The sequence below is a fragment of the Charadrius vociferus genome, unplaced genomic scaffold (genome assembly GCF_000708025.1).
Source record: "Charadrius vociferus isolate BGI_N301 unplaced genomic scaffold, ASM70802v2 scaffold282, whole genome shotgun sequence".
NCBI classification, from domain to species: Eukaryota; Metazoa; Chordata; class Aves; order Charadriiformes; family Charadriidae; genus Charadrius; species Charadrius vociferus.
Window position 1 is genome coordinate 10,154,093 of NW_009647731.1, and position 72,089 is coordinate 10,226,181.

The 72,089-nt window shown below is 38.8% G+C and overlaps 1 protein-coding gene across 1 annotated transcript; it reads left to right on the forward strand.

Moving 5' to 3' along the window:
* Window positions 1-15,399: 15,399 nt before the first annotated feature.
* PPAPDC1A (phosphatidic acid phosphatase type 2 domain containing 1A) lies at window positions 15,400-55,359 on the forward strand (the record flags this gene model as incomplete). Its single annotated transcript, XM_009881592.1, has 6 exons — window positions 15,400-15,519; window positions 20,156-20,246; window positions 23,686-23,749; window positions 25,204-25,328; window positions 49,397-49,567; window positions 55,160-55,359. Coding segments are annotated over 6 exons (771 nt in total), but the record flags the coding sequence as incomplete, so codon positions are not given.
* Between the last annotated feature and the right edge of the window lie 16,730 nt (window positions 55,360-72,089).

The following is a 72,089-nucleotide window of genomic DNA, read 5'->3' on the forward strand; positions in this document are numbered from 1 at the left end:
ATTAAAATTTATTTCTTCATGCTGACACAAACACTGCCAAATTACACAAATCAGTTGGACCGAGATTTCAAAGCACCTTTTAAGCCTAGGCTCTCTAGCTGAATGTTTCAAAGTGAAGTAGGTAATTGGCCACATGAGCTTCTTAGTCTTTTTGTGTCCGACATTCTTGATTTGAGTATCCCATAATTCTGACTTTCTGGAACCTGATTTTTTGGCTTCTGATCTTAAGTCTTGGACTTCATTTCTCTGTACCCTAATTTATTATCAAGAAAGTGAGAATAATACTTCTTCTTCTCACCCTGTGTTCATTTAATTGACAAATTCTTTGTCATCAGGTGTGCGGACAGTAACCAAACCCATTGAATATTGAATATGCTTGGAGCTTTTTCAGTGTTAGTTTCACAAATAGTAATGGTAGTAGGAAGGGACAACATCAACATGTTTGTTTACTAACCTGTTAAAAATAGGTACTCTATTGTAAACTGTAATTTAGATGATACTAAAATGGGGGAAAGATTTAGTTTCGTGCCTCAGGTTGAAGTCCAGTTCACTGAGTAGGGTTAATGAATAGTTAAGGGAAAGACCTGCTATAAAAAAGAGCTTGGCCTCTATGGTGCTTTGGATCTGAGAATATATATCAAAGGTTGCATATTGAGCTCCAGTGGCAAGCAACAGACTTGTTCCAGTGCTCAGCAGAGTCTGTTATACCTTTGAAGTGATGGAAGAATGCTGTGGAGCTTCTGTCACTTTGCTGAATGCAGCTGATATATCACAAAGTAACCCAAATTTTAACTTTGCTCAGCTCTGCGTCCTTGAGAGGTTACTGTAAAAACAAAAGGCCATAAATACCTATTATACCTAGTGTAATACGAAGCACACAACAAAATGGCCATGTGCCTGTCCTGATATCTGTGAAATATCACCAAGCTAACAGAGACACTCGGTACTCGGCGTTCCACTGAGCTGAAGCTTCTCTTTCCGTTGTTTTCTTATTTTATTTATTGAAACTAGGGTCAGATTTTACTAACTTTGATAACAGCTATTCAGGAGAGAGTGTACCTGTCTTTTTGCGCAGGCTTTGGTCTGTGCAAAAGATAGACTGTTTTACGGACTGTTGTACCAATACTGTTAGATTATGGAACTAAGCTTATTGCATTTGTCTTCCCTGAGTCCCAGAGGGGAAGAAAAAGGACATTTAATGGCAGAAATTCTAATTGTGCTGTTAGTAGGGTGGGATTTACAGTTTATGTCCATGGCTAAACACGCAGCTGAATACATGCTAAAAAAGGATGTTATTGTAAATGCCAAAGCATCTGCTACAGATTTTTGAGGAGTAAATGGTGACTTTGTGTCTTTTCATGTTGAATCCTAATTTACTCACTGACTTTGGCACTCTGTATTTATTTGCTCCCAGCCCTGATTTGGGACATCTTATACTGAGAATGTTACTGAGACTGATGGGTTTTCAAGGAAAATTTTTCTTTAAAAAAATTGATTTTTATACTTTGATCTAAGCACAGTCAAGCTGTGGCACAACTGTGTTTCTTATGGCAAAGACTTCAATAAAAAGTGCAGTCTTATTGCTGAGAATGCACTCATACCTGGCACAGTAAATGAAGATCTTTATAGTCTCCCAATCCGTTGGTGACTTTGAAAAGCCAGTACTTGGAAATAGTTGGCAGAATTACTGACGCTGAAAGTGGATTAAGGATTACATTTAGTGTATCTTGTAACTTTTCTGTAGTAAGCACTGTACTGACACTGAACAGGGGATGTTTGAGTGCTGTGTCTATATTGGCAAGGATTAGAGGACAAAGAGAAAAAACTAGAGACAATACATGTCCCTAGTTAAAGTATTTGTTGTGATCCACTAATGAACATCAGGGACTGATGAATGATTAAGGAAAGCTTCACTGGTTTCTGAGTCAGAATAACTGCTTTACAGATGATCCAATTAGATTGTCTTCATGGAAGAGACAAAGTTGTCATCAGATGCAGCACTTGAACTAAGATTTTCAGAACTACATGGATTTTAAGGTACTTTCTATTCATCTTTTTCCCTTGCCTTATAAATGATAAATTTGTGATCGTTGGACCACAAGTCATTGCTATGCAAGAAACTCTGTGACTGATGTATATGATTCTGCAGAAAACTAGATTAGGAATGTTTTTGTTGTAAATCAGATTGCTACAGTCACTGTGTATCTTATTTGTTTATTTCTCTGCATTACAAAACACTTTTAGCTTTCACTATCCAAATGGCTAAATATTTAACTTGTTAAAATACCACTGAATTTTAATTAAAATGGCATATAGATAAAATACAGTAAGTGGGAATTGTTTTACTCTAGGCTAGAGTAACAGGGTTTATAACTGGTGTTTTCGTAGTAAGTGGCTGCTTAAGATTACTTATGCAGGTGAATTTCAAAGAATTGGGGAGGAGTGAGAAAGATGGGAAGAGAAAACTTTTCTGAGAAAAGATAGAAATAATTGAGCTGTTTAATCTAGAAATCTGAGGAGACATGGCAGTAATCTTCACATGTAAGCACCTGCTGTAAAGATGTCTGAGGAAGGCAAACTGCTCTTCGTGTCCTTCGGGAATTGTACAAGAAGGAAAGATTTTAAACTTGTTGCAAGGGAAACTTAGGCTGAGCGTGGGGAAATACAACCTAATTGTAAGGACTTTTGAGCGCTGTGATAGATTGCCTGAGACACAGGTGGAATCTTCACCACTGGAAATTTTAAAAGGCAAATTACTTGCAAGTTACACAATCTTGGCAGTATTTTACATAAAGTTTTGCTTTGCTGCAAGGAGACAGAGTAGGTGGCCTTGTAAGTTGGCGCAAATCAACTTAGTAGACTGAGGTTTATACTACCTGAGAGTGTCCCAGTGTGGCAGGGAAAAGTTGAAAGACATTACAGCAAAATTTCCTGTAAGAGATTTTTGGCTCATATTGATGGGCAGAAAAGGAAATGGTGTTGCCAGTTCGAAGTTACTTGGAGAATACTTCAGCAACGGCTGAGCAGAAGCCGATGATCCCTTCTGGCTGGAGGGCAGTGCCATGCCAGACATCATATTCTGCATATTCTGCGTTGATGAGATTGTGGGGAAAATGAAATCCTAGATTAGGTGAAATGTTTCATTCTTCAAACTTGCAGTTCAACATTTTACTCTATTTTGAGTGAAAAGTTTTATTACCACTTTAGAATTTATAATGGAGGCATAAATGTCAGCTCAGAAAAATTTCGACTTTGAAGTGAAGGATTTGTGGCACCCTGCCAAGTGTTGCGAAGCCTTGCAAATCGAAAACAACAGAGGAGAGTATCATTTGATATAAACTGTTATATTTTCATTAGCTGCCAATTTTCACTAATGGGAGAACAGATCTAATAGCCTGACTGTACTCCCATAGCCTGCAGAGAAGCCATTAATAATTTCATCCATCTAGTGTCCAAGGTGCTTTACAGGAGTGTAACTATTGCCATCAGACTTCAATGAGTACTACAGAATGCTAAAAGTGATGTTCCTATTCCCCATTACTGTATCTTCATATCTTTTTTTTTTTTTTTTCTAGTCCTTATTAATGCTCTGGAACATGTAGTTATTCACACAAGTGTTTTTGGATTGAGAGACTTTAATATAGTTGGATTTGATTGTGAATATCATTAGGGAGGTCTCTTTTTTTTTTTTCTTCCCCCCAGAGAATAATGAAGTCATTTCATACAGCAACTGTGAAGGAGAAACTGGAACAAAATAACTTGTAAATTTGTATTACATTTAGTGAATAATTTGGCCAAAAAAGTGTCTCTTTATTAATACTGAAGTGTTGTGTTTTAAAAAGTAAATTTTAAAATAAATTTTTATTAAAACTAGTTTAATGGATTCTCCCCCAAAATTCTTCATTTCCATTTGGGTAAAAATGATACGTTCTGCTTAACCAAAAATTTATGTTTTGATTTCACATAAAAAAACTCTTGATTGAGCCTTCTAGATTGGTCTGTAGTATTTATCCCCTCTCTTTCACTTCCTTACCAGCCCCTGAGTTTTTGGTCTGAAAAACTGTCTGAGAATGTGTTTGGGCACTTAGCTCTAGTTGTGGACAATTTGTTTGATAATACTTAATCCTGACTTTTATTCAGCCTGTACCCCTCAGGTGCAGCATTATGTGGGGACACACTGCCATAGAGGTCCTCTTTCATGGTCATGTCTCTGTCTATCCATCCTGTGTTTAAAGGGAACAGTGGTGCAGAGGGAATGGGATACAAATCACAAACATTCATATCACAAACATATTCTAGACTAAAAATAACTTGGCAGTAGATTATCAAGTCATGTTTATATTAAAATTCAGGTTCTGGCAAAAGCTGGGTGAGTGAGAAAGAAACTTTCTTGTGTTGAAGTGGTGGTAGGTTTCTGATATGGGGCTTTTGAAGAGACTGGGGGGGTGGGCAGTGGCTGAACAAAGCTGACATCCTGCAGCATGGAGGAATGTATTAGTGTGTTTCAGAGATTGCTCCTGAAAAAGGTGCTGGGGCCAAGCTGTCACTTCCAACTGACTAAACCTTGTTCCAAGCAAGATGCGAAAGAGGTATTCCAGGAGGGACAGGAGAAGCGTTGAAGTAACAGCGAGCTACAAAGGGAATTTTGGAGGAGTGATGGAGGAACAAAAATAACTGAGAAGGAAAGGTTTGGTCACTAAGGGAACTCAGCATTTTTGGGAGTTTAACCCCTGACTTTTATTTCAGGTCCAAACCTATAGTCAATAGGAGTGTGGCATGCAGGTGTGAAAACAGAAGAAACTTCATCAGACTACTCAGCTCTATCAAACTACTATGTAGCAAGGATAGTTGTCCAAGGAACTGTTTAGAGTTGTTTGGCTGAAACCAGTTCAAGATGTAATAAAAATGAGCGTTAAAAAACATCAGAAGGAAAATTTTGACTGTGTGTAGTATGTTTTCGTTCCTTATTTCGATACGGGCTTAGGTGATTTAAGCCTGTAATATGAATTCCGTTTTCGCTTTAGAATAATGTACAATTGCCAGCTTTGAAACTTATAATGGCTCCATCAGTGTTCATATACTGATTATTTCCTTTCTTTCTACTCCCTTCTCCCCAAACACACACACACTGAAATGGCTTTTGTGAAATATCTTACATCGTAGGGTATATTTAATAAAAATAGAGCATAAAGGCAACAATTAATACCATAAATCATTTTTTTTTGTTAACTAAAATGAGAGATAATGCAATGAAAACAATAGCCAATAGGTTTTACTTTGTTGGTATCTGTTTGTAAGCCTACCATTGTTGATTCTCTCTATTACAGTAGTGCAGCTGTACTGGATTGCCCTAAGTATTGTACGTTAACATAATAAGCAGCAGCTCTGCCCTCCTTGCCTTGTGCTTGAAGTGCTGCTGGGCCACTGCTCTGTGGGAGCAGCGATCACAAGAACTGAACGGCTTTTTCACCTCAGGAGCAGTTAAAGGCCGAAACAAATACGTTTTTGTTTCAGAACAATTTATTTTATATTCTGCTGAGCAGAAAGCAAAAGATGCAAAGATTGCTTTCAGGAGTAGATCAAAGAAAATTTAAAAAATATAAACCAAGCCTAAATATGTCAATTTGACTTATTTTGCACTGTTTTTTTCCTCTTTCAGTGTAGCCACTCTTGTCTCCTGCTCTCCTGTTCAAAGCTGCAGTGCAGTATTGCCAACTGTTCCCTCTTTCTTCCTTTAACTTTGCACATTTCCAAATATTCCGCTTCTGTAAGGAAGAAATGATGGTGAAAAGGTTGTATCTAAGCTAGTTAAGTAGTTTAAAGCCTGGATACCCATTTTTATTTCCACTGAATGGGAGTTTTCTAGATTCAGTCACTTCATACTGGCAATAATGATACTCAGCAATATTTAGTGCTACTTGCATTGGGTGCTCAGCCCGTGAGCAAGGAGAATGTATGTGAAGATTGGAAGGTCTTGGATTCTTTCAGGCTCATAAGAATAACTGGCTGGCTGTGTTAATTGCTTGTTCGTGTGCTGTTCATGCATGCTCAGATAATCCTTTCCCTTTCCTCTTAGGTTTGCTATGACTGGAGTAATATCACAGGAGGGAAATAATTTACTCAGAGTTCAAATGCCGGGGATTGAGAAAGCAGTAGAGGTATAATTTAGGTACTAAGGAAATTAACATTAGATTCTAAAACTCCAGGCTATTCTCTTTTTTTCAGCATTGTGAAAAGATTGCTGGTTCACTATTTCATATTAGGTATTCCAACAACATTTAGATATCATTTATGTATTATTTCATAAGTTGCAGGATTCCTGTTGTGAATCTATATTCTTGTTAGTTCAAGATCTGACCTTTTAAATGAGCCCACACTCCCCAGCTGGTGCCTCCTTGCCGATTCATTTAACTCATATTGTTTCTTGAATTTGGACCAAGCAAGGAACAGAAAATTTGAGCAGAGGGGTTGGGTCTGGTTTTAACTTGTTTCTTTCTGTATGTTCAGTATGGGTACATGTTGCTCAAGTCATGTGCTGTAGGAGACTTGAGCCTAATGTCAGGCACAGCTGATGAAGCCTTTATAAATACAGCTCCAGATGCTATATCAGAGGAGGGTCCAGTGGCTCAATAATCATTCAGAGACACTGACTGGCACAGACTCCACCATCTAGTTAGACATGTTCTCGTTGAAGAACCTGGCCTGCATTGTGGTTGTCTTTGGTGGCCCAGAAATAGTACAGCTCACCCTGGCTGGGGTGCAATGCTGGCTGTGAGGAGGAGAGTAAAGAGGGTGGTCATTCATCTTTGGAAGAAGTCACACCTAGAGATATATCTGTTAAATCAGTGGATATATGAGGCAAATCTAGGAAACCTGCTAGTGAGAATGAGCAAAAATACTGGAAATTCTCCTATTTCAGCACATCTGGGAAATATGACAGCTATGGTAATATGTATATTTTTAAAACTGCATCAGAATTTATTTTCAATCCCTTAATCAAAATGATTTCTAGTATATCTGAAGGGCTAATGTGGGCATATCTGCTAATTAAATGTATCACTGCATTTGCTAGCTAATTTAAAATATTCAGAAATCTTGTACATCAAGTGATACTGACTCATCTGAAGCCAAGCCTACCCTTGAGAACCAGTTCTCTACTTGCCAGTGACATTAAATAAAAAAACCCAAACATATTGCCCCTGCCCTTTGTCCTTATCAGTCCCAGGATTTAATTCCATTGACTTTGACTCCTCCCTACATAAATGTGCACCCACAGAATTAAAAGTAGGGAATGCTGTATACATTCAGATTATAATATCAAATGTTATCAGGAAGTTGTATGAAGACTTTGTTTCTAGCTTCTGAAAAATACAGAAGTTTAAAAAATGCTATCAATTTGCACTATTCCCAGAGCTGTATTGGGGACTGAATAGAGACTGAAAGAAAGAAGCCTCTTGCAACATTTTTCTTATCACTTACTTTGTGCCAGTACTCCTCTCAGTCTTCATAAATACTTCCCTACAAACAGAAGGTTACTGTAAATGAAGAGAGGCAGCAGATCTTCCGATTTCTGTAGTTATAAAAACAGCTTCTAAATTATCTTTGCAGCATGTTCCTGGTGAATGTTAACTACCCTGTGTCCTGCAGGACACTCAAACCTGATAAAGGTTCATATTAGGATTATAGATTGTTAATGAGAAGTGATAAGTTTATAAACTGCATGGCATTGTATTGGGAAAGAAAAGGTTTTAACTGTTAAAAAGGTAGAGATAATTTATTGATATGGCTGCTTCTGTATCTGTTAGCGTGAATGTGAATTACTTAATGAATTGGTTTTAGTGCAGTTACAAGCTGTTGGTTATAATAACACATTTCTATCAAAGCCCATGAAGAACCAACAAAACATGAATTTCTGTACAGGCCTCTTATGCAATGATGTACGTGTTTCTGTACATGTACATGCTTCTTATGCAATCAATATCTACTGCAGTATAAATTCTAATATATATATATTCTAATATATATTAGAATTTAACTCTTTACTCTCGATTTCCATCAAGAGGTTGAAGCTGTTTCTTGCCTGCTTGAACACTTGTCAGCAGTGCATACTTGGTGTATGCAAATACCAGTCCAGTTAATGATCAGACTACACCATTAGGAGTCTTTCTTTGATACTGATATTGACACTTCTTGCTGGAATGAATTGCCCTACCTTGTATGGTAAAACAGTGGCAGAAGACATCAAATCTTTTGATACCCAGTGTTGTTTGTTATTGCAGTTATATTTTTAACTCATGTCAGCTTCTTTCTTGGTGAAATTGCAGTTCATCAGGAATAATTGAGCCTTGGTCATATTTTTTGTACCCCAATACATAATTCCCTTCTTGCTGTCTAAGGAACTATGGATTTCCCAAATTACTATAGAAATTAAATGGCTCAGCTCTCTTTCCTTTTGCTAAACTCTGAGCTAACGCAAAGCTATCTCATCATGATAATATGCACAGACAGCAGCATTTCAGAAACTAAACTCCTCCAACATTCATGTGGTGAGTAGAATGATGGTGATAAAGCACAGGCATTGTTTCTTATCTCACCTCATCACTATCCTGTCTGCTTCAGTTTTGTTAATTTTGCATTCCAGCCACAGACCATTTCCAGCTTTTCATATTTGGTCTGTCTTTGTAGGAGTTCCGAGAATAACGACTAAAAAGTTCTATTTTTTTCCTTGATATTACCTATAGGGAATAAACAAGACTAGATTTTCTCATGGCATGAGGATAAGTTATTCTCTCCAGGTATATCAAATAACATGACATGAATGCTTTTCCCCCTATTAGTATGTTTCAGAATGGATAAGTTGAAGTTTTGGATTCAAATGTGAGCAAAGGTGATGGGAATAAGCAGCATTCAATGCGGTGTACCCAGCCAGAGTAAACACTGGGCTCTTTCTGTTTAGCCCAGGTCACTTGATGGAAACCCCTAAAGCAAGTTCGTTCTTTCAGAATATATTTTTCTTATCTCCAAAACTGTTGTACCCTGTGATGTGTTCTACTTTATGGCTCTTCATTCAAAATGTTGGTGCTGTGAATGTGTTGTGTGACAATCTCTCCTTTATGTTGTGTATGTATTCTGTAATTAGGCCAACCTATACAGATCCCTACCAACTTCAGCCTCACTGATGCTCCTCATGACTATGCAGTTTTAGTGTCAGGACAACTGATTGCACAATTTAATGTGGCAGGTACACTATAAAAGCTTTTACCACTAGATTTGAGACCTGGTTTGGGGAATATACAGGGAAATACCCATGTAAGAAAGTGCAGAATGGAGTTCCAAAGCCACAGTTGCAGCCAACGTGTTTCTATGGGAGAGGCAGGGGTGAGTTTGCTCACACAGAGTTCTGCAGTCAGGGAATGGTGGTCGGAGCCAAACTTTTTTTCCACAAGCCCTCAGAAGGGATTTATAAGGGCTATTTATAAGGGATTCCGAGGGCTGGAGCACCTCTGCTGTGAGGAGAGGCTGAGAGAGCTGGGCTGTTCAGCCTGAAGAAGAGAAGGCTCCGAGGAGATCTTATTGCGGCCTTCCGGTACCTAAAGGGGCTACAGGAGAGCTGGGGAAGGACTTTTTACTAGGGCATGTAGTGATAGGACGAGGGGGAATGGCTTTAAACTGGAAGAGGGCAGGTTTAGATTAGATATTAGGAAGAAGTTTTTCACTTTGAGGGTGGTGAGGCACTGGAACAGGTTGCCCAGAGAAGTTGTGGAGGTCCCATCCCTGGAGGTGTTCAAGGCCAGGCTGGACGTGGCCTTGGGCAACCTGGTCTGGTAGGAGGTGTCCCTGCCCATGACAGGGGGGTTGGAACTCAATTATCTTCACTGTCCCTTCCAACCTAAACCATTCTATGATTCTATGATAAGAGAGGTTCATGAACACCTGCTCTCTCTTCATTACTTGCTCGAATGAAGAACTGCATACAAAGCCATTTTAGGATCAGATCTCGTTATCAACAAATGAAGCTTAGAAAAGAGGAGGCTTGGTCATTAGGTATCTGCTATGAAAGACTGAGTATCACAATCACAAGTTCATGTCCATTCTCTTCTGATGCTTTGTCATGCCCTATGTACTTCTCTGTCCTCTCTTTTCTTACTTATTGTACTTGTTTCTTGGGACAACCCTTACCTGCATCTGTGAAAGAGAAAAATTCTTCAGAGACAAGGCAGAAGGAAAAAAACCCAACCCTCCCAAAAAACCAAACCAGCCCCCCTTTGTGCATCCTTTAGGTGATGCTCAAAACCACGAAGCAACCTCTAACCCTCCAGTGTGCCATGAACATTTCTCATGGAGCAGATATCTAGCTCCCCAAAATTGCCAGGACGATAGCCCCAATGTCTTATCCTATGTGATTTCATATTGTTACTCTGAAAACTGAGCTGTTGGCCGGCAGTGGTCCTTGTAATGCTAGTAGGTCCTTGTAAGGTGAATGCTAGTCATGATTTCACTGCTGGAAGTTTGTATCTTACTCTAACATGACAACAATACAATCCTAATGCTGGACCTGTCTGTCCTATTCCTGACCTGTTCTTGTTGCTAGATTAGGAACGTACTTTTCTACCCTAGCATCTGAAGGTTTCCACCTTACCAACTTTGCCAATGCGGTGTTGCTTATTGCTCTTTCTCTGATCTTAGTAACTTCCAAATGTCGTGGCTTCTTGATGTCATGCTGCTGAACGCCAGGGAAGGGTGGCTGATGTAAGCAGCATTTGAAACAATAAGGTGAGGTGCTAAACAATACCCTGCTGTTAATTATGAGAGATGAAGACCGTGGTGGAAGCACAGGTCAAAGACTGTGAGGATATTTATGCAATGTTTGATTCATACACTACCAGTGAATGGTTTCATAAAAAACCATTATTAGTTCATATTATCACAAAAGTACTGTGTCCTTTTACCTTGATCAGTCTGTGATGTGATGCTTGCATGGAAATTCTCTTAAAGAGCTACATGCTGTTAAATGGTAATGAAGTTAATGTAACCTGGAGGTGCTTGTGTCCTCAGAAAAGAACATTTTTATTTAGTGTAGGATTGTAGGCAGTAACGTTGGGTGTCCAAAGCAACCTCAGGCGCTTGGACACCTGTTCCTCACTGATGTTTTTAATGGAATTAGGGCTCCTGTTTCCATTAAGTTGCTTTGAAAGTCACAGTTAAAGGCTCTTGAAGTTAATGGAAGTCCTTTTATGCCTTAAATATATGTTATCAGCTTGAAGTGTTCAAAATCTCGCTTGCTGAACTGTTAAAAATGTTGGATGAATATGTAAACATGCAGAAAGGGTAAGGCCAATAAAGCTAATACTAAATTTTCATGTACTAATACAAAGTAAGCTTCCTAAGTTGCCCACGTACTACCAGGGGATATTATATGATTGAGCTTGTATTTTCAGCCATAATAGAAAATGTCTAGAAACTAGTTTTCTTTATCCAAGGATTACATTCATTTCTAATAACATCTAGTCATTTAAACAAGCTTGTGCTGGCTTATGAATAGTAATAGACTGTACTTTGGTTAGGACGAAGGAACATAAATCACAAAGTGTCAGGCAACTTAGAAACCAGTATGTCCTCATGATTGTTTAATAGAGTACAAAGGGAATTGCCTTCAAGCTAGTGAAATCTCTTATCCAGTCGCCCATCAGTGATGCTTCAAAAAGAAGAGAATTGTTCTCTTATGAGTCTTGGCATAAAAATTTAATTAGTAGCTGAGATTTTTCTGAAGATGATAAAGTTATTTCTTTTTATATAGTCGCTTTCCCTTAACTGTTTAGTTTGTATTTCTATATTGTTCGCACAGACAAGATCTTCCGCCTTCTACATTTTTTTTGTTTTCTTCCTTCCTCCTTCAGTAGTGATTTTGAAATTATTTTACATGGTTTCAGCAATTTATTTTTTTTGTTATGTTTCAGCATATTTGAACACTGTTCTTGGAAGAATTCAGAACGTAAGTCAGAGGAAGAAATGGATACATAATCAGATTTAATATGTAGTGGATACAAAACTGCTGTTATTAAATAGAATAATAATTACAGTAATTATTGCTGTCATTGATGGATTTGTGGAAATGAATCTTTTTTAGAAGAATTCAAAGATAGTGAGTATATACGAATCAGAAAATCAGTCCTCAGTTGTAATCAGGTACTATTTATGCTATTTTTTATACTTTCATCTCTTTAGCAGTTGTGTTATTTTACTCTAAAAGGAATTAAATCTTATGAGTTAGAATGTGTTTGCAGTGTCATAGTATGATTCTTGTGAGAACTATGAATTTGATTTTTGTTTAATTTCTCAGATTTAAACAACTGTAATCTTATGTTGATGGTTGGACTTGATGATCTTAAAGGTCCCTTCAGGGTTGGAAGGGACCTCTGGAGATCATCTAGTCCAACCCTCCTGCCAGAGCAGGGTCACCTACAGCACGTTACACAGGACAGCGTCCAGGCGGGTTTTGAATGTCTCCAGAGTGGGAGACTCCACCACCTCTCTGGGCAGCCTGTTCCAGTGCTCCACTACCCTCAAAGTAAAGAAGTTCCTTCTCATGTTAAGATGGAACTTCCTATGTTCAAGTTTATGCCCATTACCCCTCGTCCTATCACTTACCCCTCGTCCTATCACTAGGTGATAGGTTGGTCCCTTCCAACTTAGCCAATTCTATGATTCTATGGAGACAGAAAGCAAAAAAACCAAGAAGAGCCCCAAACCTTTAACTCTGCTGGCATTTGATCACAATGTCAAATGTCTTAATGTCAAATTAATTAAATCTCTGGTCTAATGTGGCACGTTTTCCAAAAGTGCACTGGTGCACGGGTATACTGTGATGACCTTGAAGCTTAAATGTTTGTTTATTTTTTGGTTTTTTTTGCAGTTAGCAGAAATGCTTCAAGGCCTAGATATGTCAAAGAACATGTCTGTGCTTCAAGGCATTCCTTGGCATATCCATCAGTCTCAATGCTTTGAGAACTGCCTCAAACCAGTCATCAGACCAGCAGATGCCTGAGGGAGTATGTCAGAAAAGATGTGACTGGCTGAAAGATGTAGTCATTGAAACTCATCTGGCTTCTTCAATTTCTTGCATGCTCAGACATGCATGTGCTTATCTATGTATTTATGTTGAGACGACAGCAGTGAAGTACCTCCTGGCCATGGATCCTGTATTACATCTTCATAACAAATGTTAAGTCCTGGCCAGTACAGCTATGAACTTTGCTATTCAGCTGTCCCAGGTGACATGCGTTGGATGTCATACCCAGGCCTGTGGCTTGACTTGGCAACAAAACCCATTTAACCAGCAGTTAGTTGCCTTTAGCTGCTGTCAATATCTTTAAAGACTGAAAGTCAGAATAATATACTGTAGCATTCTCAGTTGAAATTTGGAAACAAAGTAGTTTGCATTGTCTAGAAATCAATCTTTATTTTTCTAGTTGTAGGCAAAAATTGTAAAATGAATTTTTCATATATAAAGTGTTTTATTTCCTGGAAATGGTCGTCTTTAGAAATGTTTCCCTCTTTCATGTGTTGCACAAGCCATTGTTTTTTCAACTTAAAAAAGATTTGAAGTTTTCATTTTGAAAACACTGAAACAAAGTGTTTTGACCCTTCTGAAATTCACCGTGCACCTTCTTTGGAGAGCAGGCTCAGACTCTGGATTTGAAGAAGCTGAGTATAATAGCAAATATTCTTCTTGCAATACTAGACTCCTTAAGTTTCCAGAAGAATCTAGTTGTCCATGTAGGTCAGTAAGGGAAACATAACTATAGGTACAAGTGACAAGACTGTTTGGTCTTCAGATTTTGCTGTTTTTGTTTAGCAAGAAGAGGTTGGTTGGGCTCTTTGGTGTAGAGTTTTGTGCGTTCTGTGTAGTGGGAGTCTGAGTGTGCTCAGATAAAGGCAGACAGTAGTATCATGTGCTGGGGACGTGGGAGACGGTAGCTATTGCAGAGATTGTAGTCTGCAGTGAGAAAACAAAGAACAGCTGGTCAGTCCTCAGAAGGGATAAAAATAAGGATTTCCTAAGACCCGGAAGACTGGATAAGGCTGACTGCTGTTTAGGAAATTTCTGACCTGGCTGTATTTGAGGACTTGCATTCACAGAGGGGAAGTTGCATATGTATGGTTTTATTTACTCTGCTTTTTCTTTTTACTCTGAGCTTTTTCTGTTTACAAAGTCAATTGTTGTAGCTGTTACTTGTATAAAACCTGGTTTTGGAGGGGTTTAAAGCCCTTGGCTTTGGGAAATTTGCAGTAAAAAGATGCTTTGCGCCACTACACTTCTGTCTCCGTGGGCTTACTAGGTAAGACCAACCTGCAACAAACTGGTCCCTGTGTCTTCTCTCAGCAGCCATCCTTTCAGTCGTAGTAAACTAGCCCTGAAATGAATAATGTGAAGCAAAGGCAAAACTTCTCAGGAAGTCTGATATGGCTTCAAAACTAAGAAGAGTTAAAGGAGTGTGGTTTAAATGAAGACAGACAATTTATGTAGTCCTAAAAAACTTTTGAAACTTCTTACTACAGTCAAAGATCATGATTCCTGCTTCTCTTTCAGTGCTGGACAAAAGTTATCCGCACAAACGATTTACTTTCTATATAACAATGTAACCTCAATGTTTTATTTTGATGCTCTTCATTTCAAAATAACATAATGATAAAACTGTGGGGGTTTTTTGTTTGTTTTTTTTTTTTTTTTTAAGAGAGCTAAATGACATGAGTATGAAATTAAAACAGAATGAGACATTTCTGGTAGAGCTAGATGCTTAAGTTTGACAGTCCAATCAAAATACTGGGAAACTGAAAAAAGAAAAAATCTGTTTCTATGAGCCCATCCTGTTTTAGGAGTAAGTCTCTTTTGGAGATAGTCTCTAAAATTATCTGTTCTATCAGTAGAAGGAATTGTCTGGGCTGCTTCTTTCTCCCTGCTTTGTGATCCTGTAAATACAACTGTCATATTTCAAAGTCTGGATCTTGATGTTTGAAAGACACATTTTGTATTTGATATCTGGTATATAATTTCTTCAGTGTAAAACATCTGCTATGTGATTTTTCTAATTCCATAATATTCTTTGCACACTTTTCCCACAAAAAATAAACTGGCAATTTATTCTCCACAGTGCAGTTCATGAAACATTTATAAAGTTGTAGAATATAGACTTTTAAAAATAATTTTCCTAAGCGTATATTTATGCAGGTTGTTTTACTAAAAAGCAGTAAGGGAGGATAGGGATGTATTATAAGGCTAATTCATGCATGCTATACCATAATTAAACTTGGGGCAAGTTTAAAATCTCCAGGACTCTTCTGGGTTGGTTTTTTTTTTTTTTATAATTCCAAATTGTGAAAAAAAATGTATCTTTAATTATTATTTTCAGTTTTACAGAATTTTTGGATCCATTCCAGCGGGTTATCCAGCCAGAAGAGATCTGGCTGTATAAAAATCCTTTGGTGCAATCAGACAACATACCTACGCGTCTTATGTTTGTAAGTACTGAAGGTTTATTGGTCATTTGATGGCTGCAAACTAAGTACTCTTTCATTTGATAAGCAGTAAGAAACATTTCAGAAGTATAGGATGTTCCATTAATTCTAATGACAATTGTTTTCCAAATCAGGGTTGTCCAAAATGGCAAAATGTAGGAAATCATGGGGAGTTTCTAAAAAGCAGCATTACCTGGTGGCGGAATTTATGAATGTTAATTTTACAGTTTAAGATTTAAGCTATTAAGATGTAGAGGGATGCTAAAGAAATGATTAAAGAAGCTTTTTGAATTAGCTGGTTGGGTGACCTGACAAAACCTTGCCATGCTCTTATTAGGTTAAGTGCTTGAATTTTTAAATCCTATTTGTCTTATGCATGTTAGGCACTGAGATATTTGCCTCCAAATACTTTTTTTCCATGTAGATAAAAATCTTTGTTTTAGCTTCTGCCAGCAAGCATGCTACGTATATCATAGAGCTGCTCTGCTGTCACTGTTCTTCTGGCTCTCCCCAGTACAGCTCATGTCGACATGCAGACTGGCTGTCTGATTTTGATTGTCTGGTTATCAAAATTCATGGTTTTCATAACTGTCACTAGCAATGATTAGCAACTGTAATAATCTATATATATAACTATAAGAGTGCAGTAAGATGGACCACTACAGAAATGCTAAGAAATTACGGGTATAGTTCAGGCTACTGAAACAAGTAGGTCAGGCTTTGCAAAAGCATCATCAGTCAAAGTGGAAACTTTGCAGCAATGGGCATGGCAGATGAGGTCAAATCCTAGTACCCTTACATCAAAGCAACTTTTTTTGTGTCTTCAGTGAAACCAGTATTTTACTTTTCCAGATTAAGGCTTGAATTCAGAATAAGTGCAAATCAGCTGTGTAATTTTTCTTCAATGTTTGGTTTTTTTCTTGGGGTTTTTTTTTGTTTTGTTTTTCTTTTTAAAGGTTCAGGTCTTCAGTTACGGAAACTTTAATTAAGTTAGAAACAACTTGAATATGCTTCCTATTTATGAGGTGACAATATATCCCAACCTTCTAAGACAGAGGCTGAAGGCATGGTTTTAAATGCAACAACTTATTATGTTGCATCAAGAAGCTCTATTAAGTACTTTTTCAGCCTGGATGGGAAAAAATATGTGTTTTTCCTGAAATGGAAGACAGCTGTGTAAAAACAAAAAAAAACACAAACCCAAACATTAAATTGTTGTGCTAGGAAAGACTCTGAGTTTAATTCTTCCAGTTTTCCTTAGGCTGAGCATTACCTTGCTACATGGTTTGTCTGGTCTGTATTTATAGCTGAAGAGTTCAAGGACCAATAGTGAATCATTGTACGGGGGTTTGCTGCAGTGGTGAAACTATTTCTGAAACTGTTTGGGGTACTCATTAGTCCTTCCTTTGTACTCTAGGCAGTATCCACTGGGAAGCACAATTCTGGGATGTAAGTGTAGTGCATTTCCCTGTCAACCGCTTCCCAGAGAGCCAGCTTTTGATGTACTTTATGGCAGGTGGAACTTACTGAGTCAGTAACGTTTGTATCATCTGTGTTCTCTTTCAGACCGTTGACAAGTCAGTTACTCAGTGAACAGCTTCTTAAATTAAGCAGCATAGATAATTTCTAAATGATTTTTCTTATTTCTTTAATTAAAAAGAAGACAAATCCAACTCCAGCATTGATCACAAGCTTTCAGTATGTAAAGAATTTCTTGCCACTAGTGTTGTACTCTGATATTGAAACGTATGGCTATGGCTGACTAGAAAGCAATCTCAAAGAGTTTATCAACTGCTGGATTATTTTATATGCTGAGAGCTTTGAATTCAGGAGAAGTGTTGTGAATACTCCAAATCCAGATCCAAATTAGACAAAGCTGACCTCTGCATGGGTAGCAAGCAACCCACAAGGACCGGAACGGCCTGAGCCTCCTTGTGCGTCTCTATCAGTAGATATTCCTTGTCTTGCAAAGTCTAAGGCACTGTCAGCTTCTCTTGAATGCATGGAATTATGTGGGAGTCGCTATAACTTTAGCATATCTCTGGCTTGCTAGGATGAATAATGAATGAGAGATTTTGTCCATGTTTCACAAAAGCCAGGCAACATTGGAATATTTCACTGCTGGAAAAGAAAACATTACTGAGATGCATCTGTGGAGAGTATTGCTCATTAGACTGTTGCCAAATCTGTTATGGATATGAGCCATACAGAATCTTTTCTCAAAATAAAGAAAAAGGAGCCTTTAGCAAGCCAAACTTTCTTTATATGTGCATTTTGCTGCAGAATAAAAACCACCTTCCAGTTAATGCTTTTGTGTAAGGAACAGCAAACATGAATAGTTTTTCATCTCTCTCAAAAATCCATATGCCTGTGAAATATGAGGAAATCTGCAGTTTTACCACATTTCTGAAGGTTGATTGTGAAGTGGCTTGGAACAAGCTGCCACTTGAATTCTATTCTTTATTGATATTTTCTGCTGTTCCTGCTTGTTCAAAAGATTTCTGACTCCATCAAACCATCACTATAAGCCTGTCAGCCTGGCTATATTTCTCCATGTTCTTCAACAGTGTAATGCAGATATCTTTCTTCTTTTCTGATGGAAATCCTTTTTAGAATGAAACTAATAATTCTAGGTTTTGCTTTACCCATTTTTTATTTCACTCTTTGTCTCTTAAAGCAGAAATTAAGCTATTGTGGAGGACAGAGAGGAGTAAACATTTCTGGAGCAGTAACATGGCACTGGCATCCTAACTTGAATCTCACACACTGTAGACAGAAGGGAGTTTTAAGTGGAAATGGTGCATCTTTTTGCACAAAATCTGGTGCCTGCCTTTTTAAATGCAAAAAAAAAAGGGGAGAAGACTCCAGGCTGTGTTTTAGTCTGCCCAACTTACTGAGTTAGATAATATTTTTCAAACGAAGGAACGAAGGTGAGGGGAATCTGGTCCAAGATGCACTACCAAAATAACAAATACAGTGCATTTCCATGTTGTTCCTTACTCAGGTATTCTAAAAGTATAAAATAAGGACTGGCATTAATCTGTATTATACAAAGAAGAGAGTCACACTTTTGTCATAACATGTCTGTCTGGTCTCTGTTATTTTATTTCAGTGGGGCTGTTTAAGAAGTAAGGCACAGTTTAGCCTCAGTCAAGTTAGCATAATCTTACTGAAGTTCTGGCATACCTTGTGCTGTACACAGCTTGATATTTGCCTTGTTTAAGAAAAACAGTCATTTTCACCTTTCCTCAAGAGAATAAATACTTTTCATAGAATCACAGAAAGGTTTAGATTGAAAAGGACCTTGAAGACCATCCAGTTCCACCTCGCTGCCCTGGGCAGGGACACCTCCCATCAGCCCAGGTTGCTCCAAGCCCCGTCCAACCTGGCCTTGAACACCTCCAGGGATGGGGCAGCCACAGCTTCTCGGGGCAACCTGCGCCAGGGGCTCACCACCCTCAGAGTGAAATTTTTTTTCCTAATATCTATTTTAAATCTACCCTCTAAATCTACCTTCAACATTTTTTGAAAGACCTTGATTTGGTTTTGAACAAATGTGATTTTGGAGAGGTTTGTAGATTCCAGGAAGGAATTGGTTAACTTAGACAGGAACCAGCAGGAAGCATAAATGGATTACCTTGCCTACAAGTTGCCTTTTACCTCTGCAACTGAAGGTCTGGGACAGAAAGGATGATGGAAGGACCAGTTGGGAACAAAATCATAGATTCTATAGCAAATTACTAATGAACAACTCCCTGGTATTGTGTTTGGGAGAAACTGAAGTGTCTCTATGCAGAAAGACAATAAATACCTGCTCTGGGAGGACAGACTACAGTGTACAGACACTGCACGAAGAAGGGTGCTTTTGGGATAACTGGTACATTTACAGTGAATTGTCAACCATAGTCTAAATTGCTCTCTGGTAATGGAGATGCTGTTGGTGGAAATCAAGTGTGTGCATTCATGTGCAGATGCCATTTCAGGTTCCTTGTAGGAGGAATCCTGTCCCTCAAGCACTGACAATAAAAGAATTTGGTTCTGCTTAACCAGTGAGTACACTTGTAGATGTTCAGGTGTTGTTTTTCTGGTTTTGAACATCATGCAGTGGGTTCCACATCCAAACACTTGTAGACGAAGGAATCATGAAGACATGATCTCAATGTATTCGAGAATGAGAGTTAGAAAGAAACCAAAAAGTAAAATAAAGAGCATTTTAAAATGTCAGGATGTTGGTGCTAGAGTCTTTTATGTTGAATAATGTCTTATTGCAAGCTTAGCCTGGATGTGCTGCCTTCTGGAACAATGCTTAGGGTGGAAAAAAATGTACAGGATCTGTCTGGATCAGCACATGAATTTTGTGGAATTTGTAGACTGTTGCATTTTCATTTATGAAGCTGACATTCTAAATGCAGCTCTGGGCAATTACAAATCAATTATAACCCACAGTTATATTACAATTTTAATGTATTCGTTGCCCTGTAGTTGCAAAGACAAATCATCCCACTTTGCTTAAGGTCAGGAGTTTGATAAAGATCATTCAGCCTTCCAGTTTAAATGGAGCTAACTGGAACTAATTATTAATCAGTTGGACTGAAAAGGAATTGATGCTCTCACACATGATATTTGTTATCTCTTACAGGCAATTTCGTTCCTTACGCCACTAGCAGTCATTTTTGTGGTGAAAATAATCCGGCGAACAGACAAGACTGAAATTAAAGAGGCTTTCTTAGGTAATGTATGTCATACTTCAAGATGGAAAATGTGTGATAGCTCTCAAAGATTGATTCCAGTTGTCATCTAAGTCTTGAAGAAAACCTGTCTCCATTACAGTAGTTTTCAGTGTGGTTACAATTACAAGACATCTCACAAAAGCCTTTGTTTTCGTGTGTGTTTCTAAATGTACAAATTCTGTGCCTTAATTCCACAATCTAGCTAGCAAGGGCCAGAATTCAGTCAGCAAAGACAAGACCATCTGAGAGACTGTTCAGATGTATATTTTTCTGTCACAGCCCATCTATTACTTACCTCTTATTTATAGTTGCAGCTATTCTTAATTAAGGGTTTGACTGGAAAGTCCCGTAAGACTCAGCTGCTTAGTGTAGGAAATAATTCCTCTCATTGTTTTCTCTGACTTTCTCCTGGAGTTTGCTGTTCCCCATTGCAAAATCCGTGCTCATGGCTCAGCTTTTCTAATCACAAACTGATGTTTTGTTTTAAACTGCCAGTGGAGTTAGTTGTGCACTTAATCCTGGACTGTGAACTGCTATGGCTGTGTTATGGGTGAGGTCTAATTATAGTTGTAGTCAGCAGCTTTGAGCAGAGGAGCAGGTAGAAAATGGGGATGGTAAGTCTTAAACTGTTCCAGCTAATTCTGGCTGTGCCTATCTTTTGATATCTTTTAGTGATATATGCTCAGATACTTTTTATGTAGATACTGCCAGAGACCAAAACTAACTGAAGCACTTTCACTGGCAGCGGATACTTTGAAGCACTAAGAACTACAAATGTTTTTGTTGGCAGTTTGTTTGAAATATGCCTAATTCTGAAATTCTGTTTTACTGGCTAATTTACACTTTAATTTATCGGGCCTTAGGCTGTAAGGTCAAACCAGTACTCAGCCTTGCCTTAGCTAGATAGGATATAAATGGCACTATGGATCTGCCTTTGAAATTTTTTTTTAGACAAGGCTGTGTTTCCATAGCTTGTTCTTTCTCCAGTTGTGCTAACACAAGTGTGAAAAGGTCCTAGTTTTGTTTTGGCTGCAGCCAGTCATTTGTAGTAAGTTCTGAAATGTCTTATAGTGATATTTTACTGACAAGTTCATTCAGTAGAAATACCTCTGTTTCATAAAATGCATACAGTCGCAGTTTTGAGTTTCACTTTCTGTTGTTTAAGAAGGAAAGGAGCTTTGGATTAGTTTCTCCATCAGTGACTCTCACCTTTTTGTTTTAAAGAGACAGTAATTTTTTTTATGTTGTTCTTGCCTTCTGTTATGATTCCATCTATAATGTCCAGGAGAAAACTTGCCAACTTCCCCAGAATTCTCCTCGGTACCCAGACCTCATGGAAAACCCAGCCGTGATGTTCTGTTCTGCAGTATGTGCCACAAGTGTGGAATTTCTTGGGGCTTAGTTAGATTCAAGGGTACTGTACATTAATATTCTTCAGTGTGTTAATGTGTCTGGTGATGTGAAGCTGATGTGAAGATTCATTAACTGTGGTGGAGCTTTACTGATTTGCTGAGATCTGGCACATAATGTTCATAATGAATGATGAGGAAGTCCCCCAAAAGGTGAATTTCTTTAAGCATCACACGTAGAAGAGATCGAAGGTTAAAAGGATGTGAAAATGCTCTGTCCCTCATATAGCCATTAATATAAAGAACGTGATTAAGTGCATCTTGGGTAAGAAGTAGTTAGCTTCCTAATGTAGGTGCCCTTAATCCCTCCCCTGGAAATGCCTACATCTCTCTGCTGCCTAGATTATGACTTTTGGTGGGCAGTATGAATCTTTCCTAAAGGGAAGAAAATGCCTCCCAGTGCAATTGGTTGATCAGCTTACATTCACGTGGTTATTTGATACTTGGATTGCCATCATAAAGAATATGCAACAGTAAAAGCATGGTTCAGTCAGGTATGCAATGAGCAATCAAGACAAAACTCAATGAAAAGAGTAAACTTTACCTCATGGCACAGAAAGCAGATATCGTTACATTTCCCATTTTTTGAAAAGGAGAATGCAGTGCCGTGACATTGCTGGTCATATGCATTTGACACTATGTAAAATTTCAGTTCACCATGCAATCACCATAAATAACTGAGAGAAAACAATTGAGAGGAAAAAGAGAGCGTGGGATTGGGTGGTCACTGGCAACATAGGTGTTGAAAGTGGAACACTTTTTGGAATAATATCAGTGTCTCGAGGATTGACTTGTTCTTTCATTTTTGCTGGCAGCTGTTGCTATAGTCTGTGAAAACCCTTGTTTTTGCTTTGATGGAAGACCTCCCTTTTATTTATTTATTTTTTTTAACATAAAGAAAAACAGATTCTATAACACACACATTTTTATGATCTATAATATCCTCAGGCAAAGATTTTATGGAGACATGATGAGTGCTGCTAAAGTCTAGCATCTGGGGCAGCAGTCCAATGAGAAAATAGCTCGTGTACCTGTCATAATCTAAAGTTATATTACTGTAACTGTTCTGCTGGAAATCAGAGATTTGCCTCATAGTTTTTTTTCTGATGAGAAATAAAATTCAGTTGCTCTTGTGTTGTAACAGGGACCTACAGTGTGGACTGCAACATTAAATCAGTTTTTATATAAAAGGAGTGTATGTACTGGATCTGAGAGCCACTGAAGTCAAGGCAGGGATCTCCACAGGCTTTAGATGAGGTTCTTCAGAAAGTCGAGAGACTCGGCATGCAAGTACAAATAAAAAAGATGATTCAGTCATACCTAGTATCACAATTCCTGTTTGTTACTCCAATTTTATTAGGAAAATTGGTTAATCCTGGGAGCAAATGTAAGGGGAAAATGTCAATATTTTTAGTCGAAACATTCACATCCTCTTGAAAAAAAAAATAAAAAATCATCCAATTCTAGTTTTAGCCAAAAGGCAATTTTTTACCTTGAAAGTGGACTGTTTAATTGCATCATACGTACACATACGTATACATATATATACATAAAGACACACACACACATACGGGCCTGTATAGACCTATCCTAAGTATAGGTCTATACAGGAATTCTTGTTGACCCAGTGTAAGATTTTCACCTATCCTAAGTATAGGTCTATAATTCTTGTTGACCCAGTGTAAGATTTTCATCTAGTAAATTGCAAAACTGATAAATACCATACTTGATTCGCAAATAATTGTTTCTATCTGATGATTTATGCCCGTGGAAATGGCATGATAAGAACACTGGCTTTGTGTAAGGAAATAAGATTTTTCAAGAATAAAATCAGAAGTAAGTAAGTTGTAATTATTATGGTGCTCTGGCGTCTGTCCTTAGTCTGGGTAATAAGAAAAACAGTAGGCTGCAAAGATCATTCAGTTTGCAGTCCAGTAAAGGTTTCAGTCTCTAAATCAAATATTGTAATGCTGCAATTTATAGCTTGGTATTTATGTTATTATTTTCTCTTTGTTCATTTTGTTTTGTAGCTGTTTCCTTGGCTCTAGCTCTGAATGGCGTCTGCACAAATACTATTAAATTAATAGTGGGAAGGTAAGTCTTGTCATGTTATAAATGATAGCTTTAACTGTTAAGAGAAATGAAGACTGATTGGCAAATACAATACATCTTAATGAAAAGGTAGCTGCTGCTTCAGAGCACGCTGAACGGGCCCTTGTGAAACTGTCCTTTCCCTGGTGCAGGTGTTGTACAACTTCATTATGTGACATCCAACTGTGGTGGGAATCTATGTTTTGTTATTTGCTTGACCGGTTGGCGGATCCAGACAAATGAGGAGTTTGAAAGGAAAGGTGTGAGCTGAAATCGGGTCATTAAATTGGCAACACAGAAGAGTCACAGCATGTGGGAGTTTGGATGCCAGTGCCACTAGACTGATTAAAAAGGAATTGAGTCTCTGTATAACCCAGTGCCTGCATTTTGTGTGAAGCATATTACTGTATGTGGTATTTCCAGGTAACATCAAGATCCATGGCAGAACAAACCATGGAGCTAAGCAATAAGTGGACTCCTAGGTAGGCCATTTTTTAGGGAAGCATAAATCTGAATGAAGGGCTCAGAAAAATACCAGCTAACAAAACTCTCAGGAAAATAATTTTTTTAAAGTATTTTATGGCTCTTTATCAAAATTTTGAACAATTTCAGCTGAAAAATATATATTTGACTTGAATTCATACACTATTTAATAGAGTCCAATGCTGCGTTTGTTGTTCAACTTAGCCAGTTGTGAAGCAGTATTTGTGCTTGGTTTCTGATGAACCCTCTCTGCTGCAGTACTGATGCCCTGACAATAATGGCACTTTTATTTTGAGAGTGCTTTTGAAATATAATTAAGAATGTCTGCACCATCTTCTTCAGGCAGACATGAGCCCATTTTGCCTGCACTCCAAGCCAACTAGTTGCTTTGTCAGCTTGTAACTGAATCTGTGGTCATTCGCCTTGCTTGTCTACGTGGTTAATTAGCTCAGGATCAGTATGACACCAGTCAAACCTACGTGCTATCATTCAGCTCAGAGCAGGGTGTAAAGAAACTTGGAGTTTGTTCAATTGAGGTAGAGAGTGAGCATCAAGGCTGGCATTAGAATTTGGTGGTTGTTTTGGTGCCAGTCTTGTAGCCTAAGTTGTAGTCCTGTTCTCAGCTCGGTGTGTTTGCAAAACTTGTGCAACTTTCTGGGGTTGCTACGCTACTTCGCTCTGTCACTGGAAGTCCTGTGCAAGATTGATTGCTGTAAGCAAGAGTAGCCCAGCGTGGTCGTTTTCAGACACAGCTCCCACTTCCATACTGCACTGGAAGCTTCCCTGAGAGTGTCTACCTACAAAAAAAAGTGAACTTGATTTGATTATTCAAGGAAAATGAAGCATTTCTGCTGCTATGTTAGGGCAGGAGGGAGTGAACTCTGTATGTAATAAGCAGTAAATGTAATAATCACTTTGAGGTTTATTTGTTACTACAGCTTTTGTATTTTTAATATCCATGGTGTTTTTTGTAGACCGCGTCCCGATTTCTTTTACCGCTGCTTTCCAGATGGAGTAATGAACTCTGAAATGCACTGCACAGGTGATCCAGATCTGGTGTCTGAAGGCAGAAAAAGCTTTCCGAGTATCCACTCTTCCTGTAAGTTCATTTAAATGCAGTGCCTCTTTTGTAAAAAGCTGTCTTATCTATGTTTTGGAATTGTTCTTTTTTTGTTAGATCATGAACCTGACTTTTGCTGGAGGGTCCTGCACTTCTGTCATAGGTCACCACTGCCAAATAAAGTTGTGAGCTTGTGACCCTTTCTTATCTTGAGAACCACCTGACTTCACTGAGAGCGCCATAGCAGGACTATCAGTAGAGTGAAGCACTCTTCAAGGTTAAAGAAAACAGTGTGGTTCTGAGGGGTATCTGCTCCTCTGTATGCAACCTTTGTCTATATAGTAACTATTCTTTTATATTCCATTAAAATATGAGATGTGACAGGGCATGTTTGAACTGCGTAGTTTTGTCGAGATTTAATTAATACCTTTCATGTACAAGATCTATTAAGCCAACGTTCAAGTCACAGAAACAGTTCAACAGTTTTTATCTTTCATGATTTCATTAAAAAAAAAACAAACAATGCAACTGTCCATTACTAAGGTGCTTTTCTTTATGGAAACTTGTATTCTTGAAGATGGAAAGGGTAGAAAGGAATACCCAGTGATCGTGCTGCATCATTTGCGTGCTGTTCATCCTAATGAACTGGGTACAAAGTCAAGTTTGAGAAGACCTTATAAGGTCTTATATAAGCACTAGAAGCTATTGTAATATCCCAGTAGAAGGATGATTCTTTCATTCCTTGTTTTCTTACTCTTTCGGCAGTATCCACTGCCTGCTGTGGGTAAAGAAGGGATCATTGTCTGTGTGGGCCTTTATTCTGAAGAGTTCTTATAGTTCCACGTTCAGATGTCTACTGCCACTGGACCGTATTGCCTAAATGGTAGCTCTGTTCCCAGCTCAAGCAAGCAGAGGAGAATACGTAAAATGTCCTGACTTCTCTGTCAGCATGAGAGCACATAGGTAGCATGTAACAGGGGAACAGGTGTATAAATAGTATCATATTTGGAGGAACAAGTGGGAAGGAAACAGGTAAATTGGGTGCAGGTTGAAGTTTCTGTGCTTTCTTGCGTGGTCCTAAGACAGTACAGTCACTTGCTGTACCATTTGGCTTTGAGGTGGTCCTCAATCTAGGTCCAATGGTTTGATCAGTTACTCCTAGCTTATGCTGTATCCTGACAGACGTTTAGGTGGCTTTATGGAAACTTGTATGTTTGATTTAATTAGTTGTATTGACTCAGATGTTTACAAAGGTTCTTTTCTCTGTCTTGAGGACATAAAACACTTTCTAGAGTGTTTTATGTCAGGTATCTAATAAAACTTCTTTTCATCTGTAAAATAACTTGATTACTGTAGGCTTTTTTTCTTTTTTTGGCCCATATTTTTAGTTGCCTTGTGCTGCTCTGTTTCTGAGAACTGCCGATTGAGTACCAGTAAGTCATATCTCTGGAATTTGTTTTTCTGATCTTCTTTTAAAGTAATAACTTCATAGTGTCTAATTGTGCAGAATTATATATTGCAAACAAGTTGGGTAATGAGATGAATGAAATTCTGAGCTGATCTTGCTCCCTTTTTCTTGTTTGAGCCCCAGAAGCAGATAAGGGAGTAGTAGATGTGTGTAGATATGTTATAATCTTTACTGTTCTAAATAATAAACCAATTTAGCTGTCTCAAACTCTGTTTATACACTTTGATTACATTGAAGAGACAATAGCAGAATATTACCATACGCTGTTTAGAACAAATGGTATTTACTGCTCTGTGTAGTCTGTCTTCAGATCTGGTTCTCACACTTAATTGCAATCCTCTTGGTTAAGTATTTCGTCAATGTATGACAAAGGCTTAAAATAAGTCCATGTATACACTGATGTACTAGAATTTACAGATTAGCCCCCGGCGAGTGCTATAGTTGGTCACTATCCTTTACTAAAATGCAACAGTTTACTCTGAGGCTGCAAAGTGTGAGTTGTAGAAGACACCCAACATGGTCTTGTTTTTATACAGTCTAGAAACACTGTATGTGTAGCATGCTTTACTTAGCTCTGGCACACATCATAGTTCTTTTACCGAGACTGCTTGTCACACAAAGTGCTTTGTCCCTGTGCCAGTGGGGCAGCCATAGAATGCATACTGGGCTTCTACTTTTAACTGGTATTGGTTTTATAAGCACTGGGTTACATTACTGCAGCTCACACAAAATGCAGTTGGAGCAGAGTGATGGTCCAGTGTATTTAGATCCAAATTATGAGAACAGCTTTCTCCTTCACTGACTAATATAATATTAGCATGTGGCTGAGTTGACTATATTTCCCACTACAAAGCCTTTTATTACAATGTGATAAGAATGAAAAGATATATAAGCAGTTATTTTTATCTGTTGATAAGTGTGTGCTGGAGTGAGGCCATTCTGCAGCTGCTTGAAGTACATAGCTGTTTGAAGCCTGATGTTATAATATCTAAATCTCTGACAAGACTGTGTGTTTTGAAGCCTTAAAATCCATACATGTTTTAGTCTCATAATGGAGAAGGAAACCATTTGAATTTGATAATCTGACAATGCTAACCTCAGCTGCTTCTGTGTAGCAAAATTATTTAGATAACCAGGATTGTCAGTAGTATTTTATCAAGAATAGTTTATGGTTGCGATAAGTTTAGTTTCTTGCTGTTACTATACTCCCCACTAGATTGAAGAGTGAAAAGCAAAAACTATTATGGGAGACACAACATTATACTGCCTTCCTGGACCAGTGGAATAGGACCTACGCTATAATTCTACATTTTCAGTATTTTGTTTTGTATTTTGTTTTGGGTAATGTATGAACTATACCTCCTCTACCTCCTACTCCCTGTGAAAAATTATTCTTGTATCTCAGTTTTAAAAAGCTGTCCTTCCTACCTTCTTAACATGTAGGTAAATGCAAATTTTCCTTCCATAAACTCAGTCCAAGATTTTTTTTCTTGGCTTATTTCTCCCTTCCTTCAGCATACGATTGCTACTAGGTAAAATGAAGGAGTTCCATTCTTCAGATTTGTCACCTGTCCTCTATTTGTTGTGGAATTTATGAGGTAGCACCAGAAAAAGTTTTTTTGTTTCTGTTACTGTTTGTGGGGGTTCTTCTGTTTTCATGGCTGCGTAAATGTGAGTGGGGAGGATGAGAGTTGACATAAACTATAGTACCTCTCATGGAATGATACTTACAAGTAGCCCACTACAGTTTGGTAGTTTCTGCTTCAATTGAACACATGAATAAAATAAATCAGAAGTAAAACCTGCCAGGCAGCTCGTAAAGAGAGGTTAGAAGCTTCAGTCAAGAGCCGTTTTCAGTTTCAAAACAATATTTCTTACATCATTCTTTGGACAGGCTGTCAATCAAAAGCTTTGTTATACCAGGATCTAAAACCTCATCCGTGCAAAATGAGGCCTTTACCAAGAAAATCTGTGGAGCTGTGACTGTTGTGCTGCAAGAATGTAGTGCAGGGATGTATAACAAAAGTGACAGTACTGACACCCCCAGGTGCCCTGACCTGACCTTGCGTACTCAATAAAAATGTTATGAACTGCCCGTCTTCCACTTTGAGAATCAACGTGTGCATGGAAGGAGAGTGCGTTCTCCTTATTAGAGCACAGATGATTTTCTTGGCTTCAGTTACCATGTCTTTCATCTCCCTGTGCCAAGGAGTGCATGTAATACAAATAAGAAAAATTTATGGAGCACGAACTGTTTTGTAAAGCCAAAGAGTGATTTGCAGATAGGTGCAAACTATAGTTGCCTGAAACAACTGAGGCATTTTGTATGAAATCAGAAAAGGAGGTTGACCCACGTGAAGACAGTGGTGGTGTTACTACCTTCTCTGAACAAGGAGCAGAACTCTACCTGCAGAGGCTGCTGAAAACGTACTTCAAGTTGGTATACTTCATTCAAGGCGGCTGTCTCCTAGCTCTGTCTTTTGCTGTGCTTTTCTGGAAAGACTGTTGAAGTTAGGTAACTGCTCTTGATAAATTTTTATAACAGCCGCTTCAGTTTACAATCTACACAAGGACAAACCAACACTCAGTGACTCCATTGAAATTCACCCAGTAGTGCATGTTCTACTAGATCAAAGGAGTCCCTGGACCTTCTGGATTGTTTGGAGCTTATTTTGCCTTTTTTCCAGTTGAACTGCCAGTATATCTTGTTTGAGGAAACCAACATTTGGGAGTAGGGAGCCAAGACTCCTGCCTGGGTCCAGTAGCTCAGAGGTGTGCCTGAGTCCCAGGTTTATATAGCTATTCTGACCTAAATGCTTCCAAAATGTAGGTCCTTTTCCCATATTTAGTATTTACATGGCTCTATAATCCGTTGGTTAAGCTACTGCCAGTGAAAATACCATGCAGCTTCTCTATGTCCGTACTTCATTGAAAAAATTGTGTTTATGAAGATCACAAATGCAACTTCTCTTCCTCCTGCCTGTGTCCTTCCTGTGTGTCACCTGTAGGGTTATCTTGCAGAGAGCCTTTAGACAGCTTGCCTTGGAGATACTTCATGGCATCCTAACCTCGTGAGGTATGTGGAGTAAGCACGCATACTCTTCAGGGTTTGTTCTGGCTGTACTTTGCCAGCTTGTTATCCAAATAATAAGTCAGTCTATCTCAAACATGGCCCTGAGAATAGTGGGAGTTACTGAACATCTGAAAGCCAGTTACACCATCTGAAAGTGCTCACCATAGTAAGGGTTGAGGAAGTTGGCCATCCCTGTGGTGAGTTTCTGAAGACTCTTTTCCTTGTGTTTGGTGAGGTATGATGGGAAGTCCCCTTTGCTGTAATTTTTTTTTTTTTTTGCATGGTGTTTCCCCAGTTCAGCCTCCTGATGTGCAGCAGAAGTGAGAACATACTGTTTCCTCAGGTCACTCCCTGTAGTGCTGGAAAGTACATAATTCTACTGTTGATGGACTGACACAAGACCCTTCACCATTTTTCTTTCCTTGCAGCAAGATTCAAACAGCAGCAGCTAGCAACAGATAGAAAATGAAGCATGAACAACAAACTGGATGGGCATACAGACAGAATGATTTGGTGTTTTTAATGAAACAGACAGAGCAAATTATGCCAAAATCAGAATAAACCTTTTATTGTCTGGAATTGATAAGTGTAATTATTACCCAGCATAAAAATTGGTGAAAAATGCAACATATGAATAAAGAGTATTTAATTGAATGCAACACGTGAAAACTGATTGGTAAGAGGAGAAAATACGGTCAATGAACACAGAACAGTTAATTGGATAAACCACATGCATTTCTGTTAGCTGAAATGATCACTGAATTTGCAGGCATACACTATACTAATGGGGTGGATAGAAAGCTTTTTGTAAATGATTTTTTCCTTTTTGTCTCATGACTGATGTCATTTTGACATTTGCGTCAGGCTAACAATATCTTTCCACAAACAAAATCTGAACCTAGAGTCCTGTAGTGTTATTTATCTGAAAATCAATAATATCTAACTCTTAATATTTGTTGTAGAAAAGTTACCATCATGCAGAAGCCTCTCGTTAAGATTAATTATTGCCCAACGTCTTACTGTGCAGAGAAAGTACATGGGAAGTAAATGCTTATAATACCAGGTTTAGATTCAGAGGAGCAATTCCAGGTAGACTACATATTCAGTGATTAAAAACTGGAAAATAAATCAGAAGGTTTCTTTTCAATATCAGTTGTTTGTTGCTTTAAGTAGCTTTATGCATTTGCCAGTTCAAGGAAGATTTCATAATGTGCCATTCTTTATATAGTGTGAGTGAGTATTTCATTGTCTGTTTTTTATGTGGACAAAGAGGTCTGAGTTTATTTTGGTGACAAAATTTGGACTTTTTATGATTACCATGGGATCCTGAGGGAAAAAGTCAGCTTCCTAGTCCCTGTTTTAGTCTTAAATTACCACTGCTGTAATCAGGTAAATATCTTTGATTAGAGAATATATCTAAATTACTTCAGGGAGTACGTTCAGCCTACAAACCATTGGGTTTTTTGCTACACTAGGAAAACATCTACTTGTGAATAGAACACTATATGTCAAGTATATGTTTAATTAAGGTGACAGAAATACTGAGCGTGTTTTCCGTATGAGAGCTCACATTTCTGTAAAGCACGTAGGCTTCATGAGTTGCAGCTTACATTTGTAACAAAGGAAGAAGGGAGAAGAAAGCCCTGGGGCCTCTAAATAGTTCCGGAAGAGGTGCATGCAGTGACAACATCAGATGTAGCTGTTCTCCCTAAATCAGTCATACATTTTAGCTTTAAGAGATGATGACAAGTCCAGATTTCAGTTGCACACCAGTCAAAATTCATTTCTTTTCTGAAGCACAGGGAAATGTTTTAAAATACATTAAGTGATTAACATGCCTATTCCTTCATTATATAGGAGATTAAACCTTTACTTTCCAGGAGTGGGAGATATAAAAAGCGAAGTTTATTTGTTGACTGTCTCTGGTTAGATAGTAAAGTATCTTCCATATTCTTGGTGGGTGTCTCTCACAAGGATGCTGGGGTGGATGGAAGATGCAGAGCAAGTCACCCATCACAGTTGGTTAGAACTTCCATTCACAAAGAACGATAACTTTTTTGAATGACATTAGTGCTTTATCAGCTGATGCTGACTTTAGTTTTAAACCCTCCTGTGTTCTTACAGCACCAATTTAAATAGCAAAAAGTGCATGTTCAAATCCAGCAGTTTTACAAGCGGAACAAATGAGCTGCAGGAGAACTGTAGATGATACACTGCGATTATGCTGCTAGAGGAAGTGGTGGTCATGACAGAGAGGGAAAGGAGAAGAAATTAATATGACCAGTAAGGTAGTTGTAATGTTGTCATATCATCGATCTGTAGTAGGGGGAGAACTAAAGGGGCAAATTCTCTTTTCACTTTATGGTCCTGGTAACATCATAAATACAAACTAGTTCTAGCAAGCATTGCATGGTTGGTTTTTGTTGTTTTTTTTTTTTTCTCCCAGTTTTGAACAGTAGAGTTCAGTTAACTCATGAACCCTTAATATGCAAAAAATGTTCAGAGTTTGCATATGAAATTTTGGAATATCTGCTATTCTCTATCTGGTTTTGGAAGGTTTGGCCTGGAAGCCACGTACGCGGAAATTTTACAGAGTTCAGTCTGGAAACAGACTTCGTCTTTCAGGTCCACACATAGATTCGTAGACACTGAAGATGGAAAAACCTTCTCATAATCATTTATAGTACATCAGTTCATTCCTATATACAGATGATTCCTGACAAATTTAAAAAGTTATTTTCTTATATTAATTTTAAACATTTTACATAGTAGGATTTTCCTGCAGCCTAAAATTAGGCTGGTTATTACACGGTTTGTGACTTCAGTCTAGGATAAATACCTTTCTCTGATCTAATCTTGAGCCACCTAATTGGACATTTCTTTTCTGAGCTTGGTGCCTCATTTCAAATTGCTCTGAATTCATCATGTCAGTATGATTCTCCTCTATTAAGCTACAGTTTAATATTACAGTTTAGTATGTGTTCCAATAATTTGCTGCATAATTCTTTTTTTTTTTTGCTGTCATGTTAACTTAATTTTCTGTACTTACGTGTATCATTGGTAGCACACTTGTTTGTTTTTCTCACCAAGTACGGTAAGGAACTAAGGAGTTCAGAGATAATTCTTTGGGCCTACTGCACTGTGAAACTATCCGGGTATCAAAAACATTGGGAAACATCTGATCGTGTCTGAAAGAATTACAAGGAGGAGGAGGAGGGAGGGGGGAAGGGGAGGGATGCATGGTGTGCTGGAATGAGCAGCGGTCGGTGAGAAGTTATGGTCTCCCTTGATTCTTGCACTGGTGGTGGGGACTGGTGCAAGGAGAGCTGGCTGCCAGCCAGATGGACCAAGATGATGCTTTAGGAACTGTCAGAGCATCACTGATACTATCTTTTAAAGCCTGTTTTATACGTTTCCTGGCAAGTGATAGAGAGTGATCTTCAGTGCATGTTGTAATTGTGCGTGCTGTAAGTTGCCTATGTGAGGGTAAGCTTAGATGTGGGGTTCCTCTCAGATAGTGTCACTTGTGGAATATGCTATGAAGAACAAGTGTTTGAAGACAAATAGGTGCCCTGTAAAATAGATGCTATCACAAATATGCGCTAGTCTTCTGAAAATCCAGTAAGGCACTCTATAATGCAAAGCGAGGAAATTAATTTCAGGATGCATTTAAAATTTAGACATTTTAGAAGTGGAGCAAATGAACTGAAGCAGATTTCCATTTCTTAGCTCTGAAATCTGTGAAAGGCTGGCCTTAGTATCCAGTAGAGTTTTACTTTTTCTGATTTATTTAACAAAAGAGACTGTCAGTTACAAATAGTTTAATTACTGCTGCCAAAAAATAGTTTTATGTAGGATCCTTTGAAGGATCTTTATGGAAAAAGCTACAGTTTTGCGCCAAACAGGAGTCTTTGACCGTGGATGAACACCTATTTATTTAATGGATATTGTTAGACTATTTCTATGCGGACTGGTAACTGATTTAAAGCACCACTTACCAGGACTGCAGGTAGATTTCTGTAGGGGAGAAGAAATTGAGAATACTTTTTATGTCTGTTGAAGGAAGACTAGTAGGCAGTTGAGGAAACAAAGAGGTGGAAACTGAGGGATACTACAAAAGATAGGAAAAATGGCTATCAAGAAAAGCATGTTTCAAAAGCACAAATTCATAGAAATCCAAGTCTTGGTGCAATTGCTGTGTGAAATTAATTTCCCTAAGCTTCTAACTGTGAAGATTTTGGCTTAAAATATGTATCCAGATCATATTCCCAAGATGTTGTTACCAAGTTCTGGGTGCAGAGCTCTAAATCAGAGGGAGAAAGATCTGACCCATGGCATTTTAACTGAGTCTTTCACCCAGAATTCATCTGTAGAAATAAGCATGAGCCTCCAACAGCAAGTAAAAAAGTGCTGCAAAAGTATTATGTGTTTATGTTAATGTAGTTTAATGAGTGAGTCTTGACCTGTTGCCAAATGAGTGTTGACCTGGGGCCTGATTAGATCTGACCTTAAATGTTTGCTTATGTTCATGTTACTTACCAGAGCAGTAAGTAGATAAACAAAGTAAAGGAACGAGAGACCATTGAGCTGTCAGTCAAATATCATGGTACTGCATCCAGCCACACATCAGTCTTGTGTTCCCATGTCGGGTTATGAATGTTGTGAACTTTTGATTGTAAAGAGGGCTGAAGGGAGCATAGCATAGCATGGCAATCTCAGAGTGTCGGGCTCTTAACCTGCTTTTCACATTTGTTGACTTTTTTTTGGATAGTCATAAGACAATATTTTTTTTTTGTGTATTAAACTGCTAAAGAAATGTCCAGAACTATATCCTGTACAGAGAAATGGTGTCCCCAGAGACCTGTTTCATATCTCAGCAGGCAATAGATGGTTCTGATGTAAATATAACTTCACAACAGCAGCAAACCCCATAGTATTGTATATAGTATTGTATTCTGATCTACTTTTCAGGAGAGTGATTTCTGAATGGATTGTCTCCTGAAGCTTTCTTAGAAAAAAGTAGCAACTCTGCAATACAGGCTTGCTTCAAATGTTCAGTAAAATAGGTTGTTTAGGTTAAGAAAAAAAATAAATTAAACATTCCTAGACAGTCAGATATCTTCCATGCTGACATGACTGTAGTAATGAAGTCCTTGTACAGGCAAGGATGGGTAAATAATAGTAGTGCAACACATTTTATTTAGAAACACCAGAAATCCTGTATGAATGAAATAGCAAATTCTTGACCCTGTTTGCTTTCTTAGAGGGAGTGATTAATTCATCGTGATATAACTCCCTTTAGGCTCTTGTTCTACTGAAAACATTTGCAAGCAGATTGCAATTCCCAGAGTTTTGGCCTCAGCTTTATTTAGTGGCTATTTTTCAATGTGTTATTTCTGAGTTGTTCAGAACTGCTTAAGCTATGCTTTTCAGCTAAGGGAATGCTGTCACAGATCTGAGGAAGTTGCATGAAACTGGTTCTGTTACCTTTGTGCTGAAGGAAGAAAGAATGGCTTGGTGAGAGTTCAATTTAACCTCCTTGGAGCCTGTACTGCTTAGTGTCAGGAGGCAGCGGCAGATTGAGCCCACGATTGTCATACGCAGCTTAAAATTGATGTATCTGCTATGAAGAAATGAGTACTCGCTTCCTAGCCCCGTTTGCATCAGCTCCTGTTTGATTCACAGAATTGTTAGGTTGAAGGTACCTCTGGAAATGACCCAGTCCCAACCCACTGCTCAAAGCGGGGTCAGTGAGAGGAGGTTCCTCAGGACGGTGTCCAGTTGAGTTTTATACATCTCTGAATATGGAGATTCCACAACCTTTCTCATAGGGTAAGCTGTTCCAGTGCTTGACCACCCTCATGGTGAAAATGTTTCTTATGTTTAAATGCAATTTCCTGTACTTCAGTTTGTGCTCATTATCTCTTCTGCTTTTACTGGGTAACACTGAGAAGAGCCTGGCTTTAACTCCCCTGGTAAAGGGGCACTTTGCGCTTCCCTGTCTGGAACTTCAAGAGATTCATGTCAGCTGTTGATCTTAGAAGGATCCCAACTAGTGCTAGTGGATTTCACAGCAACTGACTGAAAATAAAACCAAAACACCTTGATCAAAATTAAAGTCAATTGAATAAGACAGTAGCTGCAGAGATAATTAAACTAACAATTTCATGTTGGATTGGATAGATTCATGGGAATAAAATCAATGAAAAAAAATACCATTTTCTGTATAAAAGTGCTGTACTAGCAGCAAAATAAATAAAATAGTTATGTGATTTTATTTTTGTAGCTGCAGTTCAGTTACTTAAACTTGTTTGAAAAGTTGACTTTCGACTAAATTGTGCCATTGATTTTTTATTTTTTGGATAGAAATCTTTATTGATTCCAGAGGTTCCTTTTTGCAAAGAAAAATCAAGGTTTGAAGAAATTGTTTTGTGGTAACAACTCAATTTGATTTGTACAGCTTCCAGAGTGAATGTTAACATGGCTGAAATAGAGTTGTAGTGGTTACTGTTGAATACAGCTGAAGAAATCAGAATTTCATCAGACGTCTGGAATAAAGTATTTAATCGGAGTATTTGGTTGTGGGGACAATAACAGTGACTGTTATGTCATATGTTTTTCAATTACCTCCTTTATGAATGAAGGTATCTCAATATGTTTGAGAGAGTAACGGCCTTTTAGAAGAGAAGAAAATTATTTTCTCTACCTTTCAAGCTATAGCATACACTTACCTCACAGTCTTCGTAGACAAGATGGCAAATAATCTGTAAATTCTCAACTTCTGTGTATCGCTTGACCCTGTTTTTACAAGGAATTCATGTTTTTAAAAGAAGCAGTTCCTTTCACTGTATATTTCTAATAACTTGCAGTTTTTATACAAATAAGACGTAGTTAGTAATAGGTCACAATAAATGTAACTGATGTTAGCAGTGGCCAGATTTGCAAGGTTGTAACTGGTTGTAACATCATGAAGAATTGATTTTTCACAGTTTCATTATTCAGGATGAGCCTTTGCAGGTATAAACTCATCACAAATCAAGATAAACATCCATTTCCAATGCAGGGCATAGTCTTGCTCTGATCAAAATCAATGCCAGAACTGAATTGCCTGGAGAATTCTAATCTATTAATGGTTATCATTACTACATCAAAGAAGTAATCAGCTAACAGGGTTAATGGGAACAGCGACCACAGAATTAGGGTCTTAAAACCTTGTGTGCACTTTAATATAGCTTTAAGAAAACATTGTCAGTGGAGCATGTTACACATTGTAGATTCTGTTTATATGAAAAGTGGGATATGCACATTGTAAGAGTACTGGATATGAGGTCATCTGTGGTTATGTTTGGAGAAAGATCAGTGTTTCTAAGAAAGGAAGTGCAAACAGCAGGAAAAAAATAATGTATTACCCTTTTCTGCTGGAATAATAAACAAGATTACATCTTCAGACCAGTCCTAAGTAGTAATTTCCTACTTTAAGTAGCCAGATTCCATTATGAATGACAGCAGTAATTGCTCAATCTGTTGTAACAAGCTATATATAAGAAAAATTCTTCTGCAGAGATCCCCCAGCTCTGTCTTTGAATATGGGGAGAGGAATCCCAGCTGACTTTTTTCACTGCATTACCATTTCTTCCTTTGTGAGCAAGGTCAGCCCCCACATCCTGCAGATATTAGGAATGTGCATACCTTTCCCTCTGGCATTGACATATTTCCCAGAAGCGGAGTTGTTCTGTTCGCTTCTTGGCACTGAGCTTTAGTAAGGCTCCTAAAGAGCAGAATTAAAGGGACTATACTGGAAAGCTAATGTAGTTTGCATTTGATGATTGTCTTGGAATGCAGGTGGCAGGAGGGGAAATGACCATGTGCATTGCCAACCTCATCCCTTACAGAGCATCCCATCCTGTCGAGGAATGGCAGTATACACAACTGGAGAGGCACTGCTTGGGAGGTAGTTCCTTTATCCAGAATAGAGAAGGTGAATGTGCACCCCTCTTTTTTTAGGAAGAATCAACAGTTAATTTCTACAAGCTATCAAGAGTTTGAGTATAAACTGGCTCAGGTGCCAGTTTGTCAAGCAGACATAATGCATGTTATTGGGATAAAAAAGGAAGGTCTTTACCTGCCTCTTTTCTTTATGAAAAGATATAGCCATGCGGGTATGCTATTCATCTCTGTCAATGCTTACCACTTATCTGTCTGAGAATATACCAAATCTTAAGGTGAAAGAACATGTCCTTATCTCTCCATCAGTTTCTCTGCAAACAGCAGGCTTGCTTCCAAGCTGTGTAATAGGTCTTTGCTTCTCACCAGCACCCAGCCTTTTTCATCAAAATGACTAAGAGAACAGAAGCGTGAGGTGGTGTATCTCTCTGCTATCCAGCAAAATTCAGCAGACCTTCTTGAAGAAAAGCTGAAAGTAATGTAATTCTTCATGGTAATCTGTTATTTAGCAATACTGAGGACTTCATGAAAAATCAAGAATTGTACCAGATGTTCTGTTGCTTTCTTGATCTCAGGACTGTGATTTGCTGACGTGCAGTCCATTTGCTGTAATTTGTGATTCACGCAGGATACCAGAGGGGTGTGGGGGGCTTTTTGTTTGTTTTTACTTTTCCTAACCTAGAGACCAGATTATGCAGGGAACTCAAGAGAAGAGTGAGACTTCAGAGGAGACTAAGCAAAAACATGGAATCATCTTGAATCCTGGGTCATTACTGAGGAACAGAATGAATGACTCTGTGAGTCAACATGGTTCTTCCTCAAGTGCTGGAGAGGTGAAGTTATAAAGTCAGATGGAAGTATGAGTAAATCTCTGATTTTAGCTTTGATAAACCAGTTTTCCCAGCAGCTATTGCTGTTTCTTGGTCATTATAGCTGTTCAGTTTGCTTTCATCTGTGTAGGGAAGAAGCTTTATTACCTTTCAGTCTAATTCTCCCTTTTCTTTTGCCTGACTTTAGCTTTTCAGGTAACATTAGTAAGCTAAGGTTAAGGTATCTGCTTGATTTAACAGGCTGCAGAAGACTCCATTGCGATGTTGTAGATTTTAGCTGTATGTAAAGCTAAGACCATTGTTCTTCTGAATGATCTTTTCAGTTAAAAGGATTTTGAGTTACACTAGAGATCTAAAGATCAATTTTCATCTGTGAACTGCAGTGACAGCTCTTCTCTGGAGCAAAACGGGTCAGAAAGCTCAAGACTAATTTGAAAATGGATGGCTATCAACTCACCTCAGACAGGGGAGGCTGGCACATCAGTTTCTGACCATCTTTAAGAAAGAAGTCTCACTACACCACTGGCAAATATTGAGATTTCTTGAAATGGCCATTGCAGCGTAGTGCTGACATCATGCTCCGAAATGCATTCAGGATGGCTTTGTGTAGCATTTCTGTGTAAGAACAAACCAAACATAGAGATGTTTCTAAAACAGGTGTGACGTTAGCTCTTCCTTAGTAATACATCCTTCAATGTGGAGTTTTCTTTGAGGTAGGTAAGCTCAACAGTGGGTTGTTTCAGGCAGCACTTGGAACTAAGAGAAGTTTGGCTACTGCACTGTCTATGAGAAGCAGGTAAATAGCTCAAGCGAAACCATGGCTTGGCTGCATGTTCATTGTATTCACTGCATAAACACGCTCCTTTCCTCTCTTCTAACTTTAATTTCATGTCAAGCCCTGGTTTTGTGAAGGATATCCCTTCATCCTTCTCTGCAAAGAGGAGAATAGGGAATCATTGGTCTAGTCAGAATTCCTGTTTTCAGAACTAGCAGCTGATATTTGTGTGTGAATTTGGCCCCCGTCCCATCAGCTGTGAAACATTTTGATCAGGTTCAATCAGGAATGACTGCTAGAAGCAGTCCGCGCTCTTAATCTTGATAGGGTAATTTTCTATGTTTGTAGAGACTAAGGGTAAGACTTTCTGTGGCAGCGTTTTCATTCTGATCAGGCTTATGCTGTTGAAGGCAGTGTTATGACAGTCCCCTTTTGTAGCACTGTGTTTCACAACACGGTGTGGTCTTGGAGTGCACAATAAGAATAAACCAGAATATGTATGAGAGCGTTCTGCCTAGACTAGATCTACTTGGAAGTAAACCCAACCATTCTGTTTCCATGGGGACTTTAAATCTGTCTTCAGGGTGGTCACCTTCATGAGTTGGGGTATGTGTTTTCCACTCTACAAGAGTGGAAGAGCCACTCTCCAAATGATACTAGTTGACTCAAAACCCTTTTGAGCTGCAAGAGTGATAGAGATGACTCACATAAGTACATGTTCTTGTCATACAAATAAACCTGAGTCAATCCAGAATTATTTCAGTAAAAAAAAAAGAGTATCAACTACAATTCTGCTGTAAGGAAAAAAAATAATCAATAAAGACATTGAAATTGAATTATAAAGTTAAAATGCTAGGCATCGTTCTTTAGAGGTGACTGGCTGATTTATCAAATTACAGAAATCTCAGTCATAAAGATTACTGAAAACATTAATTTAGGTCTCTTGAAAGCAAGGGGGTATTAAAAGTCTCTTGAGATAAAAGCTATGAGATAAATGCAGGAAATCAAGCATATTATTTATGCCAGAAAGAGAAAAGTACAGAACATCTGCAGAAAGCCTCATTTGGATTTTGCTATTACTGTCAGTTCTGCGTAGAAAGCACCAGCTATTACGGATAAGTAAGTAGGTAATTTTTTTCCCCTCCCTTCTGCAGAGGACGGAACAAATAATGAAGTCAGTGTTTTAACTAACAAAACCTACACAAAAAAAAATGTGGAAAATGTTTTTAAAACTAATACTTTGTTGCAATCAACTGATTTGTCTGGTGATTTTCTGTTGAGACTTTTGGGGTTGTCTTTTTTCAGTCTGAACTAAGACAGTGGTTTTAGAAGTCTCTCTCTTTGGTGTTCCTACATTCTGTTTAAACAACCAGAAAATTTTGGAAAATGATTATGTTGGCAGATTCGGATCATGTTGGAAGGCAATGTAGGTTGGACTCATGGATGAAACTGTCAGTGGATAATAACATAGGAGGTCTTTTTAAAAAAAAGTCTCTTCTAGGGGAGGAGAGAGGATGGAAAAATCTTTGGATGGTTTTACTGAGGGAATTAATCAGACAATAGAAATCAGAATGGTTGACAAGATGTTTTTGATATCATAGGATTTCCACAGACGCTCAGGACTAAATATGATTTGAACTGGTGAGGGGTGCTCAGTGATGCAAGAACTTCTCTATCATATGATTAGCCATTTTATTCTTCATTGTATTAGCCTGTCTTCTTTGCTGATCTCTTCTCCCTGGTATCCGGTGATAGGACGCGTGTAAATGATTCAAAGCTGTGCCAGGGGAGGTTTAGGCTGGACATTAGGAAGCATTTCTTTACCGAGAGGGTGATCAGACACTGGAACAGGCTTTCAGAGAGGCAGTCGATGCCCCAAGCCTGTCAGTGTTTAAGAGGCATTTGGACAATGCTCTTAATAACATGCTTTAATTTTCAGTCAGCCGTGCAGTGGTCAGGCAGTTGGACTAGATGATCATTGTAGGTCCCTTCCCCTTCCACTTTCCCACTTCCTTGAAATCAGTAAGTTTGTGTTGATGAATACAGAAAGATCTTGTCTAGAAAAGATGGAACTACTAGTTGCCGTAAATAACAAAAAAGTCTAAAGGCAAGGGTTAAAAGATATTTATATCATCAAGCAATATATCACTTTTCGGTATCGTTTAGTATGGCAGGGAGGCTGGAGTCTGAATGAAAAAGAAAAGTGTTACTATATCCAGAGAATGCCTCTAGCAGTAGGGTACATAATGGGTAGGAGTTAAATATGAGGAGCAGGAGTATAATTTGGATATGCCTATTCATGGGCCTGGCTTTGATTCTGTTACCAAAAAATGTTATATGGCATTCCTTGGAAATGCCTATTTATCTCTAACAATGAGTCTCGATAACTGGTTCACATACCAGTGTCTGCATTTGTTTGGATGTGTCCCATTCCTCCTAGCTAGACTCTGCTTATTTGGGCAGAAAGCGTTCTTAGATTACTCCTAAATTATTTTTCTGTCCAGTCCACTCCTTGGTTTTGGGGGAAGGAGAGAGAAATCTCTTGTTTTTTTTTTCCTTCTCTAAAGCAGTTATAAAGTCTGTGACGGTCAGGCTAGGAGTCTCCTTGGTGTGAGTTGTGATCTTAGACAGGTAAGGGCTATTACAGTGGTTCTTAAAAGAAATAGCATCTTTGCTGTTGACTGGCTGATTGGTTAATATTTTATTTTCTCATATCTCCACAATTAAGTGTTCCACTCAGTATTGTTTGTCACTGTATAGTGCATTACCGTTGTATTACTCCCCAGGAGTTGCCTTCTCAGATGGTATCAAAGCTGATTAGGCAATTCATGCTTGTACCAGATTTGCTTGATGAAGCACTAATTAAACAAATGTAGTATTTGTGGTGTGTCTTGCTGTGTCACTAAAAAGAAGAAAGGAGACTGGAAGATATCATGTCTTTAGAGTGAAGGGACAGCTAGCTCCTCCTCCCCTTTTTCACTAAATAATTGAAATTAGTTGTAAAAATGAAAAGATTTTTACATTTTAAAAGCCATTCATTTGGTTGAAAAATTAAAATGATTTATGTGCTTCAGAGTGAAGAAATTATTGAATTTCAATAGAATTGTTTGCTATCCTGTAATAATTTATATAAAATATTACTGCAGTACATGTAATTATAGTTGGGTATCTAAATTTGAACTGTTAATTATCTTTAGCTAGCAATTTCATGGAGGATAATCATATTTCCTTCAGTTGAAAGTGAACATTTTAAGTAACAGATGAGCTACAAGCCACAGGTTTTTGGCAGTAATTGCCGCTACTCCCCTATTTTCAAGATAAATCTCTTAATTAACAGCTGTATGGCAGTGTCTCTCTGAAATATTTCACCCTCTTAAAGAAGAATCCAGGGAAATAAGGAATAGATTTATTAGATGTGCAATGAAAAAAAAAAGAACTCCTGTGGGTTTTATTGGCTTCTTAATTCAAGCTGTAAGTATGCTCAGGAATGGTTGTGTTTAACGTTTTTACCTCTGCTCTGACATATTTACCTCTCAGTACTCAATAACAAAGGCTGTTTGAATTCATGAGGGGCTTGTGAGATGAACTCTTTAAAGTTTAGTTTTCCAGCTCTAATAATTAAACAACTCCTGCTAGTCTGTTTGAGGTTCAGATTACGTATATGTCTAAAGTATACCTCCAAAAGACTTTCTATTTTTCCTGAATTTAAAAAAAAAGTCAGGTTTTTAATACATGATATCACATCAGTGTGAAACAGTGGTTCCTCATTGGTATTTATCCTACCTAGCAAACATAGTCTATGCATTGTCTTTTACACCGTAGCATTTAACGCAATAACTTTTTTTTTTTTTTTTTTAGCGGTAGTATATGGTGATATATTTTCTCCTTTTCTATGCTTGATTAAAGAGATTAATCCCAGTTCTACTGTGCACTCCAGAATGGACAACTTTACTTTTGCTGTCTTCAGAGGATCTAGACTGAATTGGAAATGAAGATACCCGCTTCCCAGTCCCTGATTCTCTCAAGAGAGTTATTTAAAAGTTCAAGAACCACTTGCATACTGATGTCATTCTGTCCTAGGTTTGAAACTGATACAAGTTCATTAGCTGGATGTAATTACACCAACTGTAATTGAGAAGCACAGAGATCTTGGCAATGAGTAAAGAGTGAAAAACATACCTTGCAGAGAAAGATGACTTTTTAGTCTGATACAGTTGTATGATTAGGGCTGAGTTTGCGAGACAGTCTCTTGTAGCTTGTATTAATGCTAAGGCTGCTTTGATTAGTGCGTGAGTTCTGACCTCTTCTCTTTAAAGTAATTCCAGAATCTGAGCCCTTTGAGGCTCATCTTTGCTGTGTTCTCAGAGAAAGGAGATTTCTTCAAGGTTTCTGTCAACAAAAATTGCAAAACAGGCTATGGAACAGGTTCACTTTTATGGCTTTTTATAAATGGCATCATTAACTGAACAAATCAGAACTTAGTTCTTATTTTTTGGTAGCAGTGAGACGCACCCTGAGACTGCTTCAGATATTTCAGGTGTAATGAGGTATCTTGAAAGGTGCATGAAAATAAAATATGTCAGAAAAAACAATATTCACGAGAATCCACTGTGACAGTCCTGCAAAAACAACCTAATAATGAATACTCTAGTTACTTGCTTTTCACATAATATACGTCTATTTTTGTTCTAACATGTCTCTGTCTCTGGTATCTCCTTTTTGTTTCCCAAGTCCCTGCATACATTTGTATTTTGTGATGTGCTTTTCATGTTGCTTCTGCCGAACTGTCTTTCTTTGTGAAAAGAAATTAATAAAGCTAAGCCAAAGGGAAGGTGATTGACTGTCCCACATAGAAAAAATAAATAATATTTTGCCTGTGATAATAGGCTCAAAACGTTCTCTGGGAATTGGACTTCTATAAAATCCTCTTTGAATTGAATTTCAGCATTAAAATTTATGCAGCCATTTGGTATCATACTTTTTCCTTCAGGAAAGATAAATATTTCAGTCTTTGAACAGTGTGAAACTGAAAACATTCACCAGTAGCCCCAGCTAAAATTGCAGTAGGCTGCTGTGCAATTCCAGTGATGAATAGTATGTGTTTGCGTTTGGAAAATATACAGTAATCACTGCAAGTATAAAGCATTACAGACAAAGAGATGGATCATTTTCTCTGATTGTTACATAGGCGATTTGAATGGTTGTTTTGCAGTTTCATAATTTGTTGCCACTTAAATAAGTTGAGGATTTTTTCTTCAGCTCAAAAACTGCTTAGTGTAAGGAAAACATGTATTGCTTGCTTAGCGAAGCATCCACTAAAACTTGAGAAGCTGAAGATTCTCATGGGGTAGTTTAATTTCCAGAAAACACCCACAAAACCAATTACATTTTTAATGAATAATTTATTTGGGGTGCTTTAAATTGGATTCTTTTTCACAGTTTCTCACTTTATGCATTTCAACTTGGTAATTGGTTTGGTTCCTACAGATAAGTTTTTAAAGCCACCTAGATCTCCTGTCTGGAGAGTATCAGATGTCAGGATGGGGTCTGCTGTGTCTCTACATGCTATCATAGTCTTTATTACTTCTGTGAACTTTGTGGCTTTTGGTTTTTTTTTTGTTTGTTTTTTTTTTTTTTTAAAGAAGGTGATAGAAACAAACTGAAAGATTAAGTGTAATGTAGTTTTATTTATTCCAATAATGAGAATGCCCAAGAGGAAGCTGTTTTTTGACATGCTTCAAGTACCATTACGGTATAGTTTTAAAATGTGCCTTCCAACAGGAATTGCGGATACCGCGCCTACACAACATGAGATGAAAGGCACTCTCTTAAGTTGGTAATTCCTAAACCATTAAGATGTAAAGGTCAAAACACCTTTATTGTCTTCACACAGAAGTCTATAGCTATCCAGTTATTTCTAAAAACCTGTTCAAATGGGGGGGGTTGACTCTTCTATTTTCTGCCCTGTACTGGTTGCTCATTCATCATATCTGCAAGGCTCGGACATGGTTCCTCTGCAGAGCGCCATTATCCCCTTCGAGGTTTTCCATGGTGACAAGGTTCTGCGCCCTTTGATCAATTGCAAGATGGGAGCTTAGTACATGAACTCCTTGGGCAGAAGTCATACCAGATTTTCGGGCTTTTTTCTATAAAGTATTTTGCTCGTGTCATTGCTGTAACAGTAAATAAAAGTGCTCGGATACTTCCTTTCGCTTATACCTCAATAGGTGCTTGTAACAGAGTGTTTGCATCAATTCTGCATGTACTTGATTATTGTGAAACGGGAGCAGCACTTCTTGTAGGAGGGCTGCTGGAGATCCTTGCTGATTTTTTGCCTATGTAGTGGTGTTTATGTTTCTCTCCCGATTGTAAGTGTTTTACTGAATCAGCTCCTCAGATGAAGGTGGCCCATCATGATGGTGGTTTACAATTTGATCGTGGTTTTGTCAGTAAAAACTTCACCAAGTGAAGTTATCATTATGCAGAATGATAACTTTTATTATAACATTAGGCGGTATGTAAAACGTTAGGACATGTGATGTGTGTATGTGTGTGTTTGCATTTTGTTTGTGATACAGTGAGCTACTGACTGAAGCTGGTGCAGAAAAAAAAAATTGCTCAAATATGTTCTACTGATTGACCATTTCTTCAGTGTAAATATCACCTTTAGGCCCAGAATTCTTGAAGACTGAATTGTTTTTCTTAATGTTTTTGATGGACAACATCTTCAAAATACAGCTGTCAAGCAAAGTTGCCTACATGGAGTGCACAGCAACTGAGTTGTCTTGGAATACATAGTTACCTTTATGATGGATACTCCCACATCCCGGAGTGTTCAGCTGTTAATTCCATGTGCTTTTCTGCTGACTCTGCACATACTGGGACTATTGGGTCAAGCAGCTCTTTCTGGATGTGCATGCCCCAGGGTAAGGGAGGTCAATCTTACAATATTGCAAAGTAAAGCTGCTCTGCAGAATGTTAGTTTCACAGCCACAAGCTAGAGCATCATTATATTACTTTTCCATTTTGCATTAGGCATAAGTTCCCCTGGAGGAGTGTTTGTGAGTCTCTCTTCTTCCTGACCTTTAGTTTAGAGGAACGCATCAACCATCTAAGGCAAAATCTTCCTTTGTGTCTAGTGCAAGTCTAGACCCTGCGGAACTTCTGTGTTCATTCGTGAGCACCTCCTGGAAATGAGGCAGATCCTGAAAAAAAGAAATTCCGGGGAAATAATTTTTTAAGAATATCACAAGGTTTGCTCTAAAGCCCATTTAGCTGAATCTGCTGCTGCTGTCCACCACACATTTGAATTGCCTGACAAGTGGTAGTAATCCTGAATACAAGTCTGTGTGAACTGAACAGCTACACTACGGTTTGGGTAATATTTCTTTATGCCCTCTAAATTGCTAGGCATTGTAGGTTCCCTGAAGATGAAGCCACAAAGTGCTTGATGTTTCTGCCTGGAAATACTGTCTTCAGATTTCAGTTAATCTTCTTTTAAGGATCTAGAAAATAATAACCTGGGATGTAAAATGGAAATATGAACATAGAACTAATTTTTGAGAGGAAGTGTTTGAAAGTATTCGTTCCGGGATTGCACTTGATACTGAATATCGACGACAGGTTTAGTTTTGCTCACTCCAGTTACTCAACTGGCAGATGGAATGATGCAGACGAGTCCTGGCCTTGCAGTCTCAGGTAAGTTTATATACGTTTCTAGTTCCAAAGGTCTGCAGAATGGACAGCCCTGTGTCTGCTCACACAGATGCGAATGTGTGTTGTCAGCCATCACAAAAACCCGCAAACCTATAAAGAGCTGCAGATCTTTGATACAAAAGACAATGCCACAAAAATTATCTAGTGCAACAGGAAGAGCACAAAAGAGAGAAAGCAGTGTTGTCTTTTGTCCTGTTCCAGTGGCTAACCTAGGAAACGTGAGAGGCACAAGAGAAAGGTGACACTGGAAAGAAAAAGAAATGTTTATTGTTGGTTTAAGTGTGTCAGTCTACACTGGGTACTAAAAGTTGGAAAGGATGTTTGGAAAGGGAGGGAGGGTATTCCAATTTTCTGAAATATGTTGTCAGGATCATAGATTGATTTTTTTTTTCCATGGTGGCTATAGCCTGGTGCTCTGACTATGCATATAACAGCCTGTTTCTGTGTAAGATATGCTGCTCTTAGGAAAATACATTAATTTCAAGACTGACATAGAAATGTCAGAAGAAATGATTTCTTCTTCTCCTATAAATAGTCTGAAAGGCAAAGTAAGTTTATATGACTCTCAAAGGTCTGTACACAAGGAGGTAACCCAGTCTGCAAGAAATCTTATTTATTCAGGATTGTTTGTTATGTTTTAAAGTTTGCCTCCCACTGTCTTCTGACAAGTACAGAATCAGCACTGGATGAAAATGCTTCTAGGAAACAATATATTTGGTATACTGGTTTGACGACTAATCAGCAGTCTGTCTTGCTCCACTATGTCTAAAGAATTGTGTGTTAGAAGATGAAATGCAAATCTTCAGTAATTGCATTCAAACAGCTGTGTCGTGTAAACTTATGAAACCACTTCATTGTACTGTCAGCTAAAATTGACCATCCCATAGATTTATCAGCAGAACACAGAGTAATTACCTTGTCACATCTACTGTTTGGGAACATGAGGAGAAGGGCATTTGAAAAGCCCTGGCAGATTAGAAAGAAGGTGCATGTTTGACCCAGCACGGATAGTGATTTTACCTCAAATTCACTGATAGCGGAATCAGAACAAAATTTTATTTTATGAATGTGACCTAGTACCTCTTACAGAGTTGCTTAGATATCACAAAGATAAAAAGCATAAAGATAGTTAGAAAAAGGATTTCAAATGTTTGGATAAATATTGATAGTTTTGCTATCTGTGCTTTACATGCTTATATTCTATTTTGGTCTCTGCAGTCAGGAGCAAAATTGAGTATGACATTTGTGGAGGAAATAGAAGATGTGTTTCACAAAGCTACCTCTTCAGCCGCAGCACTAATTTTCCTACATTAAAAAAATTAATAATTAAATGTTTTTTGAAAATGCATATTTTTTTAAAAAAATCCATCCAGCATCTCTGGAAGGTGAACAGCTGCAGAATGAAAGAAGTTCAGTACAGAAACTTGGTGCCTGAGTTCTGTCGTCATTGCCAGTTGAGCACGTTCTATAGAAACAGGTTAATGGGACCTAAAAATATCATTTAAATGTAATTAAATTGCAGTACAACCTGACTGAATCCTTTTCTGCTTTGAACCTTAACTTTTTAGAATAGGTCTAATATCAGGAGAGACATGCTGAAGGTTAAACATTGAAAGAGCTTTTGTGACTCAAGTTAAAAATTTGCCTAAACGTTTAATTTAATGTGCACATAAAATCAAGGATTCTTTCCACAGCTGATGTTTGCCTCAGAAGAAAAAGGTAAATTGCTGAAGGAAAAAATGTTCAATTGCTATTGGATAGATGAATGTCTAGAGGTACCACAATACTTGCAGACTTGTCAGATTATGTGAAAGCTGAGTATCTATGAGAAAGAGGTGGATTTGCTTTGCAGTGTTTACTTGCCTGATTGTTTGCATTGCTACATAGATAACACCACAGCTGTGGAAAACATATGTATGTCATGGATCTTGTGGGAGCCTACCTGCTCCCATTCAGCCCCCAAAATCCATGGGTTTTTTTAAGATCATGAGTGCTTTATTTAAAAAAGAAAGAACACAGAAAAATTCTCTACCTAGGCAATTTGCTAAATCCCTTTAAAATACTAAGTTATAACAGCATCACTTATATTGTTACGTAGAAATCGCCATGCAAATTGTGAAATTCCCTCAGTTTTTTGCATATGGGTATTCTCAATATATCTTAGCTCCTAGTATCACCCTAGAAGGTCCAAGACTTCTCTGCAGTAGGAGGATCTTGCTGTCAGATCTTAAAGGATCTTAAGGGATAGTATGGTACAGTGTTAGTGACAAAATACTGTAATCCTGTGTTTTTCTTTATCAGTTGCATTTTCAGGCCTTGGCTTTACCACCTTCTACTTAGCTGGAAAGTTGCACTGCTTCACAGAGAATGGCCGGGGGAAGAGCTGGCGGCTTTGTGCAGCAATTCTCCCACTCTACTGTGCCATGATGATTGCCCTGTCACGTATGTGTGATTACAAACATCACTGGCAAGGTGAGCCATGGAGATACCTTTTCCCTACTCCCCCCCCACTTAAATCACATGAGTTACAACACGATAGTACTTGCTCCTGGATTGATGCTGAGGCTTTCAATGTCTGATAATAATGCAGGGGCCCTTTACCGTTCTATATTTTTACATACACAATGTACATCATCGTATTTGTAGACAAATCTACATCAGTGTTTTTTTACATCATCATTTTGTTACAAATGTACATTAATGCCATAGCTGGTATGGATGGATCCAGCTGTAGGCTGGATCTGGCCCATCCGAGTAGCTCTGTTGTGTGGCTTAGTCCTTCTCTACTGCTTTTCCAGGTACCTGCAATGTTCTTGTTGGGTATGTGAGTGATTGCTAAGATGTGGTTGCATTATACTAGACTGAAGCATCTGTGAGTAGCTAGTCATTGCACAGATGCCCTCAGTCATTTGTCTATGTTCTGGTCCTTTGATGCACGTGATGTAACACGCTACTTTTCATTCTAATCAAAGTATATTGGGTCTGAGGTGGGTTCATGGCCCCTCCTTTCAGAAGTATAGAAACATTGCATACTAAGCTACATAGCATAGGTTGTAACAGATTCTACCCACACTGAAAATCTTGCTGAAAAATTGGATGTTTTCTGTTCTCTTAATTTTTTTGGCCAAGGTTGTAATTGCTCCCATGGTGTCCATTCCACACTTTCCAAAGTCGAGTCCTACTTAAGGAAGATAAATATTTCATCTTTTTGTTACATCTTATTAAAAATGAGTTTCCATAGCTTTGGGCTGCAAATATTTCAAGGCTGATATTTTGTTGTACTGACTGGATGTTAGTGTGATGGTGCCATACATGTGGTACCAATGCATGTTTGTTAGTTTGTAACAGCAAATAAATGCTGAATGTATTCAATATGGATGAGTAGGTCATTGAAGCAGCATGCAGTGTCTTTCTTGATCATAAAGTACATCCACAAAGTTAAAGAAACATGCAACACAATCTTAAATGCTACCTTTGTGAGGGAATGACAGTTATTGACAGAATGGGAGATGGCTCGTAAGACTCTAACAGCAGCGTTTGATATGTGGGTGAGTTGTATAAAATGTCTGCTCCTGGATGAACCTGCATCATTAAAAGTCTATGTATAATGAACAACAGGGGATATTCTTAAGTGGAGCATCGACAGTCTGAAGGATGCTTAATCCTAATCTCTTTTTAATTTACTTGTTATTGCTTCTAGCAGAAACTTCGGATCTTCATATTGTGTGATCATTCTCATGTAAATGAGGCATCATTTTAATACAAAGTAACTAGAGCAGTTACCTTTCAGGAGGTTTCTTAGTGAGGTTGAATTAACTAGGATTGACCTTCATAGCTTCAGGGCCATGCCGCAGCATCCTCTCTTCCTGCGCGGTTGGCACTTCTGGCATGTGACACCAGTCAGAACAGCTGCATCTGTCACAGGAAGACTGTTGTCTCAGAGTCCTTTAAAATTCAGGCGTGAGACGTAACTGATATAGAAGGCTATGCTATTTATTAATTACACATTTATATTACTGAGGTACAATTCTATGACTTCATTCTATTAAGTCAGAATATACCACGCCTTACCCTCCCACACTGAGGCTTTCGGGCATGGTCCTGGTAGAGAATCTGGCAGGTTGTCCACATGGCTTCTGTCCAACATCCACAGGTCAGTTTACTACTGTCTGTCAGCATCTACATTTCACTGTCAGAAAATCTTACCATCTATTATTTCTTTTACCATTTCTTGACCCTCTTTTTTATCTCCTTTGTACCCGCCTTTCTCCACAGGTTTCCTGAGAAAACCAGCCTGTAATTACTTTTTTCCCTGCTTATCCCCATATTCCTATCAGAAATACCAGACTTGGTATTTCTAATACTGTTATGTAGATCATCTTGGCTTTATGTAGTACTGCTGGTATGGTACTGCTGGCGTTGCAGATTATACTCCCGTCAAGTTCCTGAGTACTCCTTTCAATTATCTGCTTCATACTGGTTATATATTGTTTATGTTTTCTAAGACATATCATTCTGTTGGTTCGTGGACATAGTTTCAATTAAGTACAGCGTATCTTGTCCCACTGAGCATTTCTTATCTCATACTGCAGTCAGCATGCCAGAGCAAGACTCATCCATGCTTTTTCTTGCTCTGTTTTTTGTGTCGGTGCAGCATCCCTTTCTCCCATAGCATCACTGACCGTTAGACTTCACATGTTCTTTAAGGAGTCTGCTGGTTTCCTGCAGAGGCCTTGTCTGGTCACAGGGCTCATTACTCTTCTTTGCTCACCGACACTTGGAGTCGGAGAGAGCCTCCAGCACAAAGCTGCTGAATGTGAGGCGCCTTCCACACCAGGCTGGCAGGCAGGACAGACAGTAGAGTTACCAATCTCATGCTCAATGTGTGACGCTTGGCTGGTTTGAACTCTCTGTTAGAGAGAGAGAGGAGTGTGAATGAATGTGAATGGGAGTATACAGGTTTACTCTCAAGTTTTGAATACGTTTGTAGCTTGTACCATCTCTTGCCAAGAGTAAAAATTATTTACATACTGAAACATGTGCCATGAAGCAGATTATTATGGTGTATTTCATATGTAATAGGAGAAAACTACACCCAAGAGGTTGCGATTGTGTCCATTACAGCCGCTCATATTTTTACCTTTAAAGTTTGAGGAGATGGAGCTGAAAACCCAGTTCTTCCCAAGCTAAGGACAGGCCTGGCAGACATTATCCTGCAGGTGACCTATGCTTTTACCTGAAAGAACTGCATTCTCAAGGGAGAGACTAGTTCACTCTGTAATATACAGCACAGAAGCTCAGGCCTCATCTTTTCTGCTCAGCAGAGTCAACCGATTGTCTTAAATTACTTATGGTGGCTTTGTGATGGTCTTAACTATGCTGTGGGGAATGAACACGGACCATTAATGTAATGTCCAAGATTTAGCGTACGGTAGGTGAAAGATGGAGCTGAGTATCTTTATATTAAAAAGCCATTGAGTGGGCTCAGAACATTAATATTATGAGTAGTTTATGAGCTCCCTTCAGTTTGGCTGGAAAATGTAGTATTCAAATGCTTGGTGTTGGTATTGGTGAATATTAGGATCTTTCTTTATGAATTGTGAATGTTGAATCGTGAAATTGACTGGTTTTAAGTCCCTAGATCACTGTATAGGCTAATAATTCTGAAAATGCTAATTTACTCCTGAAATAAGTGGAAATTTTGGATGAAAAAAAGTAAAGATAAATACTGAGACTGAAATAATATTCTTTTCCTTTGTGGGCAAAGTAAAAAAAAAAAAAAAAAGGAAGCTGTGGCTATCATGAGTTCAAGCAAAACACACAATTGTTGTCTTCAAAAACAGAAGTCAAAATAGCTGCCTGTGTGTTTGCTCAGTACCCCCAGTCAAGGTCAGTAAGTTGGAAATCTTTGGCATAAGTCTTGTAGTGAATTTTAATTGCTGTGGTGCCCAAATGGAGGCCCAGAGTTGCATGCATGTGTTGTGAAAGAAAGAAAGGCAAGTTTTCAGCAAGTCTTGAAATACTTCGGAGTTTGTAGTGGATTGGCAGAAATCTGGTGTTTCTCCGTAATTAAAAATAGTAATCATAGGCTTGACCTCATTGTTAAGTAAAACAAAATAGCAGCTGAAACAAGATTCAACCAACCACAGTTAAAGGAGGGTAATCTGAGAATTGCAACCAGCACAGGTTTATAGAAAACTAATCTTGTCACAATAACTAAATATGGTACAAGTTGATTGATAGTGTAATAGTAGTATACGATAGTGAAAATTCTTGCCCTTGATACCTTTTGTACCGTGACAGTTTGACAGGGACAGTCCAAATGGTACAAAATCAGTCAGGTACCAGTGTGGGCAGGATAAGCTGCTGTCTGCTTGCAAATACTGTGTACACACAATCACCTTTCAAAATCTTACTTGAGTATCTATTACATTTGTTATAGATTCATTATGTCCTTTTGCGTGTAGGAAGAGAACATAGGATGGGAAGGGATCTCCTAGGTGATAACAGTCTCGTCCTCTTCTTCAAGGGACAACTGTGACTTATAATCACATTTCTTAAATTTATCCATCTCGATCTTAAATTTTTCAGGTTCCCTTGCCCCAGCTATTCCTGTTAAAAGGCTCTTCAGAATCTCACTCCTCCGATGACTACAAGCCTTTTAGTACCCACTGAAAATTGAACAACGTGCCCTTTGTCCTAATATACACTAGACTGACAAACTAGGGTGTTTAATCCATATTTAACTATTTTAGACAAAAACAATTTGTATTGATTAACCCTTCTTTGTCATTAAACTCAACGATTCTCTAATTTTATTACACTGTGGTTTCTTTGTAACTGGAAGTCAAATACAGAAACACAGGTGTACACAGATGATGCGGAGCTTAGTAAGCCTCGTTAAAATAAAACATGGTACCAAGCCGTGTTCTAGCCAGTGCCTTTTGTCTCGCTTTCATTATTGTTTGTGTTCACATCTGAGGCTTTCAAAGTCAGTGTGTGTTTTCAGCAAAGTTTTTCTCTGGTTGCTTGAAAACGAGACACAAGATCAGGCGAGTATATTAGCAAGAAGCAAGGAGAACCTGACAGAACAAGTCCTCTTACCCTTCAGGTGCTATGCGGTTCCTATGGAAAACTTAAAATTGCCTGTGTGTACGAGCTGCAAATATCTCATTCAATGGCCTTATTTTATTTTATCTTATTTTATTTTCTGGTAGGAGTACAGGATAGTAAATAGCATCAAAGAAAGATATTCAAAAAGTGTTAAATCAGTTAACAGGTATGCTTAGTCTTTGACCTTCCAGGTGGTTTTAGGAAAAATTGACCCATCTTGAAATTGTTCTTGACAGCTATCTTTCTCAGAGGCCTTTCAGGAGCTGCAGGGGAATTGTTGAAACAAATTGTTGTAGCTATAGTGGCCCACTTCCTGAAGGAAGATAATTTTCCATCCTACATCCTACCTGCTCCCTGTCTGCATTGGAGAATGCCTTCTGGAATACAAACCAGTCAAAAGTAGATCTGGGATTTTAGCCGCCATCTCCCCTGGGGTGCTTAGACAGAGACAAGGAGCAGATTGTAGTCAGTGCAATAGTTTGAGGTGTACCTGTCAGCAGGAGAGCTCTGGATGCTGTAAACAGCATAGTTCGACTGTATTGTTCATGAATAGAAAACCTGGTGGTGGTGGTGGTCACTGTAAATCATGGCAAACTGAAAGAAAACATGTGGGTTGCCTATCCTTAAACGCTGGTCAATGGTGAGCTGGAACATCATGAATGTTTAATGCCCCATGGAAACCGTTCTATTTCCCCTGTTCATCTCCTGAAACGTAGCAAATCATCTACATTTTGGGTATTCAAAATGTTGGAGATGTCCCCCCGAGAATACTGATTTTATGTGTTCTATGTGATTGTGGTATTCGGCTCCAAATTCTTTATGGAAATTTGAGGTTCACATTTTCTGGATTAAACACTTCCAGGTCAACCAAAGGTATTTTACTTACAGTTGTCACTACTGTCTGTCCTTTCCATGGTAACATACTTCTGGTTTTGTTTCTTTTCTACCTAGATGCTTTCGTTGGAGGGATCATTGGCCTCATTTTTGCTTATATTTGCTACAGACAACACTACCCTCCTTTGGGTAATACAGCTTGTCATAAATCTTACGTCAGCCTGCTAGATCAGAACTCTGTGAAGAAAGAAGAGAGACCTACAGCAGATAATGCTACTGGCCTGCCTCTAGAGGGAATAACTGAAGGTCCTGTATGACTTTAAGAAATGTGCAGAGTGAACTTTTAGCCTTCTCACATTTCCTCCAAACTGGTCTCTTAACACGGTGTTTCTTACTGTATGTGTTTTTTCTTTTGTTTCTTTCCTTTTTATAAAGAAAAATGAAGTATTTTATTTTTAATGCTGTAATATTATCATACTTTAAAATTTTCAGTTCGTATTGACTTACTGAATTATCTGTTTTCAGTCTACTACAAACAGATAGATTACTTGAGGGAAAGGGAAAGAACATTAATGAAAGCAATCCCATGTGGAGAATAGTTAAGAGAGTAATTTTAAGAAGATGTGGTTGAGGATATAGTAGATCTGGAAACAGATTTTCTGAAGCACTGAGTGTCTCCTAGAAAGTTCTGGTTGTCTTCAGCACTCATTGATTTTGATGGGTGATGAGTACACACAGCACTTTTCATCAGATATTCAGCATCTGTTGTGGCCAGCCATTTCTTTCCATAATTTGATAAGTTGGGCATCATCCTTATCTTTCTCTTGTTGCCTTCTAACATAAAAATCTCCATATGCTGGTAGAACGTATTAATTGTCAAGTTTTGACATGGTCATTCTGAGCTACTAATGATCAAGGAACCAAAAGGTATGAATGGTTAAGTGTTTCTGAGAGCCAAGCCTCATGCATTAGTAGTTCCATAGGATGATGCTGATGTTCAAGAAGTTCCATATGTTAAAGTTATCAGCTTGCAATAATGTATATGTTCACAGGATGGATTAGAAACTTGGTATTACATCATTAGCAATTTTTTGAGAGCTCTTGCAGTTATTACCATCAAAACAAAATGAAAGAACACCCATGACATTCAACAGGCTGAAGTCTTTAAAATAAATTTTAAAAAATCCTAAAACTGTGAAGATAAAGAAACACAATGTTTTTTGTGAATCTCTGTGTGCCACGTTCATTCTTGTGTAGTGACTTACTGCAGCATTGGTGATCTAAAGATATGCAAAGATTTTCCTTTGTGACTTTGGGCCCATAACCATGAACGCTTGTGGTGGTTTCCAGCACTAACATATCCAGAGGAATGCTGGAGACAGTTTTCCATTAGACTCATTCCACATTTTCAGCTCATCATGTTCTGGAGCATGGTGTTTGCGAAGGTTGGCTTGGAACCTGAATTGAAACTCACCTGAATCAAAACACTGTTGGTAGGGAGAAGATAACTAAGTGTATGACTTTAGTTAATTTATTATTGGTAGGATCCTGTTTTGTTATGTACACACTATGCAGTATACATCACATTCCTGTGAAATGATGTACCTTTGGATGGCAAAATGTCAGATTCCAGAATTTTCTTTCTTAGATACCCTGTGAAAATGCAGGCAAATGTTCCAGACGCCATCTTGGCAGTTGAACATTTCTTAGCCGGAGCTGCTGGTTACAGCGATGAAGATACTGTTGATCAACAACCATTATTACGGTGCTTTAGACTGGAGGAGACTGCTGCCATAGTTATAATTTATGTGTTCCTGTTGGAATTTGTATTGGCCTTGTAGGCATTTTGTGATTCGAACGGCTCAATGTCTTTATGTAAGGCTTGTCATTTACTTTTCTCCAAGGTAAGCTTTGTAGATTTTTTGAGAAGAGCTACTTCCTGATTGGCAACACTTGAATTTTTATAGAAAGTGAGTAAATTAGAGTCCCTTTTAAAGTAAATGTAATAATTGTGTACAAGAGGATGCAACCATTCTATATTTAAACATATATGATATTTGGGAATAACTATAAATAGGAAATGACATTAAGAAGCAGAATGTGATAGGCGTGAACCCAGGAGGGTGCTCTAGAAATTAGGCCTGATCTACTTGTAAAACTGATACCAGTTTGACTGTGTCAGCGGTAGGATTTTTTTACTGCCAGTTACGTTATTCTGAGCTCTGGAATAGAGACAGTTACCAAACGTAACTGTGGTTTTGCCGGTGTATATATGCCAGTTCACAAAACTGGCATCAGCGAAGCAAAGTTATTCTGGCATTGCATTTGCACTGGATTTGACCGAACACTTCTCTAGTGTAACTGAGGTCTTATTCTAGAAATCCGCCCAGTTTAGTGGAGGCTTACTCTTTCTATAAAGTTTTTAAACCATCCTACAGAATTCTGTAACAGGGATACCATTTTCTATTACTTCATATGGGAGGATTAATGAAAGCCCTAGAGTAAGGGTCTCATCTCTTTACATTGTATAGGGATTAGCCATTAGCTTTTTCTTTCAGCAGAAAAAAAAAATCTTAAATCAAAATTAGAGGTTTAATACTGATGCATAGAGCATTTTGCATGTTTTTGTATAGATCTGGCTTATTCTCAAAAATGAGTGGGGCCTCCTAACTGTGCTGTACACATTCCCAGTATTTTAACGGCTTTTGATACAACAAGCTACAATCTTCTTTGGGATGGGGAAAGCTTCTACAGTCCTCAAATGAGTATTGGATGTTAAAAGATTGGAATATGAACTGTAATGCAGCATAAATACTTACATCGCAGGACTTATTGGTGAACTTTGGAAAGCAGTAAAGAATAACGTATTTTAATGGGAATAATTAAATTGAAAGTCATAAAATGGACAATGTAAAAGCTTGGATTAAAATGTAATTAAAATTATGAAAGACTTAATGAAGTGAAACTTCTGGAGGGATCTGTGGGGGCTGTAATTACCAGTGCAAAGTCAGTGTAGCTAGGAAGGCATTTTTGTGGATCAATGTATTTTAATCTCATGCTTTCTCAATGTGAAGGAAATGTAATGTTGTAACGCACCAATAAAACAACACATGAATGTGGGTTTGTACATCTGTGTGTTACCGTCATTTTGAGAAGAATAACAGTTACCCAAGTTAGTTTCATTATAAACCACATGGAGTATTACAAAAAAAACCAAGCCCTAATGTGACTGCGTTATTGATAAACAGCAACAGTTCCAAAAGTCAGTACTGATACCACTAAAATGGAGCAGCCTTCCCCCTTTAACCAAAAATATGCTATCCAGCTTTCGTCCAAGAAAATGTACAGTGTAAGTCCGCAAGGTGGAAATTTTGAAATATTCAACCAACTAAACTGCAACTGGTCCCTTTATCTGTCAGGTTGCACATCTCAAATAATACTAGGGGTGCCACAATAAGAAATGTGATTAGACTAGAAAAGAATAAAGAAATCTAATAGAACATAGCAGAAATACCCTGAAACCACGAGAAGTACAAGATTGCGAACGAGTCAGTAAAATGTCCCGGTAGTGAATGCGTGTCTCAGGCAGTGTGTGAGGAACACAGCTGGAGCGTTTATGCTGATTCATTCTCAGATTTTGTTGTGTGCAATTTGGACTGATTTGGCTTTCTGTTCTTTCCCTGTGCATACAGCAAGTTCTTTCTATTTAATGTGATAAAATGAACCTAATTTTCCTTCTTTCTTTCCATAATTAAAATATACTGTACTATGGATTAAAAAAAAAAAAAGTTAAAAAGCCTTGTTTTTGTTTTATGCTACTAAAATTCCATTTGCCTCAGTGGAACTGCTCTGGATCACTAAGCACATCACATCCAGGAGGTGGAATAAAGCCTTCAGAGCGTTTTTGCTCACACTCTTAAATTTCTAGGAGTATAATTAGAAAAATAGTGCAACTAATTTGACTGCAATTGTGTTTTCTTGTGATAACATATATCCCTCCTGAGTTAGAAGACTGTTGGGTTGCTCTGACCTAGCGGAAAGGGAAAAGTCTTGAACGCAGCAGCATCAGGATGATGGGAGTGAAAAGGTTAGACACGTTTCTGTGGCTTTTGATGTTCAGAATGTGTTCAGAATTGCCACAAGCAATAGGTAACAACGATTATAAAATTTCTATTTTACCTGTTCACCAGTGTTACTGCACACAGTAGTACTGTGCAGGCTGGGACAAACACAGTACGGGTCCTGTATTGAAGAGTTATGATGTATTTATATTAATTCAGGGAAAGAAAATAGAAATTCTGTTCTGTATCATACCAGTGTAAGCACTGCTGTATTGCATGGAGTTAATTCACAATAATACTCTTTTTTTCAAAGCAAAATTTGAGATTTTGGTCTTCTGTCACTGCCATCTTGCTTCCAGTAAACTCTTGTCAACTTAACATGAAAAGGAGAGCCTATAGTTCCTTTCCAGACATATGTGTTATATTGCAATAGACATCCTGATATAAGTGTGCTTGAAACAAAGGACTGTTTCAGGGGCTGTGTGCCTGAACATTTGTCTTCTTGGGAAGGACGGTCTAGAGATTCACAGTTACTTTTTCAATAGGGCAGGAGAAAATCAACCGCTGAAATATCATTGCTTCACCTTCAGGGTCCCTCTGTATAACAGAGACTAGAGCGGTTTAAAAGCTGCATGAATGTCTGTTCTTGATTCTGTACATGCTCATAACAGATAATTTCTTCCTTGCAAGAGAAAATACTAAACACTTGTTATTTTTCTCCAGAATTCTCATTGACCAAAGAATCTATGCGTCCTCTCCAGATGTTCCAGTGTTTCTCTCTAATGTTTTTCTCAATTCTCTTAGAAAGGCCATTATACATGCAGGCAGCTCCTTTTATTAAGAACACTTTGAAAAATTCAGAACAGTATAAGTGAAATTAAAAAACTAAGCATATAAACCAAAATTAACAAAATTTGCCAAATTCAGGTTTACATAAAGAAAGCAAAAGTATCTCATGTTGATCGAATGTTATTTGTAACTACACATTCAGTAGGACTGGTAATCTTTAGGTAACGCTGTAAAATAAAATTCAAGGCTGTGCTAATATGCTTTAAGTCCAAAAAGAACAAAATTATGTAAATAAGCAATAAGATAGCTAGTGGATTAGACACAATGTAAAGATCAGTTAGAAACAGTTCCAAATTACTTAATTGAATTGACTCTATTTTAAATACAAAATCAAAGCATCTACCAGGGTTTTATTCCCACACTTTAATATCTATCTTAAAATTGCTAAGCAGGGCCGTATTGTTAAACAGTTGGGGTTAACACCCACGCTGTAGGCATTTTCCTTATTTCTCTTTCCCATCTTTACAAGGTATATGTTCTCATCTACTCTGTTAGAGTACACCTCACGCTCATCTGGTAAGCAGAATTTCTACTTTGCTCTCCTAAGAGGCTAAAACTAAATCAGAAGTTTCCAGTAGGATGCACCCAGCTTCATACAGTTCATTATACAGAGAACTCCTGTTCTACAGGTCCGCAAGTCATTCCCTGCTCAGGAACATGCTCTGAACAGAGAGAAAACATCACTTTGCCATTAAGATAAAACTTGCTCAACATGTATAAAATGTATGAAATGAAAATGACGAGACCGATCAGATAATTCCCAATTGAGATGCTTGGCACATTGGCAGAGATCTACAGGATTTTTGCTTAAACTTGCAGAGATATCCAAGAACCCATCATTCAGACCGTTCAGGCCAGATTTGGAGCCTGTTTAAACGCAGATAACTATACTAAAGGCATCTGAGCTGCAGTAGATGTACGTGCAAGTTACAGAAGTAAAGATCTGCCTGTTACTCTTTTGCTGCCAGCTTCGGAGGAGACTTTCCAAAGGGAAAACCAAGAGGTGTTTGGGGGTGGCCCGCATTAGGCAATCTGTGTAGCAAGGTATGAATGGGGCATGAAATAGAAAATCCTCCCTCAGTGCTCTGACTGGATAAAAACGATGCAGCGACACGTTCGATCAGTTCAGGAGTATTGCAGAGTGTTGAGCAGAAACCACAATTCAGCCAGCCCTGTAAACCTTAAACCTTTGGACTGAGTTCCTCTGTTAGTTCGCCAAAAAAGCTCTTAATTTCACTGGCAGCTTTACAGCTGTCATCTGGTATTCTGTCAACTTAATAGAATTTAACACTTGATATGAAGACTCAATTCACACGGTCTGAAACCTGTTCATTTCCAGGAGTGGATGGGGCTGGGCACAGGGAGGCTCTGGTTTTCATTCCAAAGTTTACATACAGTTTCCTTCTATTTGGCCTCTTGTTCACAGGTGCAACTGTGCTTTTTAATTACCCCCATGTCCTCTGAGCTCCCTCAGGTCCTTCATTTCATCTCTAAAGCAGCTACTCTACTAATGAAGGGAATGAGAAGTGCTTGCTGGCATCTACAGATACTTTCTCCTGGATGGTGTCTGTCTCTCTCCTCTCCCTCTTCCATCCTCTCTACGTTAGAGAACTTCACAGTGGTCTTCTCTGTTGTTTTGCTGTCTATTCCCTTGCTCCTGTTTGAAAACTGCCTTTTTCTGAAGCCACAGCTTTAGCCAGCTTGATACACACAACAGACACTCCATATTTGGGGCACTGATTTCATTCATAGACTAAGGTGGTTTTAGATTAGGTTAGGTTTGACCTAACGTTTGCAACCGTTATTTCCACACTCAGGGAAAGCAGTCAGCAGTGACTTTAGGATCAACTGTTTGGGTTAACTTTCATTCTTGGATGTAAATGAAGTAAATAGGCTGACACTAAGGGATCTGCACACGTAGATCAACGGCAGGGAAATAGCTGACAGGATCACAAACGCTGCGAGTTGAAGGAGTCGGCCCTGCGCATCCTCCTGGGTTAAGCCACGCCGTGCTGCTCTCCAGGCAGCCGGCACGCAGAATGGCAATATCTGCCCAAACCGCGTGAAACCCGTCCCAGACCTGCTCTGTCAGTAGGCAAACAAAGTCTCCCTCCCTCACCAGCCCCTGCTGCCGCTGCCCTACGCGAACCCGTATGAGGAAATGCTGTGTTTAGATCTGCACGTTGGAAATGTCAGGATTGGGAAAATCTGGAATGCTTGCGCTTCGTGTGAATAACAAATGGTGAAACTGAGCCCTCTGAGTAGCAGTAGTCATACTGGGGCTAAACACAAATTAATAATGGGAAACCACTCAAGTAAAATCGCTTGGAATATTAAGAATTAAATACATATGTATAATATCCCATCCTAGCTTAATCCCTTACACAGACACTTATCCCAGAGTGGGAGCTTTTGTATTTGGGGTTAACAGAAGCATTAATAGCTATAAGCTTCCAAGTCTAATTAGTGCACTTGCATATCATAAATAACATTTACCCGCAACACGGAATTCAACCCTTAAGAGACTAGATATCATTACAGTATTGCCCAACTGAATGAAAAGAAGCTCCAGCAGGAGGACTCGGGTTGCCATTGTCTGATGTGCAAAACCTCTCACTCTTGAGCCACTGGGCACTTTTAAGAAGTGGCTTTTACAATTCTTAGTAGTGAGAGAGGGTAATAAGGAAAGAGAAGTGTCCAAATGTACTTTCACTCTCAAATTAAAGGGAATTCTTATCCTGATTTGCAGCTGGAGAAGCAGCAGATCCCTGTTCTTCACATTTTTGACGTTATAGGTTGAGCAAACGCATATCTGGTCTGCGAGATGCTATGAGTGACTGGTGAGTGCACTTTCACGTGCAGTTTGGAGACGAGTTATCAGAAAATTCTCACTTCCTCCACAATGCCTTCCGAAGGCAGTCTGCCAACACAGTTCCGCTCACAGCAGGGTAATGTTTCACTTTTAAGAACCTTCTAAGACACAAAAAGCTTCGTCTATCCTGTCATCAAACATCCTCAGCCTGGCACAGGTATCAGTTTGCCATCCATTTAAGACGGCATGGATCCTGACGTGGCTACTTCAAGAAGAGACAGAGCATTACCTAATAAAGCTGCTCTTCTTCAGACCTCTGTCTAATGAAACTACGTTGTCAGCATCATTCAGTGAAATACAAAAGCTTTGTAAAATAATTTGTTCCAATTCCCCTTGTTCAGCATTTCCAGCACTGTGACGCTACTGCCATTGGAAGCCTATCCCTGTCCTCCAGCTTTCTGACGTGTGGTCACTGCAGCAGAATGGAAACAACCTGGGAAATAATTACGACACCGATGTGCCGGCATGAGAACCGTTGGCATGAGAACCACAGCTAAGGTCAGTTCTGGTTAGCATCACTCTCTCAAGGTGGCTTTCTGATGCCGAGCAGAAGATGAAGAGTGAAGAGATGCTAATTTAGATACATGCCCATTACATAGTTCCTGGAAGAGATCTAGACAAAAGAATGTTTGATTTATTAGTCCCAACAGCTTTGCCAATTGCCCCTTGCTGGACACACAGAGTAGGTGACTCCCACTGAAGGCTCCCGGGAGTCATATTAGTGTCAAAATTCTCCTTGAGCTTTGTATTCAATTCCTTGTAGAAGGGTCATTAGGGAAAAGGAGTCCCCACTTATTGGGGACGACGTATACAAATTATTTATTGTTACTCACCAGACTGTTGAATAACTATCTCCTTTACCAGACAGGCTGAATATACAATACCATTGTATTAGTCTGTATTCTTTGCACATCATTTCTTATCAGCATAACAGAGCATTTGTGTATACAAAATTGCATTTCATCTTCATTTCCAGTCCAAAGGATTGAAGCCACAATAAAAGAATCAGATGTGAGTTCTTATTGAAACCAATATAACACTGTAAAAAAGGAAGGGGAAGAGAACATTACGGCAATGTCACAATGTCACTCTAATCTAAGAGGTGTAAGCCTGTCTATGGAGTGAATGTGCTGGAATTCATATCTGCAGCATTGTCCGAAAAAGATAAAGCAACTTAAAACATCCTCTGTATCAGTGAGTGTGAAAAAGGCTGGAGCTGGCCTCTGCAAACAAAGCATTTCATGAAACAAAGGGCTAGAAATCACTTTTCCAAGGGTTGTTTGGAAAATAGTAACTCCGTTTCACAAGCATGGGATGGGTTAGAAAATAGTTTTAATTCCATATTTTAACAAAAGTCAGAATTTTAAGAATATTTTAATGGAAAAAGCTTACAATTTCTCCATACAGCTCGCTGTATAGAGCCCTCTGCCAGCATATGGGGAGAATGATTTCCACCCTTGTTCTTTCGAGGCTTCCAACCCGCTTGTGTCAAGCAAATGCCCATAGTAACAGGGTTATTCTCAAGTGGGTGGTTTGTTCCTTCCTAATTTGACCATAAATTCTACTCTGGGCCGAGAAACCTCCCCCAAAATGTCAGTGCAACTATTCTGTTCCTGCGAATTGTTCTGATGGGAAATAGTTCCATTTTAATTTTTGACCAACTTATTTTCAGCATCAGCTAGAGCCCCCTCTTTTTTAATACTAAAAGAAAACTCCTGTGCTCCTAACCCCCAGAGAGACGAGCACTGATGATCTGAATATTCAGTTCAGGCTAACGGAGAACAAGCACAACCACAGACAAACCCAGCCTCCCGCAGCAACATTTTAAGTAAGAGTTAGCAAGTTTGGGGAAAGGACAGGGCACTGGTCCTTTCCCCAGGTGAGGTGCTGCAGGAACTCATCACTGGTGAGTGGATTTACATTTTCCGTGAAGAGATAAAACCAACATCTATTCTATTTGGGAGTTCCCAAGGGAAATGGAAATAAATTAGTTATGAGTGCATTTCAGCTGGGAATTTGTGAAGTTTAAACACTGCATGGCTTAATGCAGTGAAGGTGTAGAGCAGCTTCTTGTTATGGATAGAGGTGGGGGGCAGAAGAATCGATCTGGTTTCTTGATGGCCCTTAGTTCGTGGAAGGTTTTCTGCAGCAGGGGGAATTGGAGCTGATCACCTAGTGAACTTTTTCAGCTTCGTATTTTTTTCCTAACTCTTAATAACTGGAGAAGCACCAGGGTTTGTGTTCTTAAGCGTATTCCTTATCTGCCATCAAACAAAGCCTGGCTTCTAACTTGACGTGTACTGGTTTATAACCAATGAAGACTATTTATCTCTTCCAGTTTTACTTTTATGGAAGTATTATTCTGAAGAAGTCAAGTAGTTTCCTGAACCTGTATCTATTTAATGCTTGTCTTAGTTTCTAAGGAGTTGCACAGAACTGTTAGGCAAGTAGGTATGTGTTTTGCCATTATGCTGTCCTTGCTAAAAATAACAGGAAAACTTAACATTACTTCTACTGCTATCTTCCTGTAAAACTACAGTCATGACAGGATAGTTTATTGAGTTTAATGGCACTGGTAATGGCTGTACAACAAGAAGCATTTATAATGTAGTTAATGCAGCTATGAACTAACGTGGTTGTAAGTTAAATCATAGAAAGACTACCTTGTTATGTTATGATAATCCACTCAATAACCACAGTCACTGCTGTAATTAGTACTAATGTTCAGAATCATATGTGTGGTGTAAAACCCTCAGAACCTATTGAAGTAAATCATACATTAAGGACTGTAAGCTTACTTTTCCTCCGCTAAATCTTTGCCAGTAGCGCTGCTGACATTCACACAGGTACATCAAGATTGTGAAGAATTTGTTTAAACACCAGAACTAACAGGCGCAATATGATCTAAAACAATCCTGTGACCTGAATTTCAACGGCTTTGCTGGAGAGATTGGGACAAAAATACATCTTGTTGTCAGCTGAACTCCACTAAAAGCTTTTCTGTCACTTCCCCATCGCGCTGAACTTTTGCTCAGTTTCAAAGGAGGGCAAAAGGTATAATTTACTCTTCTCAGTGTGTTAAAGGAATAAAGGTTAGGTTTAAAGGGGGAATTTAATCATACAATGTTCAGGTAAGCAGAAGAAGATTCACAGATACTTTCCTCTTCTTGCCCTGCCCTTGGTGTAGCATCACAACGGATATTTTATAGGCCAGTGATGTGCTTTCATAAAACACGCAGTGTCGACCTTCAGGCTAAATTGCATGTTTGTGTTTTGGGTCATTCCTAAATGCTTACATTAGTGCTCCCACTAACTTTGTGAGCTAATGCTAGTATAGAGGAAAAATGACTAAAAGCTGAGTTTTTAGTTCATGTGTGTGTGTTTATTTGTTTGGTTGATTGGCTTGGTTTTTTGTTTGTTTTTTTTGTTTGGTTTTTTGTTGGTTTTTTTTTTTTTTTTAATGGGCTGTCAGTATCTCACTATTACTAAACAGTGATTCCCAAAGGTGACTATTTAAGACACTGAGACTCTCCTACAAAGCACCGGCTCTTCCTATTTCAGTTAAATGACGGATTCTTTTTTTGCTTCCAGCCATGCCGGGTACACAGCTGAGCAGTTCAGATTTTATTCAGAGGAGCTGGAACTGGCTCACGTAAATGGGCTGAGAGCCAGGCTCCACATAATATTGGGGGGAGGCTTCGTGGCTCCGGGCTGTCTCTGTGGGCAACACACCATCCAGCACATCGACTGCTCTAGAGGAGGTTTAAATCTCCAACTACAAGTGAATCCCTGACTCTGTTCAGGACAAATACAGACAGTTGTCTGTGCGCTTCATAAGGAAAAGTTTATACCAAAATTAATGTCATTACTGGTCATTAAGAAATAAAACTTCTTTTGATCACAGCTGGAATCAATGGAAGCCAAACATAGCTGGGGAATACCAGCACTACACTGGGCATTATTTTCTATAAATTTGTCCACGCTAAGGTGAGCTGGCAGGCACATGTATGCTCTTAAGCAAGTCGTTGTGAACTCAAATTAGTTCTTTACATGAGGTAAACTTCCCTGAAATCTGAAATTGGGTCAGTCAAACTGTTCCATTTCAACAAATCTTAATACCAGTTATTTGCACTGATACTCAAGCGCTGATATGATCTTTCACTATTTCCTACTACCCAGAAAATGCAGATAGTGGGATGGATAGCTGTCTGGGGTACACGTGGGTTCTAATAACTTCTAATAACCTATAAAGGTTATTATTTTTTAATTATTATTATTATTCCTGATAACATACAACGAAGGACATGAAAGGGCTTGAGGAATAAAAGTAGCTCTCATCTTTCCTTGTGCTGTTCTGCCTGTAAACTCCAGGAGGCAGGAGCTGTTTTCCCCTTCATCCTTTGTTCAGTGCTTGTTACAACGGTCTTTGCTGCTACAGAAGCAAGTTGCCATGTTGGTACTCTGAGGTCCCTCATGGCTCTGTAATATCTGAGCATCAGCTCTTCATCTGCAGGAGTGTAATTGCCAAAGCAAATGAATGTCACCAGTTAACCCCTTCCAGGGTCACAGTAACCAAACATCAGAGCACTCATTCAAAATTTAATATTGACATTACTGACTTGCAGGTTTTGTTCCATGAAACATGAACCCACGTGTGGGTGGGAAATGTGATATGACGGGGTTTGTGGTTTTAGACTACAATTCTTTTAAAGGCCACACTTAACCATCAGCAAAAGTTTGTTTGCTGCTTAAGTCCGACAGAAATAATTTCTAATGTTTGGGGCTGTTCATCCCTGACAAATGATTTCTAATGTTTGGGGCTGTTCATCCCCATAGAAGGGGTGTTCTAGAAGGAAGTGTATTGATGACTTTTTTTTTTTTCTTCTATTTCTTTGTGGTTGAATAAGTCCAGTGAAAATGCCTTCCTCTTTCACATGGTGTGTTCCTAAGGCAAATATTCAGGTCATACTGGATGCATGGCAACATTTCAGACAACAATATTTAGTGTTGCAGCAATACCTTCAACTTTAAGAAGAGCCACTTAATGTATTTGCACTGAGCATAACAGCATTGTGTTTTTCTGTAGGAAAATACTGAAAGAGCACATCTCTGACTCGCCTCCCTTCCAGAGGCACCACTTTGTCCGGTGTTTCTTGCTAGAGCCCCACTCAGCGTGTTGTCTATGCATATCCCTACCCATTCGTTGAATATAATACTTTCTATACGATCATGTCTTCTAAGAATATGCAGTTTTGCTACCTTTTCCTCGAACTTCAGCGTGGATTTGGTGCTGCTGGTACTGACAGCTATTAACTCCAAAAAAAATTTACCCACTTTTCAAGTGTGTAGTTGCTGTCCATGATGGAGCTTTGCCTCTGGTATGGGAGAGTGTGGCTGAAGTGCCCTTCCAGAACTTCCCCAGGATGTGTTTCAGTGTGTCTTTGTTGGTAGCCAGGCTAGTAAACGCTTGAGCAGGGCAAATGAATGCGAAGAGTAAACTTAAAGATGTTCTAACACCACCACAACAATCAAACTTACACTGCAGCCTGGAAAAGCTCTGAAGCTCGTATGAGCCCTGTATAGAGGAGAGCCAGGAGGATGATCCAAGGGCTGGAGCACCTCTCCTAGGAGGAGAGGCTGAGAGAGTTGGGGCTGTTCAACCTGGAGAAGAGAAGGCTTCGGGGAGATCTTGTTGCCGCCTTCCAGTCCCTAAAGGGGCTACAGGAGAGCTGGGGAGGGACTTTTTACTGGAGCATGTAGTGAGAGGACGAGGGGGAATGGCTTTAAACTGGAAGAGGGCAGGTTTAGATTACACATGAGGAAGGTTTTCACTTTGAGGGTGGTGAGGCACTGGCACAGGTTGCCCAGCGAGGTTGTGGCTGCCCCATCCCTGGAGGGGTTCAAGGCCAGGCTGGATGGGGGTTGGAGCAACCTACGCTGGTGGGAGGTGTCCCTGCCCATGGCAGGGGGGGTGGAACTTGATGATCTTCAAGGTCCTTTCCAACCTAAACCATTCTATGATTCTATGATTTATATAGGCTATACCTCTGGAATATTTCAAGTCATTAAGTATTAATGCCTACTTCTAGTTAGAATCATCCAAATTTTTATTAAGTGCTGGGTATTAAATTAACCTTTCTTTCAGGTACTTAAAATCAAGCAGGTTAATTATTGATCATACATACAATGATGCTTCTCTTTTCCTTAGGTTTTGTCCTCAGCGAAAATCCTGACTAGAATTTGGACATGGGGCTGCTCCCTGCTTGGTTTGGTGGATTGTGTTATTCATGGCCTGTGGGGTTTTTTCTGTATTGTTTTATTGGACAACTGTGGGCTTTTCATTGTTTGATGACTGTGTGCCATGACCATACCGTTACCTAAGTGTGCCTGGCTTCAGGGTCACTTCTTATTTTATCGAAATGGGATCACAGCAGAGGGCTGAGGTAGAGGAACTAAATCGGCAGCTGACTGAGATGCTTTGAGCTGAGCATTTTGCTTTTGTGCAGGCAGGAAGCAGTGGCTGCCTTCATTTTGATTCCCTTATTGGTAACCAGAAAAGGGAGATTCAGGCAATCTTTCAAGGCAAAGATTTATTGGCTTTTTTTTTTTTTTTGGAAGTTTGAACTGAGGAATGGCTGAGGTGAGCCCCAGAGGCTTCCTCAGTGAAGGGCTGTTTTATTCCTTGCGCGAGGGCACACTCCAACAGCATCTCCCTGAAGCAGATGGAGATTAATCCCATTCACCTGATGGGGCATAGACAATTTATTCTGGATACAGCTAGGCATATAGTAGAAATGGTTTACTTCAACTCTTTTGTTCATTCCAATTCTTGTGACTCATGAGACTGTAATGTGGAAGGAGGTTGGGTTTTCCTTCTCAATCTCAGTGACCGTCCTTCGCTTGCCAAGGAGTTATTTGTCACAGCCTCTTTATGGTTATATGCAGTCCCTCACTTCTGCAATAAATCCTCATTTCTATTTTAATGAGGGAAGCCATGGACTATGGAAAAGAGCTATGTGCTTTGCACTGCAAACCTTGAGGCTGGGACTACAAAACGCATGTTCCTCCCCAGGAGAAAAAAGAACTTGCACGTGAGCATGCATACTATACAAGAAATAAATGGAAACATCTCCATTTCCTCCACAGTAATCACTAATGACCTACTGCATTTCTGTATGGTCCAAATTAATGTCAGCTAATTGTTTTACAACTTAGCAAGTCGGGAAATGTGTTACTTGTGAATGAAGAAGACTGATTTGCTATGAGACTACAATGAACTCCAGAGGCTACTTGCTTGGATTTGTCAGTTCCATAGGTTGTTTTAAATGTAAGACTAAATTAGGTTGTTCCATCTAGCATTGCAAATTACCTCTGACAGCCACAGAAAGGTGGTTTTGTGCACAAAGATGAAATACTGCAAGCATTAGTGACCCATATAAGAGATTACCAGTGTCTCAGCTGGGGTGGAATCTCCTGGGTGGGTACCCAGGGAGTGCACATTCATTAAACGGGTGAAGGACAACAGTGACGGCATGATTAGACACCAACACTATTAAAAAAAAAATCCTGTGAATGGAAGCCTGTGAGACCACGTGTTCTCAACATGGTGTGTGAGACTGGGAAACGGGTGTCTTCCCTGGGATAGTACCTGGACCTTCAGGAAGGTATTCCTCTTCCCATGGGGAAGCCTCTATAATCTTTACATGGAATAGTGATTAGATGCTCATTCTACCTTGATATAAGCAGGAAGGACTGCAGTGATATTCTTTCTGACCTTGATCGAAATTCGTTCATTAATTTAAGTCACTTTTGGAGAATGTCTTTAATTTTTCAGGTTTCGTGCCTCCTAGTAGAAAAATGTCTCAAAACTATTCTATTGATATATTTGGGATCTTCTCCTTTGTGTATGTTCCAGGACAAGAACATCTGGAAAGCTGCAGACAATGACACTAATAAATTATCCTGCAAACTTTTTCAAACCCTCAAACCATGCAGGCGGAATTTGGGTCACTCATTTGCCAGTGAATCTGTCTATCCTTGGTTAGACAGATGTGCTGTAATGCCTCCCTGGCACCTCGCTGCAGGCCAGCCAGGGTATGGGTAAGCTGGCTTCTTTTTGTGTCTCAAGCTGTTGGCCAAAATCAAAATCAGAGCAGTGTGTAAAGTGCAGTAGTGTTACACGATGCAACTGCAGCACGAGATCAGACCCTGGACCTTTAAAATGTTTGGAAAGTCTGAAATGGAGAGAAAATGCAAAACCAGGAAACAGGGCAGAGCAGTGTGGACTACCTGCCAGAGTACAACTGCACTAAGAAAGTGGTGTTTCCTTTGAAAACCCCATCTAATTTTCTAGAAATAGCCTAAACTGTACGCATCCTACTCATATAAAAATAAAAACACAAGGTGGTGTTGGGGGGGAAGCAGTGAGGATTACTTCCACCACGCACGACACAAAAGAAAATATTTCAAGGACTTCCATTGAGTACGGCTTTTAATTTTCAGCAGAATGAAGGTCAATGTGTGGGATTAGTTGTATTTATTCTGAGCAGAACTTCAAGATCATGAAGAATCATTGTAGAATATTTTATTTCTGAAAGAATATGCCAAATCATTACTATCGTATGACCTTTTGGTTCCTAAACAAGCCAGGTTTTTTAACCCCCAAATAATTGGCTATAGTTTTCCTTTCGGTTTTCTATCTGGGGACTCTGTCCCATTCCTGGGTGTCAAGAAACTGTGCGCCTTTCCTAAAGCTCGCTCTGGAAGGGCAGCGTGGGATGTAATAGTGATGTTCAGCTTATTCTTCACTACAAAATCAAAACTCAGCTCCACTTTACCCACACCCCAAAAGGGTTTTGGAGCAGTATCTACCACTTACTGTAGTAGAGATGGGTGCTTTTGAATAACCCATGTTCTGAAGTTATGAAGCAGTTTAAGGCCAGGGTTTCAGGCAACAACAGTCCTCAAATCCAGAGCTTTGATTCAGGTTAGTGCAAGCTCTTAAACAACCAGGGACCAGGAGTTTTGCAAGGAGCTGAGCTCATTTGTTGTGCCTCATTGCAGCCAAGTAAATACGTTCTTTTTAGTCCTGTACCCAAAGACTCAAAACAATGTTTCGCGTGTTCAGAAGATGTCCTTGCACATCTTGAAGGCAAAAGTCTACTGCAATTCAGCAGCGAATTTGCCATCTTTAGGTGACCATCCAATTTGCTACTCATTTATTCCAGGAAGTTATCTATCCCTCTGACTTTTCTATGATGGTTAT